Source organism: Sturnira hondurensis, unplaced genomic scaffold (genome assembly GCF_014824575.4).
Source record: "Sturnira hondurensis isolate 20B ecotype Veracruz unplaced genomic scaffold, ASM1482457v3 Scaffold0004271, whole genome shotgun sequence".
NCBI lineage: Eukaryota > Metazoa > Chordata > Mammalia > Chiroptera > Phyllostomidae > Sturnira > Sturnira hondurensis.
This window is the reverse complement of record NW_028076902.1, coordinates 2,372,394-2,444,482: the sequence shown is the minus strand read 5'-3', so window position 1 is coordinate 2,444,482 and position 72,089 is coordinate 2,372,394. Positions and strand designations below refer to the sequence as shown.

At 49.0% G+C, this 72,089-nt stretch overlaps 1 pseudogene; it reads left to right on the top strand.

Moving 5' to 3' along the window:
• Window positions 1-29,103: 29,103 nt before the first annotated feature.
• On the top strand, window positions 29,104-51,185 carry LOC118986462 (four and a half LIM domains protein 1-like; annotated as a pseudogene).
• Window positions 51,186-72,089: the final 20,904 nt, after the last annotated feature.

Genomic DNA, 72,089 nt, shown 5'->3' with positions numbered 1-72,089 from the left:
ATTCCGATCTGCAAGATAGCTCAGTAGTGTGAGGTGCCCAGATAGAAGGACGGGAGGCGCTTGTCATGCCCAGTGCTGTACTTACCACACCCATGGTGGTCCTTCTGGGTCAACACACTCAAAAGGGACCTTTAAAATAGAACAGATCTGAGGGAGAGTGGCCAGGATAGTGTGGCTTGAACTAAGGGGAGACATGCAACATGCATAGAAAATTTAACCTATGATTTCACTATGCTCATTTCTATACATTTAAAAAAATGTGTATAAGCCCTGGCTGGTGTGGCTCAGTGGATTGAGTGCGGGCCTGCAAACCAAAGTGTCGCCGGTTTGATTCCCAGTCAGGGCCTATGTCTGGGTTGTAGGCCAGGTCCCTAGTTGGGGGTACGTGAGAGGCAACCACACATTAATGTTTCTCTCCCTCTCTTTCTCCTTCCCTTCCCCTCTGTCTAACAATAAATAAATAAAATCTTTAAAAAATATGTACAAGATAAAATAGGAATTCAATTTATTTCATGCCATTTGTACAGGTGTAGATGTGAACAAAACTAACTCCATCTCTGTGCTCTGGGTCTCATTTCATTTTTAACTTTCATGCTATCAGTCTTCACCAACCTTACTGTTCTTAATAAGCATAGCAAATCTCTCTAGTTGATGATTATTTGTGTTCCTTAAAATGTTGCCATAAACATTTTTTGTGGTTGTTCAAGTACAGCTGTCTCCATTTTCCTGCTACCACTTTCCCAGCCCCACACACCCCCACTTCCCACCCTCAATTGTACCTGCCTTCAGCCTTGTCCATGAGACCTTTATACATGTTCCTGATGACCCTTCCCCTCCCTCCCCTCATTATTCCCCTCCCCACTCCCCTCTGGTTACTGTTAGTTTGTTCTTTATTTCAGTGTCTCTGGTTGTATTTTGCTGGCCTGTTTGTTTTGTTGATTAGGTTCCACTTAGAGGTGAGATCATATGGTATTTGTCTTTCACTGCCTTATTTATTTCATTTAGCATAATGCTCTCCAGATCCATCCATGCTGTCTCAAAGGGTAGAAGCTCCTTTCTTTCAGCTGCATAGTATTCCGTTGTATAAATGTACCACAGTTTTCTTACCCACTCATTTACTGATAGGCACTTAGGTTGCTTCCAGCAATTGGCTATTGTAAATTGTGCTACTATGTACAGCCAGGATGGCAAGACAACTGAGATAATTATCATACTGGTAATAGTATTAATTATAAGCAATTATCTGTCACAAGACCACCAGGGGCATGCCCCTGGCCTTCCTGCATTCATTGCTCCTTTGCCTTGTCAATCATCAGCACCCAAGTTATACTACAAAAACAGTACTCTAACTGGGGTGTGCCAGCAGAGAATAATCTGTGCAGAGTCCTGGGTCATCTTTTCTGGTCCAACCTAACCTTGCCATAAGGGAATTACCCTAACATAGATTCTGTTATCCTCTATGGAGGTACTGCCTTCATTCTGGGGTCTGAAGACACCTCATTAAGGTGGCCATTACTCCCATCAGATAACATTCTACAAGGCTGAACCAAGATGAGACAGATTTTGACTTTATAGTGCAAGCTGTATAAAGAGAAGCAAAAAAAATGTTTATTTAGTATCTATACAGTGCCAGAAACTCTGTTCACTATTTCGTATTGTCCTACCAACAATCAAATATGTATTGTTATCCTATTTTAATATTGTTCTGTTTATCTATCTCTGAACACCAAACCACTTGCACAGCTTAGTAGCTCAAAATGACAATTTATATTCTTATATCTCACCATTCTGTGGGGCAGGAATCAGCCAGGAGGAAGGACAGCTAGTCTCCGCTCCATGACGTCTGGGGCCTGGGCTGGAAGGTCTGGAACGGCTGGAGACTGTCCAGCCATCTCCCTCTGTCCCTCCACCTGCCCCCCTCACACGTGGGCTTCCTCATTACACGGCAACATCAGCATAGGAGACTCTCAGGTAGGGCTCACAGGTCCCAAAGAGTACAGCAGACACTGCACTCCTCTCAGGTCTAGACCCAGGCGCAGCAGGGCCTCGCTTCCTCTGCACTCCACTGTCAGGACAGCCATAGTGCGGCCCACATCTGGGGAGAGAAAACAGGAGGAACATTGGAAGGATCTGTGGCCGTTTACAATTTCTCACACAGTGACCTAGTACAAGACGGTAGGAAGTGGCAGAGCCAGGACTCAATCCAGCTCCAACAGTTATCACTCCTTTCCCTCCACGCCTCACCCTCAGGCCTTTGGCAGCAGTCTATGCACATAGGTTTGAGGGTGTCCTCCAAAACCACCTCTAACCAAGGCCTCAGCCTTGGTTCTAAGCTCCAGACCTTTATCTCCAGATGGGAACATCATATCTCCATTTGAATTCTGTGGCACCAACTCAGACTCTGCAGGAACAGACATGAATTCTAAATGCATCATGGGGTCTCTCTCCGTCCCAAAAGAGGCAGAGTGGCAGCCCCTAATGCCCACCCAGTCTTGCTGGCTCAGAACCTCCTGGGGACTGTGTCCTGGCTCCTCCATCATTGGATTCACGTGCACCACAGCCTGCAAAGCAGCTCAAGACTCTGCCCACCTGCCTCTCCATCATCCCTCCTCCAGGCTCCCCAACACTCCATGCCCCCTACCCCAGCCATATCGCCCTGCTATACCTCCAACATCACCCGGTCTCTCCCTGCTTTCAAGTCTCTGCCCAGATACCATCTCCTCAGAGAGGCCACCCTAGAAAAACAGCAACTTCCATTAGCCCTTCCATCCCCGGAGCTCGCTCTATTCATTGCCATGCAGGCATCACCACCTGAAATGGCAATATCCAGTTATTTGCTTATTCATGAATGTCCCTCTTTCCACCGGAACAATGTTATCCCATGGAAATATGGTGTGATCAATGTACGTAACTTTACATTTTATAGCAGCCACATGTTAAAAAGGCCAAGAAACAGGTGAAATCAATTTCAATAATGTACTTTAGCCCCAAATTTCCAAACTATTATCATTTCAACATGTAACAAACAAAAAAAGTGTTAATGAGATACTCCACATTTCCTGGTATCCAGTTTGGATTCTGGTGTGCATTTCACACCTCCAGCCCTTCCCGTCAAAGCCAGCCATACTGCAAGGGCTTCGTGGCCCCCTGAGCGGCCACATCTGGGCGGCACAGCTCTTAAACATCACTGCACGGGGCAGCGATTTTGTACTCCTGTTCACCTCTCTCTTCTCAGTGCTTGGGACAGAGTTTAGCATTTAACAAATGTTTGCTGATCACATGCGTGCACGACTACAACAAATTAAATGCATGTTTTGCTTTTTTTGACTCCCCGCCCCTCACCATTAATCCTGAGCTCCATAGTGGATTCCCCTTGGGGACATCTAAAGGTCTTCAGTGTAATTAGGGTGGGAACAGGGTGCCCAACCTCATGCTTTTTAAGTGAGGAAATGAAGTCAGAGGCCTATGCCTCCCATGGCAGCTGGCTCTGAGGGCCCACCTGCCCCCTGAGGGTCTATATGCCTGCTCATCTGTCTGCCATTTCTGGGACAGATTGGTGCCAGCCTGTTGCCCCAGTTTTTGCCTGTGGTCGGCAGTTCCGATCCTCTCGTCCCTGGGTGGCACACCTTGGTGTGGCACAGAGCTGTCTGCTGGTGTTGAGTTTCTCTTCTACTAATTCTCTTTTGATAATAGCTTCACTGAGATCCAATTCTCACACCACACAATTGACCCCTCTCAAGAGTCCAGCTCAGTGGATTTTGCTGCATTTACATTTTTGCTACATTATGGGCAAATAGCACAACAGTCCATTTCGAGTCATTTTTGTCACTGTGAAAGAAACCCTATACCTTATAGTTATCAACCCCTGCTCCTCTCCCCCGAAGCCTTTGGTAACCAGCAATCTATTCTTGCTCTCTGTAGATTTTCCTTTTCTGGGCACATCGTATGAATAGAATTATGCAATATGAGGTCTTTTGTGACCAGCTTATTTCATGTAGCAAAACATGGCCAAGGTTATCACGCTGTATTTTGGATCAGTATTTCATTCCGTTTTGCTACTGAACAGGACTCCATCATATGGATATACCCATTCACCTGCTGATGGACATTTAGATTGTTTTCACCCATTAGCTATTTATGAATAATGCTGTGTGAACAATCGTATGCCATCCCCATTAATGCTTTCTGCATCTTGCTGCTAGGTTAACTTTGGCCAATGTGAGAGGGCCTCTTGTCAGCTGCAGAAGAAGCCATGACAATACTCAAGAGTGCCCTGCTTTGGCACCGCGCTCACACACACCTGTAGGGGCTGCTCCCTCTTCTCCAGTACACCACAGTGACCCTTCTCACCTGAGAATGGCTACGATACTCGTTCCAGCCTCACAGAGTTCTTGAAAGTATGTGCCTAACAGCTTAAACTAGGCCAGAAAAGGGAAAGCACTCTGTGTATGTTAGTAATAATTTCTTCAGGAAAACACTTTGCTCTAGGGAGACATCTCTCCTGCCTGGACACTCGCCTGGTTCATATCCTGCATCTTGATTCTCCACTTAACCGAGTTCTGCTGTTTGTATTTGTTTCCTATTGCTGCTATAACAAAGGACTGCAGACTCAAATATAAGTGGCTTAAAACAACACAATGTATTATCTCATAATTCTGGAGGTCAGAAGTCCAAAATTGATCCTACTGAGCTGAAATTGAGATGTAAGCAAGACTGTGTTTCTTATGGAAATCCTGGAGGGGAATTCATTCCCTTGCTGTTCCAGCTGCCTACATTTCTTGGCTCATGGCCCTTCCTGCATTTTCAAAGCAGCAACAGCTGCTTGAGTCTTTCTCTAATTGCATCAGTCTGACTCTCAGAATCTTGTCATATCTCTGACACCTCTGACTGCCTCTGCCCTTGTGATTTCATCAGGCCCACCTGGAGAATCCAGGCTAACCTCCGCATCAAAACTGCAGATCATTAGAAACCTCAGTTCCATCTGCAACCAAATATCCCCTTGCTACGTAACCTACATAGCCACAGTTCCAGGCCTCAGGGTATGTGTACCTCTGGGAGCATTATTCTGCCTACTACACTGTTCTATATTGTTCAATTCTGATCTCACCTCTGCCATTGGGGTGTTCTCCAAATGACCCAGGCCTTTGGCTCCTTTCCTGAATGCCCATAAAAATTATCATTTATAACCTTTATTTTACATGTCTTTTTTGTTTGTTTGTTTTATTGCATTTTTTCATTACCATTTAGTACCCTTATACCACCTCCCTCCCCCACAATCTCCACACTGTTGTCCATGTCCATGAGTCCTTTTTCCTTTTTGCTCAATCCCTCTACCTCCTAACCTATCCCTGGGCCTTAGCTGTCATCCTGCTCTCTACCTATGCATTTGTCTTTTTTGTGTCTGTTAACTCAGTTTGTTCATTAGATTCCACATATGAGTGAAATCATGGTATTTGTCTTTCTCTGACTGGCTTATTTCACTTAGTATAATGTTCTCCAGGTTCATCCATATTGTCACAAAAGATAAAACTTTCTTCTTTTTTATGGCTGAGTAAAATTCCATTGTATAAGTGTCCCATACCTATTTTATCCACTCATCCACTGATGGACACTTGAGCTGCTTCCATATCTGATTTGTAAATTATGATTTACAAATTGTAAATATCACTGCCATGAACACAGGGGTGCTTATGTTCTTTCAAATTAGTGCTTTGGGTTCCTTCAGATATGTTCCCAGAACTGGGACTGCTGGGTCAAAAGGAAGACCCATTTTTAATTTTTTGAGACATCTCCACATTGCTTTCCACAGTGGTTGCACCAGTCTACATTCCCACCAACAGTACAAAAGAGTTCACCTTTCTCCACATCCTCACCAACACTTGTTGTTTATTGATTTATTGATGATAGGCATTCTGACAGGTGTGAGATATACCTCATTGTGGTTTTAATTTGCATTTCACTGATGATTAGTGGTGTTGAATATCTTTTTATATGTCTATTGTCCATCTATAAGTCTTCTATGGAGAAGTGTCTATTCATGTCCTTGGCCCATTTTTTAATTGGGTGGGGTTTCTTCAGTGTTGAGTTTCATAAATTTTTATAAATTTTGGATATTAACCCCTTATCAGATGTATTGGTGAATACATTCTCCCATTCTTTGGGTTGTCTTTTTATTGTGTTAATGATTTCTTTTGCTATGCAAAACCTTTTTAGTTTGATGTAGTCCTGTTTGTTTACTCTTTATTTGCTTCCCTTGCCTGGTAGGTTGGGGAAATTGGACAGATATGTACAGAGATGTGAAACTAGACCACCTTCATACACCACGCACAAGAATAAATTCAAAAATTGACTAAAGACTTAATTGTTAGACTCCAAACAATAAAAATCATAGAAGAAAACATAGGCAGCAAAAGCTCAGACATTGCTCATAGCAATATTTTATCAGATACATCTCCCCAGGCAAGAGATCTACATCTTTTGAATCATCATATACTATTTCCTAAGTGAAATGGAAAGTCTACAAAGGAGTGACCCATGACTCATCCCCTTGGGGGAGAAACCATGGCAGAGCAGGAAACCCTGGGCAATTTCCTGAACATCTACGACTTTCATTTTCCTCTCTGTAAAGTGGGGTTTATCTATAACTCCAGCACTCATCATTGTGACAATCAAAATAAAGCAACATTACAACAAAAAAGAAACAACTCAATTTAAAAAGTGTGCAAAGAACTTGAATAGACATTTCTCCCAAGCATATATACAGATTAGCCAAAGAACATACATGCATATATGCATAGCCCATGAACCCAGACAACAATATGGTGAGGGCTGGGGGGGCTGGGTGGGGGAGGGCAAAGAGGGGGACACAGGCGACATCTGCTATAGTGTCAACAATTAAAAAATGCCCCACCAGCCCATGAAAACATGCTCAACATCACTAATAATTAGGAAAATGAAAATAAAAAACAATGGGATACCTCTTCACATCCATCAGGACGGCTATTATCGAAAGGCAGAAAATAACAAGTGTTGGTGAAGATGCGGAGAAATGGGAATCTTTGGGCACTGCTGGTGGGACTATAAATGGTGCGGCTGCTGTAAACAATGGTATGAGAGTTCTTCAAAAAATTAAACATAGAATTATCATATGATCTAGCAATCCCACTTCTGGGCAAACATCCTAAAGAAGTGAAAGCAGACACTTGAACAGATATTTGCATACTGACGTTCTCATACCAGCATTATTCACAATTGCCAAAAGGTGGAAGAAACCCAAATCCCCGCTAACAGATGAGTGGATAAACAAAATGTGGTCTATATAGTCAACGGACTATTAGTTAGTCTTAATGAGGAAGGAAATTCTGTAACATGTGGGTGAACTCTGAGGACATTACACTAAGTGAAATAAGCTAGTCACACAAAAACCCCTACAATTACTGTATAATTTTACGTATGAGTTTCCTAGAATAGTCAAGTTCCTAGAGACAAACTAGACTAGTTGTTGCCAGGGGCTGGGGGAAGGCAGTTACTGTTCACTAGGGATGGTCTCAGTTTGGGAACATGGGACATTTCTGTAGGTGATGGTGGTGATGGCTGCACACGATGCAAATGTAGTTAAAGTCAGAGTTGTACACTTACCAATGAATAAGATGTTACGTATATTGCACAACAGAAGTAAAGCAATGCAAGGGAAAGCGCTGTGTTAGCTACAGTGTTTACACAAATTTAAGGTGACATGATTCCTCATATTCTATTACCTCTCCCCCTCATCCACTCACCCGTGCATGATCCTAATAAACAGTTGCTAAGGCAATGCAGCAAGTCCCCAAGGAAAGACATGCTCCTCTCCTCTTCCTTCCCTGCCCATCCTGCAGACCATCCTACCTGCAGATGTCTTTTCAACCATACCAGCTGAACAGTTAAATGCGACAAAACGCGAGAGGTGTTGGAGAAAGCAATGTAAAAGAAAGGTGTGTGTTGTGTATTCATAGGTTTGTGTTTATAATTTGATGATGTAATTTTCAAAGTCTGCTAAAGCTGGTTCTGCCTGCTGTTTCTTTGGTGACCTGAATACGTGTGTGCATTTCTCCATCAGCTTTAGAGGCAGCACACACGAGCTCTCTTAGTCCCCTACTGGCTTTCTGCAGGGAAGCTGGGAAACAATACACAGCACGTAGGCGAGGGAGCCCAAAATCCCCGCCTGCTGCTCGGGTGTGCAGAGAGCTGAGGGAAGCAATAAGACCTAATAACCCCACCCGTTCTCCTAATTGCTTTCTTCTCCTCACAAAGAACCACACCAGCAGCTCTGGCAGCCCTCAGGGAAATCTCTGCTTGTTATGAGGCCGGTGGGCAATCCTTTCATCACTGTGAAATGCTGGCAGTTTGTGTCAACAAATCCAATTTCAGTCAATCAATAGACAACCCACCTCCTGCCTCCTGGCTAGGTCCTCCCAGCTGCAAAGCTGAGAGCGGCCTCCCTTCCTTCCCTGGCCCATGGGAGTCCTGGTACTAAGGATGCCTGGGCAGCAGGTCAGGCTGGGTGTGGCACAGAGCCATTGACAAGGACTGTCCCACTGCAAAGGGTCAGAGCCCACCAGGAAGAGACTGTGTTGTGGAGATGAGAAGTGCCAGCTTTGTGCAGACAGGCCTGGGTTACAAGTCTGCCACTTTGGGCTGTATGGCCTCCCCTCTCTGAACCCCAGGTTTCTTATTTGTAAAGCAGGATGGTAACAGAGACTGCCTACAAGGCTGTTGGGAAAAGTGTTACAATGCACACTAAGTACTTAGCCAGTCTCTGGCTGATTATGAGTAAAAAGAGAAAGAGAGGTGAGAGGCACTGGTGATCTGCCAAATCTTACCAGCCAAATCAGGCAACAAATGGGAGCTATTGTGGATTTTACCATCGTCATTAGCATCCTCATAATTACCATGATCAGCCTGAGGACTGTGTAGGAAACAAGTCAGGCTCTGCTGATAGGACCGGAAGCAGCCTGTATGGCTCTACCAATACTGGAGGAGAATCTTAGCCACTACTTCATGAAGGTTAACTAGGCAGAGATGCTCATTGGGTGTCATCGATGTTTGCAAAAAGAAATACCCAAACTGTACTGTCCTCATCAGAACCTGGCACCTGGCTACAGGATGGTCAGTCATTTGCAGGTAGACATGCCTAAGGAGGTTTGCTCTATTGCATGGCCAAATACCAAGCTGGAATAGAGTTCATCCTTAAACACTCCTGGTCCCAAGAGCAGGGCACAAGGGTCCAAAAGGGGCTCCCTGAGACTTCTGCATTTTTTCTGGGAAACCAGAGAAAATAACATCTTCCCCACAAAACAACCCTGTCGCTTGGAGGGGAGATCACAACTTCAAGGATCTGGTGCTGCTCCCCATGGGGGGCTAGAAGTCCCTGCTGGAAAACAAAGAATTACAATTTTATTTCTTGCCCAGGCCACCACACCGAATAGAGGAGAACCATTCATCAGCCTGTGGATTAGCCTGTGGATTCCCCATGCTGGAGACAGCACCAGAGCCCTTCAGAACTGGATGCAGAAGGAGAACCTAACCAAGCAGTACAGTGCGGTACACAAGATCCAGGAGCTTCTGATGTGGGAAGGGCATACAATTTATAACTAACTGAGGATGCCAACATTTCACCAGCAGGAAAGGGTGACAAGTACCTTGGAGTGCATTTTGTGGCTGCTGTTGCTGTTTTGCTGAACTGGAAAGAGAAAGAGAGTACTTAGAGGTGCGGTTCCCAGATGCACATACCCTCGGGTTTACTGACTTTCTACCCTGAGGGCTGCCCTGTGAAAGGCCCTTCCATGCCTATTGCTTTATTTTATGTGTCACAATAACCATGCTGGGCAGGTGTGTTTACCCCTTTTACCAAATGCAGATGTTGAGGCCCAGGTATACCCAGGAAGCTAGGGCCTGGCACAAAGCAGGTGTCAGTAGTGACAGAATAGCAGACTTGCTCAGAATCATAATCAGAAGCAGAGATTCAGATGGAGATTCTAAAGATCCAGGCCATTCCTTAACCCATTGGTTCTCTCCCTACCTGCTCACTCAGGGCTGGGGACTAGGAGGGCCTTTGTGGGTTTTGGTTCCTGGGAGAAAGTTCCAGATGGTGATGAAGCAGCTTTTTCTAGGGGACAGGCCCTTAAAAGAGCAGCCAGACTTCTCCACAGAGGCCAAGGACATATGCCTCTGTTCATTTAAGGTAGTCTCAAATATTTGGGAGAGAAAGTCAAAGACTTTGAACCAGAGAGAGAGAGAGAATCCAAAGACACTAAAATGTGAGTTATGTCTGCTATGAAATTGTGCTTTTCTTTCTTGTGGCAGGGGTTCTCAACAGTACCTGTTTCCTCTCTGAAATTCAGTTTATTTTGATGACAATGAAAAAGAAAAGTAAAGTGAAGAAAGATGGGTCACCATGCATGTTTGGGGAACAGAGGACTGAGACTTGCAACTGTGGTAGGAACACTATTGCTCCTAGCAATTTAATTGCTGCACAGAAACCTACATAGAAATCTAAATTTCCCAGCAGACTTCTCTTTGAGCTCCAAACTGGCAAATGAAACTGCTTCCTGAAATCCCTACATGGGTGTCCCATAAGCAAATACAACTCCACAGGCTTAAAATCAAATGAATTGTTGGCCACTGCACCGACCCACACCCACCACCATAAAAGAGGAAGTTACCTACATTCTCTCCCCAGACTGGTGAGATTCTAAGCCAGCCTGATTACAGTCTCTCTACTCCACCCATCAGTGGTTCTAGAGCGATTGCTCTACAACCCAAATTTGACAGAGACTGCCCCTGCTTACACCCTCCCTTTCCCACCAACAATAAAGAATCTAGAGCCCAAACTCTGCAGCACGGTATGAAAACTCACAGGATCCCCAAAGATGAAAGGACCGTGCCTGTCAGGTGAATAAGCACCACTGGCAAGGTTAATTTTGTGTCAACATGGCTAGGTCAAGCGCAGCAGTGTGCTAGGCTGCCACACCAAATGCCATCTATAGAGTGATTTAAACAGAACTTAATTTATTTAAAATTGTAGAGGCTGGACATTCAAGATCAAGGTGACAGCAGAGTTGATTCCTCCTGAAGCCTCTTTGGTTGACAGTCACCTTTTCACCGTCTTCACATGGTCAGCCCTCAGTGTTCCAGTGCCCTGAGATCTCCGTGCGGCCTCAGCTCCTCTCTTTAGAAGAACACCAGTCAGAATGGATTAGGGTCCAACCTGACAGGCTCATTTTAATTACTTCTTTAAAGGCCTTTTGTCCAAATACAATCACATTCCAAGGTACTGGGGCTGTAGGACTTTAACACGTGAATGGGGTGGGGGCACAGATCAGGCCATAAACCCACAATGTCCAATGTCCGCTCAAACACTAATCTGGCTGTTGTTGTGACGGCATTTTTTTAGATGTGATTAACATTTAAATCAATAGACTTTGAGTAAAGCAGATTACCTTCCATACCTGGGTGGGCCTTGTCCAATCACTTGAAGGCCTGAAGAGGAAAGCCTGAGGTCTCCTGAGGAAGAGGGAATCCTGCCTCCAGACGCCTTCAGGCTCAAGCTGCAATATCTCCTTTTCCCTGGGTTTGCAGACTTGAGACTTGCCAACCCCCCACAATCACAGGAGCCAATCTCTTAAAATAAATCTCAGTACACACACCATACTGGTTCTGTCTCTCTGGAGACCCCTGATGAACACCACAACATAGCCGAAAAGATGCCTGATAACAGGTACATGTGTGTGTCTAGAAGCGGCAGTCCAGGACTAGCATGCCGTTGCATAATTATCAGGGGCCCAGGCTAGTTAGGTCTTGCTATCCCACAGTCCTTAGTGTGCCACCTCATGGTCTACCTCGGCTGCTTGACCTCCAGGTATCCTGTCTCATTCCTGCCAGCAAGAGAGACAAGGGGCACACCCCCTGAGCTTAGAAACACTTTCTGAAGTTGATTGAATATGAATACACTCTTAGCCAGAACCTAGCTTATGGCAAGGGATATGGTCTTTATTCCAAAATACACGTGCCCAGCTTTGTATAATGACAGAAAGGAGGAAGGGATATGGCACTGAACCACAATACAATATTCACCACAATATTCTCACAAGTGATGGGTGCCAACAAAGAATGAGTTATTTAGAAGTTAAGAGCAGAGTAATGGTGTGGGCAGGCAGAGAGGCCTCCATTGTCAAATGGGAACCTGGACTAACTTGGAAGGAAGGGTTAATCCGCTCAAGCAGAGGATCATCTCAGCACACTGCCCCAGACTGAATGAACTTAAACACCACTGTGATAGCGGGGTGACAGTGAGCAGTCGCAGTCCAGGATCTAGTTGTGGAAGGCCACGCTGGAAAGCAGGCTTGCTCTGCAACAGGCTGGCAGCAGCTACCAGCCAAGGATGGCCAGACTCACAGGCTAATGGGGCTCACTGCCAAGGGCATCGCGACCGCTCCAGCACCCCTCCGAGTCTTTCTGAAGCCAGGGGAAGGCGTGGACTTGCAGCCATCTCCTCAGGGCAAACCAGCCAATGGGCAGCCTCACTGATGCTGTAATACTCAAGCTCAGCATTTCATTGGCCAGCTCTTTTTACAGGCTCAAACTGTTTATTCGTTTTTTAGGAAATTGCAATTAGGTGTAAACAAAATACATAGGACAAGACTGAATGTCTGAGCCTAGATGGGGGGCGGGGGGGCGGGAAACTCCCCCCAGAGTGCAGTGTGGTCCTGAGACAGAGGTGCTGACAGCTTCTGAAGCCCCACACAGGCCGGAAGGAGCCAGGGCTTTCCTGCCCAGGCACCTGCTTAACTTCAGGGTCAGTAGAGGGATTCCCCCCATTATTTATTTTATGTCTTTATAGTTTTACAATTCGTGTTTCTTACTGTAGGGTTGCTTGGAGCCTTTAACACACTGAAGTGCACTCTGAAGCTCCACAAGAAACATGTCTGTAAGGAAGGAGCATTTCCCAAACCGGGACCGTGTCAGAACCTTTTCTTTCCAGAACACAGTAAGGGCCCGGCAGTGTGTCCACAGAGCACACTCTAGAACAATGCTCCTGTAATAGACAGAATCCCCAGCGTCAATCCTGCTCCAAATCCTCCTCACTCGGCTGTTCTCTTCCCTTCACCCCTGCTGTGGGGTCTGCCCATACCAGGCCCTGGTTAGCTGGACGGTTGTGACATACAAGGCAGGAGCAGCTGCCCCTGGTTGCCCGTGGCCCTGACTGGGAGGTGGGAGGTGAGGATGAGAGATTCAAGGTTGAGGGAGTCTTGCTCTGCCTTCCATCCTTTGCTCTGTACCCAAGTTTGGATCCTAGGTGGTCAGAATCTCAACCGCCTGCAATAATTGAGGCCCCTCTCAGAATCAGCATCCTTGGGTGCAAAAGACAGATCCTCCCACCCTCAGGCCGAGAGGACCAAGAGATAAACTAAGCCAGTCACTGCAATACAGCATGCTGGGTACAGGAGTAGATGAAAAGAAGGACATACAATTCCTTTGCTTTGGAGAAAAAGATGGGAGGAGGTGAGACACCAGGGAGAAATGGAACAGGTGATGCTAAAGACAGAGGTCCATGCTTGAACTCGTCAAATGAAATCCACACACAGTTCAGCAGCCTCACAATTTTTCCCATCCCAGGGAACCAGGTCTGGAATCTGAGAATGACATTCCCATTTCCATGGGACAAGTGCCAGGCTGGGGGGGTGCACTGGGAGTGGAATGAATGCCCTGTGCCTGTGCAGAGGGGCAGTGAACCTAGACTGGCACATGTCCTGGAGGTCCAATTCCTCCAGGTCTCCCTGTTACGGCCCCCAAAAGCTGCTTGGTGCCGCGGAGGGAGTTCTGGTCAGTCAATGTCCGCATGATCAGAGGCCAGCAAGACCTTCAACTCCCTGCAGGGTTAAGCACATTGCATGGTGGTGGGGCAGGAGCAAGGGGTTTGTGGTGAAGTGGGTGTCCTTATAGCTGAAGTGATAAAAGAGACTGGGGACAATTTGGAGCAGAATTAGGGGAAAGAGGAGGAAGGGAAAAGAGGACAAAGAGAAAGGACGGTTTGGGTCAGTAGCTCTGCCTTCCAGCACCAGCAAACTTTCTGACTGCCTGTGTGACCTTGGGCTGTCATCACTGCTCTGGACCAGCTCCGCATCTATAAAAGGAGGGGGAGAGGAACTGTAGTCTCTAAAGTTCCCTTCTCCTCAAGGGTCATAACATCTCCTTTCTGGAAAGTCCCTTACCAACTGCAGCTCTCACCACTGTGAACAGAAATGGGCAGATGGCTGCAGATGACACAGTGGTGCTGATGGGGTGGAGTAGGGGTGCTGGCATCCGGGATGACTCAAAAGTGGTGCAGCTCACAGCTGGCCTCCCTCTTCCTCTCTGCCTCTTGCCTGTCGAACCCTCAGGACCCAGCCACTAATGTATAAGTCTCCCAATCACCCTGTAATGGTCCTGCAGCAGCTACGGCAGGCTCCGCCTCCCTCTGCTGACAGTAGTCTGTGAGTTTAGAGAGAAAATGAGCTCTCTGCTCTGGGGAAGGTGAAGTCAGTCTCCAGAGTCACCTTAGGACAAGGGCCGAGCTGCAGCTTCCTCGGACACAGGGCCTGTGTGCTGCCAGACTCGCTCGTTCCTCGGCCCCACTGAATCCGAGTGGAAGCTCAAGGATCTCTCTCTGCTACTCACCTGGTGTGGTGTCTTCTCCTGCAGCTGTTTCAAATTGTGCTTAGCTAAGAATTTCTTCTTTAAATGCAGTCTTATGTGGAAATGTAAGCAACACATTATCCAATAATTTTTTCTTAAAATACATATGAGCAGGGTTAAGAACAGAATGTGTGATGGTGGCCCTGCTCTCTGCCTTCACGGCTTGGCTTAGTGAGTGAGGCTGACCACTAACAAATAAATACTTAATGAACTCCAGTGATCAATGCAATGAAAGGGAAGAATGCCTTTAGGTTGAGTTGTCAGGAAGGATTTCCTGGAAAGGAGCGCTCCTGATTTGACCTGGGATCTGTCAGTAAGAAAGCTGGGCACAGGGCCAGGTAGAGCCCTTCATGGCTGACTACATCCAGGAGGAGCAAGCAGCCCCCGTGTGCCGACAGGACAGAGAGAGACCCTGGCTGACCTTCCTCACAGTGCATATCCAGGTGATGGCTCCCACCCATGCCCTGGTAGCCTGCCCAGAACCAAGTGTAATTTTAATATGGGGGAAATGTGAAGTAAATTAATAAATACATAAGTAAATAAATAATATATATGGTCTGCACAAATACCCCCTTTTTATTACAAAAACACAAGCATGTAGTTTTGTAACATAACAATATTACACTCAAGCACACCATATGACATTTTAGGTGAAATATTCAAATTAAAACTATTGATTATTACACCCATATTATTACCCTACCAACAACATTCAAGCAGGAATTACTTCTGCCAGACCCTGTATGTGTGTGTGTTTGGATATACATGCGTGTGTGTGTATAAGAAAGTGACAATATTCATGCGTGAAATATTGTCATTCGTGACATGTATGAATGGGCCTTGAGAGTGGTAGGTGAAGTAAAATAAGTCTGATGGAAAAGAACAAAACACATATGATTTCACTTACACATGGAATATAAAACACAGAAGAAACAAACAAAACAAAGAAAAGACAAACTCACAGATTCAGATAACAGATTCGTGGTTACCTGCAAGAAAGGGGCTGGAGGGCAGGCCGAGTGGGAAAAGGGGGTCAAATACATGATGATGGAGGAAGCCTAGAGTTCTGGTGGTGCACATGCTCGTAACGAACACAGATGTCAAATTATACCGTGTGTCTGAAACATATATGTTATTAAGTAGCATGGCCTCAATTAGAAAAAAGAGAAAAGCGAAAGCAAAATCATTCCTTCTACACGGAAACCAGCAAATAAAGAATGTATACACACACATGTGAAGATGATCAACCCCACAGAAGAGCGTTAATAAATTTAACAGAAGAAACATCTTATAACTGAGAAAACCAAGCTACTATCACAATCAGAGCAGAAATTTTAAGATCTATATATTTAACACCTTCATAGAGAAAAGGGAAGGTATACACATATCAAGATAAAAGGTGGAATAGGGTGACTTCTGGCCAAGATGGAGGCATAGGTAGACACACTATGACTCCTCGCACAATCAAAATAAGGACAACAAAAATTAAGAAATGAAAAAACAACCAGTACTGACAGAAAAGTGAGCTGTATGGAAGTCCGACAACCAAGGAGTTAAAATAGACACATTCATCCAGATCAGTAGGAGGAGAGGAGTCAGGCGGCTGATCAGAGAGGGGTCAAGGCAAAAAAAAGTGGTGGCTGGCAGACCCAGCACAGTGCAGCAACAGGCAAACCCAGCAAAGTGGCAGATTGTGGAGGAGCCCAATGCATAAGGCAGCTGGCGGCTGGGCAGTCTCACATTTTTGCACAGATAAACCAGGCAAAACTGGGGATGACACAGACAGTGCAACCCAGGGTCCCAGTGCTGGAAAATAAAGCCTCAAAACACCGATTGAAAACACCTGCAGGGGTTGAGGTGCCAGGAGAAACTCCCAACCTCACAGGAGAGTGTGTTGGAGAGACCCACAGGGTCCTAGAATGTACTCAAGCCCACTTGCCCGGGAATCAGCACCAGAAGGTCCTAGTGTTCTTGGGGGAAGCAGTGGAAGGGACTGAAATCCAGCAGAGAGTGGAGCAAGTGCCATTGTTCCCTCTCAGACCCCTCCCCCACATACGCATCACAATCCAGAGAGGTGGGTTACACACAGTGAAGCAACGTGCCTGTTGCTCTGCCCCTCAATGCAACAGGCATGATAAGACCAAAAAATGAAAGAACAAATCAAAGCCCCAGATCAAATACAACTAAGCATCAAAGAGATAGCCAACCTACCAGATGCGCAGTTCAAAGCACTGGTAAGCAGGATGCTCACAAAATTGGTTGAATTTGGTCTCAAATTAGATGAAAAAATGAAGGCTACACTAGTGAAATAAAGGAAAATCCACAGGGAACCAATAGTGATGGGAAGGAAACTGGGACTCAAATCAATGGAGTGGACCAGAAGAAAGAGAGAAACAACCAAACAGAAAAAAATGAAGAAACAAGAATTCAAAAACATGAGGAGAGGCTTACAAACCTCCAGGACATCTTTAAATGTTCCAACATATGAATTATAGGGGTACCAGAAGGTGAAGAGGGAGAGCAAGAAGTGGAGAACTTATTTGAACCAATAATAAAGGAGAACTTCCCCAGTCTGGCAAAGGAAATAGACTTCCAGGAAGTCTAGAAAGCTCAGAGAGTTCCAAAGAAGTTGGACCCAAGGAGGAACACACCAAGGCACATCATAGTTACATTAACCAAGATTAAAAATAAGGAGAGAATCTTAGAAACAGCAAGAGAAAAGGAGACAGTTACATACAAAAGAGTTCCCATAAGGCTGTCAGCTGATTTCTCAAAAGAGACTTTGCAGGCAGGAAGAGGCTGGAAAGAAGTATTCCAAGTCACAAAAGGCAAGGATCTGCATCCAAGATTGCTCTATACAGCAAAGCTTTCATTTAGAATGGAAGGGGCGATAAAGTACTTTTCAGACAAGGTCAAGTTAAAGGAGTTCATCATCACCAAGCCCTTATTTTATGAAATGTTAAAGGGACTTATCTAAGAAAAAGAACAAATGGATCAAAAAACTATGGTACATATACACAATGGAATTCTATGCCACAGAAAGAAAGAAGGAGGTCCTACCTTTTGCAACAACATGGATGGAACTGGAAAGCATTATGCTGAGTGAAATAAGCCAGGTGTTGAAGGACAAATACCATATGATCTCACCTTTAACAGGAAGCTAAACAACAAAACAAACAAGCAAGCAAAATATAACCAAAGACACTGAAATAGAGAACAGGCCGACAGTGACCAGAGGGAAGAGGGGAGGGAATTTCAGGGGAAATAGGGGAGGGATTTAGAGGAACATATATAAAAGATACATGGACAGCAACTGAGAAGGGTGGAAATGGGAGGGAGTGGGGAGCATGAGGGGTGGGATGAGATGGGAGTAATAGACAGAAAACTGTACTTGAAAAATAATTTTTAAAAAAATTACATTACAAAAAAGATAAAAAACATGTATAGTAAAATGACAGCCACATAATTATTTGTAGCCACACCTAAAACAAAAACAAACTAAGCAAACAACTAGAACAGGAACAGAACCACAGAAATAGAGATTACATGGAGAGTTAGCAACAGGGGAGTGGAAGGCGGAAAGAGGGGGAAAAGGTAGAGAATAAGTAGCATAGATGGTAGGTAGAAAATAGACAGGGGGAGGACAAGAATAATACGGGAAATGTAGAAATGTAGAAGCTAAAGAACTTATAAGTATGACACACGGACATGAACTGAAGGAGGGAATGTAGGTGGGAGAGAGTGTGCAGGGTGGAGGGGAGTGAAGGGGGGAATGGGACAACTGTAATAGCATAATCAATAAAATTTAAAAGAAAAGAGAAAAGGTGGTTAGGAATCAATAGCTGGCAATTATGAAAAGAACCAAGGAGAGATCTTAGAAATCACTCTGACTATAGAGTGGAGAATGAATTGCAAGAGGCAATATGCATAGGACAAGGTATGAGATGATTGTGGCTCTGGCCAGGGTGGAGACAGTGCAGAGGGAGAGAAGTAGATGGACTTATAATAGATTTTGATGAAGCATCTAGAGGGCTAATTTGCTACAGCTTAGATGTGAGGATGGAGAAGAGGGAGCATTCAGGGTACGGAGTTCTTAGACATTGTACTGTAACCCCCTGACCCTGCATAAACCACAAAAGCCCCTTTGCCCTGTGTGTGCATCAAAATGAGGCAGCCAAGACCATTGCACAAGCGTCAAACTGCATCCAGGGAGGCTTTCTCTTCTCTTTGTCCTTAAGCCAGGGCCTGGAAAACTAAGGGAGAGCTGAGTCCAGCACTGAGTGCAGCCATTAGGTTCGTCATCCTTGGTGCCCTCATGGAGAGCCCTGGTGGTGGAGGGAGAGCAATGTGACTGTTGCAGGTTGGGTGCCCTTGACACCAGGCTCTAAGATGGAGCTTTCATGCAGAATGTTGATTAAAGAGTCAATGCCTGTGTTAGGGAGGGGAAGGAAGGAGAAGCAGGCAGATAAAGAAACTGAGCCAAACCCAGTGACAGCTTTGGTCAAGCCCATGGCTCCTCTGGATGGTTCTGCATTGGGCTGAAGTGATCAGACCCTTGTGTGCCCACATCTCTCAGTCATTAGATTCAGCAGCATGCCCCACTGCTGGACAGCAAGTTCTTATAGAGGCATCTGGATGGCACTGGACAATGTTCACTACAGCGATTATGGCCACAGAAGCACCTCCAGTGGCTTGAGCTGCAGCCTTGTATGCACATCACTGTGCTTTGCATGTGCCTTCTCTGAGGTCATGGTTAAACATAGCTCCCAATTTGGGGGAAATCAGGAGTTTGGAGGCAAGGGAAGGCCTAGTTAGAGCCAAAGAGACCACCTATTGGGGTAGAAAGAAAAGGAACAGCTTTACACAGGGTTGACAGCAAGCTGGAAACTCCTCATCTGTGGCAAACTATACCTAAGCACAAATCTTGGGAAATTCATATTCTGTAATCCAGAGTCTATCAGCTCACTATAAAATATTCTGTTGAGAAAAGCAAATCTAACTCCACTGATAGAGACTGATTTGAATTCCGCTTTCAGATGGCCTGACCGGCAGTGGGCTGAGCCCTGTCTCTCAGATGCTCGGAGGCCCTGACCATGGCCAGTGAGCTGCTCCAGAATGTCTTTGATTCCCAACTCCACCTGAGGATTCCCCATCATACCAATGTTGGCCTCTGAGAAACTTTGGTTTGGGGACGTAAAAACTGAGGTGGGAGGCAAGTAATGATGCCCTGAAAACTTCTCTCAGCTATTTGGTTCAACAGGGGTTTTCGAAATTCCAGTTCTTCAATGTACCCACTGTTTCAGGTTGGCACCCCCAGAAACTGATCCTGAAATGAGGATTCATGTGAAAGTGACTTATTGGGCAGTGTTCCCAGGGTAGGAAGAAGGAAGCCAAGGGAAGGTGCAAAGCCTATGGTGAAGGGAACATAGATTGATCACCTGGGAAGTCCAGAGAGCCAAGCCCCTCTCCCCACCTGTCATCAGTTAAAGGCCAGCTCAGAGGGATGACCATCCCTAGGAAGCAGGTACTTCCTGCTCCCAGTGCACACAGGCAAAGTAACTTCCAAAAGGGAGTTACTGACAAAAAGGGAGTCTAGTACTGTGAGTAAAGGCCAACTGGGAGCTGAGGGGCGTGAAGATGGAAAGGGACCTGGGGCAATGGAGCAGAGCACATGCACCATCAACCAGGAGTGAGTGCCACAGTGACGGAGTCAGCTCCTTCGCTCACTGTAATGAAGTTCTTCTGTTGACAACTCAAACCAGGCCCTGAGGTTCATCGCCTCCCAGAAATGGCTTCCTGGGGTTATGGCAGTGAACCTCAATGAGCTGTCAGGGGCTGTAGGTACACCTGGAAAATGACTGCCTTTCAGCATACTGTGTTAATAGTAACAGCAGCAATAGTAACACACGGCGAGATTAGCTTGATGTTTACCACATCTATTTTCTTTTCGAGACACACATCAAAGTGTTGTATTCCAGCTCCCTGGGGTCAAGCTGGGTCCTAGTTCTCAACAATGAAGTCACTGCCAGGTCAAGGCAATTAGAGCAGGTTGGACTTTCCTCCAAAATGGTCATATTTTGAAGACGTGGTACCCCCAAAGGGGAAGGTACCATCCTCGAGTCCTTGGGTCACAGGATGGCCATTTGATCAGAATCATCAGTGTTGGACTCTGTGTTATTGCATAATAAACTTTTATTAAGCTGTGGAGATTTTCAAGTTGTTAACAGTTACGTTGCTCTTCAAGGTTAATAGTGAAAACCACAGGAGCAATACTTTGTAGGTGGGGAAACTGTGGCTCAAATGTTTAAAAAGCTATCAAGTGTCAGAGCTAGGATTCAAACTCTGTTTTTTAATCCTGATCCTGTGCTCGTTGTCAGGAAAAGCTTAATGTGAAATATCTGGTGCTTCCTCTGAAATGGGGCAGAGAGGAGAACGCGAAAAAGCCCTGGGTCCTGTGGGTGGGACTGGAGTGGGGAGGAAGGTGCGGAAAGGAAAGGCTCCAAGTCAGAAGCCCATCTGGGCTCTCTGCAGTTTTGCTGAGGGCCTCCCCACCTGCTCATACGTGGTCTGTTCCCAAACAGTCTTACGGAAATAAGGGTGTTTCATCATTGCATTATACTCATTTGCCTCATGTGACTATAATGACTACTTGCTACCGAAGAGAAGAAATGAGATGATTCAGAACAAACCCCCAAACCCCAAGGCTGTGCCCCTCAACTCCAAGCAGAGAACCTCTTGTTGAGTGTGCACATTTTAGTGGCCTTCTGTTCAGCCATCCACCCATTTTCTTATTAATATGATCTGGGCTTGTTCATTCTCTTCCAAGTTACTAAGTCCTTCATAGAAATCTAGGCAGTTTCCCTACTCAGAGTGAGAACGGGATGGAATGATTTCTCCTGCCCCATGATCAGCTTAGGCATGGGCCTGGGAGGCAATTTTGGCCAATGGACCTAAACAGGAAATCTGATCGAGGCTTCTGGGAAGGATCTCCTTGAAAAAGAAAATAAAAGTAAGAATGTTTGCTTTGGACTTGGGGTCTGTGTACTGTTCCTGAAACCAACGCAGTCATCTTGAGTCCAACAGGACAGCTGTCTATGAGAATAAGCCAAGATACTTAGTATAGCAGAGTAGAAACATGGAAATAACCTGGGCCTTTGAGTCATCGATGAGCTGGTGAATTAACCAACCCTGGAGCTATCTCTCTGGGCTCCTTATGTGAGAAACAAACTACTTAATTGGTGAAATCATGGTGAATTAGTATTTCTATTACATGCAACCAAATTCAACTGATTCAACTGATATTGTGTTAGGTGCTCTCTCAAGAACACAGAACAGTGTTACTGACTCCCATGACCCCAGATTTAGTGGCTCAGTGGGCTTTCTAGGTAGATTATTGGCTTACATCCCCCACTCTGAGTTGTAATGAACACTTTCCCATTTCTCTTACTTAGAATTCCACTTACCTTAGCCTCTGACTGGTATAGCAAGTTTCCACTGAATTACCACACAACAAATCCTCGAGTTTCCCACCTGGTTGCCCAGCTGTTGGTTCTTAAGGTTGCAAGCAGAAGATGCTGCAAACTGTGAGTCCTGACAATGCTTTGTAAAGGGATGATGAATGTTTCCATAGGTGAGTAATGGGAAGGAAAGAAAAAAATCATCTCATTTCTCTAACATTAATTAATTCACACAAGGTCACATTTTACATTATTTTAATTAACTTTTATTGAGCTCATGTTCAAAATGGGAAAAAACGATTCATTAAAATAAGTCACAAGGATCCTAGGGATAACAGCATGGGGTATTTAAACAGGATAGAAAATTGGAAACCTTTTTGTTTTGCTCTGATGGATGGTGGGGTTTCATGAACTCCTAGCTTTTCTCAAACACACCCCCTTTGCAGATGACAGGAAGAAACAGACTTGAGGGCATTAACTCTTTTGGGAAGACTTTCCCAAGACCTCTCACCCATTTCCCCCTCCCCAGCAGTGGTTAGGGCCCCATTCCTGTCAACATTCTACAAACTTCTGTCTCACGGCCCCTACGTTATCTTGACATTGCTCACCTTTTCATTTCTGCCATAATATTGGCGGAACTTCTGGAGAGCAAAACCTTGTGTGATGTCTTTCTTTATCTTCTAGCAGAATACCTAGCTGCTCAGTAGGAATTTCTTGAATGAATGAAAGCCAAGGAAAATTTTCCTGGGTTTTATTCTAATTTAACAAAGGACAAACATGTCTATATTGCACGGTGTGACAGAACACTTAGAGCGCAAATCCTTTTATAGTGGTGTTAGCGGGCTGCGGGGCCTGCTGCACGGGGCAGCGTGGCTGCTGGGCACAGCTGGTGGCCAGGCCATTCTCTAAAATGTGGACTTGGGAGGAGGGCCGGTCAGGTGCTCCTCACCTGGGGATACAGGATCAGAGACTTAAAGCATGGCGCCTCTTCATTAATCTGGGGCCACCGGAGGGACTTTTGTTCCAGGTCGCAACAGTTCAGATTGTCTCCACACTAAGCAGAAGCATTTTCCCAGCTGAGCTGACGCTGATTCTCCAGATACCTGCCCTACTAACTCATCAGCCGGCCACCCTTCTCCATATGCCCCTGTCAGGGAGAGTTTCATCCTGTGAGCTCTTGGTGAGCACATGAATGTGCCCAGTTATTCAACAAGTCCAACTATAGGACAACAAACCCTCCCTGGTTGCCATATTTGGGTCCTTCCTCCCTTGTCCATCAGCCACTTCACTGGCTGTCCTCTGCATTCCAGTTACCTCAGGAATGACCTTGCCTGACCTCACCTGCCAGACCAATGTGAAATGAACAAGAGGAAAAAGCAATTGTCTCCTTATTTTTCAAGAGGAGACATGTAGAAAGGAATGTTTGAGGATAAATTTTACTTCCCTGTTGAAATTTGTAAATACTTATGTGACTTACTTTTAAGAAAACCCAGTATTCAGATCTCTAAATATAAACTCAAACACTATTCACACCACAAAATGATTCTCCCATTTTCAAAAGAATTATCCTTCTTGAACCTCTACAAATCACTAAGAATAAGACAGATAAACAAATTGAAAAATAAACAAAATGTTTAAACAAGCATTTCTTTTCAAAGTTTATCTAAATGGCTGATAACATAGAAAAATGCTCAGTTTTACTAGTTATGAGGCAAATGCAAATTAAAACCATACTCTAATACCAATAGACGCCTATCATCCTAGCTAAATTAAAAAAAAAAAAACAGAGAATAAGTGTTGTCAAGATTGTAGAGCAACCAGAACTCCCATACACTGCTAGTCAGAGAGGGAATTGGTACCAACCACTCTAGAAATCTGGCAATATTTATAAAACTGAAATATACATAACCTCTGACTCAAAGCTTCCACTCTTAGGTATATACCCCAAAGAAATGCATATATATACCCTCCAATACACACATACTAGAAGGTGTATATCAGCACTATTTGTAGTAGAAAGAATTAATCTGGTTAGTATACAAATCCTAATCAGATCTCTAAATATAGAGAGATAGAATGATAGAATGGATACAAATAAACTGTGATGTATTTACACAATGAAATGTTCTACATCAATGAGAACAAATCCACACTACATGCAACAACATAAGTGGCATTTACAAATACAATGTTAAGCAAAAAACATAGACACTTAAGAGGATGAACTATAGAAATCCACCTAAATAAAGAAAAACCTGGCAAAATTAACTATGTTCTTACAAGTCAAGACAGTGGTTTTTCTAAGGGGGTAAGTGACTGGAGGGGACCCTGGGAAAGGAGCATTGAGTTTTGATAATGTTCTATTTCCAGATCTAGGTACCAGTTACATAGGTCTATGCAGTTTGTGGTATGTGTACTTCTCAGCATGTGCACTATACTTAAAAATGTTTTTTTTTAAAGTTTGGCTCAATTTCCAGAATTTCCAAGCCACAGGCAACTTTCTAGAAACATGTTTGCAGTCTGGCATGAAATGTACCACCTATGTTCAGTTAGTTTGAGTAATTTCCCTCCCACCCTACCTTCATTATGACTAATTCTATGAGAGTTTAGGGTGCAGTTCTGCACGCCTGGCATTGGGGCATGTGTTTGGGGCATTATTCTCTAATTGCACCATGCACTCCAGCTGAGATCAGGGACAGGGACCACTGTACTTTCTCCTCCCCCTCCACGCCACCCCTTCCTCAATGCCCAGCTGACCAGAGGATTCTTCAGAGGACAGAGTGCTGGGCTGCAGAAGATTCCTTATTCCTCTAGCTCAAACTCTGAAGTCTATCCTTTAAAGGAGTATTTATTGTGACCAAAAGTCACCTCAGTTCACCCCATGCCTTCCTAACCCATGCCCATTTTACAGAGGACGAACTGGGAAACATCACCTGAAAGGCCATGTCCCTGGAATGGCTGGCTGGCACCAGGACCCTGTGGGCCTCACCACACTGTGCTGCCTGGTGTTTTCTAGAGAAGCCTTATTCTGTGATTATTGTTTCCCATTACTGGCTAGCTCCCTTCTGCAAGTAACAACCTGAACTGACTGCCATCAAGAGGAGATTCTGCTGTCATCTCCCCCATTCCATGGCCTAGGGACAATCAATCAGGACTCGAGACCCAGAGATTCTGCCCTCCCCCCCGCCACCCCCTGCCAGATCTCAGCGGGGCCCAGGACGGTATCATCAGACTCCGCACCTGTCTATTCTTTCTGTGCAGGAGAGAGAGGAGGCCCCAGAGCTCTGCCAGCTGCAGGTCATGCCTGATCAGTAGCTGGGGAGACTGCTCTACGCACAGGTCCTGCAGACGCTGTCAGGGCTGCCCTGTTTACAGGCGATGGCTGGCCGCCCAAATTTCCCCCAGGCAGCCCGATTGCCAGCCTCACATCACAGCCCAGTGGTGCAGAACTCTCTGCTCTATTGATCGTGCCAGCTTACCACTGCAGACAGAACACTGCTCTGTAATATGCTGGGAAGGCACAGTGCTACCCAGTGATGTGATTACAACTCAGCTTTGGGAAATGAGCTGTTGTTCTAAGCTCAGCCCAGCAGCATCTTTTCAACCCTGGGGGCGGGGCACTTCCCCAGGGCCTGCTGGCCTCTCTCCCCAGTGCTCCAGTGTTGTCATGGGAATCAGTAAAGGCAGCCACACAGACAGTGTCTAAACTGGCACATCTTGGGTGAGAGTGTGGACATCCAGGATCTCTGTGTCCAGGGACCCCAGACTCCGTCCAGTCTGTGATCAGCAACCACATCCTGCACTTCATGCCTCCCTCCTCCCTGGGAGAAGAACGGCTGCGTGATCCCAGTTTCCCCTTGGCCAGGACCTTACAGGCCATCTGGTGCTCACTTTACCAACGAGAAAACAAGCCCAGCGAGGTTAAATGACTTGCCCAAGGTCATGCAGCTGCACAGGTGGAAGAGTAGGAAGAGAACCCAGGCCTCCTGATTTGAGGACTCCTCACATTCCCAGGTTGTTCTTCCAAATGAAGGGACTCGCTAAGCCCCGAATGGCCCAGGTTGCAGCTTTGGGAGTATCCACAGTTCATCTCTTTCACCTGGGAAGGCTGAAGAGATCTGAGAAGGGACCCAGCAGGGACAAGGACTGGAAAGGACAGCACAGCTGGTGCTCATGTCACTTCAAGAAAAGTAGGCAGAAGCCCCACATGGGTTTGGGCAGCAGCAGGAAACAGTGGCAGCCCAAAGAGCTGCACCAAAGTCAGCACTGGTTGGCCTCAGGCGTCAGGACGTCCAAGGTTCTTCCCAAGACGGGCAGCATGTGCCGGCTCCCCACGGTGACCGACACCAAGCAGTGACAGTGACGTTGACGCCACTCCTGCAGCACCATTTGAGATGACACCCATCATCTCTCCTGGAGGCTCAGCATGAAGACACCTGAGGCAGCAGAGGCAGTGAGCAGCCACCACGCAGACTCTGTGGCCACTTCTGCCATTCAGAGATGTCCAGAGAAGGGTCACACGCTGGCTGGGTGGCTCGTCCTGAGCTGGCATTCATTACAATTCCTTCCTCTCTTCCCATCAGCACCAAGCAAACCCACAGCCCTCTTCCCTTCAGCTGCCCTCTTTGCTCTGTTTTCTAAAGTTTCTTTACCATGAAGGTCTCTTCGGGGCAAAATGCAGGTTTCTCTTGTACCACAACATTAGGCTGGGCCTGAAGCAAAAACAGCACCATCCCATCTAAGCTCCGGTGTGAGGCCGGAGCAGAGGCACTCGGGGCGCAGCTGGGAGGTCCAGGGTTCTCAGGCGAGTCTCGGTGGCTCCCTAGCCCTCTTCCTGCCCCCCCACCCAGGGCCTTTACCTGCCCTTCACAGCTCAGGGCTCTAGACCAGGTCTCTGCTTTTTCTCCTTGCCCTCCCACCCCACCCAGACTGTCCAGGCCTGTGTCCCGCTCTCTCAGGGCCTGTCTGTGAGGAGACTGGCTAGGGAATTGGCCTAATACACAGGCTGTAATGGTGGCAGGTGATGTTTGTAGTTTCCCAGTTCTCAGAGAACTTCCTGAAGGATACACCAAGGCACCACGCCCCGACCGGGCTGCGGCCTCGCTGGACCTCTGTTTCTACATCTGAAGCTCCAGGTCTTTTTATGCCAGAGCCATCAGGCGTCCTATGAGTTCACTCCTGTTGCTTTTTTTAAAGTGTTCTTGCCATTATACATTTGTGCTCTGGATTCAGACAGCACAGACATGTGCCCAGCTGTGCTCCATCCTCGCCACCTATGTGCTCATCCTCAGTGTCCTCATCTGTGTTATAGGGACAGGAGCAGCACTGTCCTCATGGTTGGTTTGAAGGATTGAGCGAGATAATACAAAGGCCCTTGGCCCTGTGTCTTTCACAACAAATCTGACAAGTACTCACACCTCATCATTCCCTGGAAGCAGGGAGGTCACGTTCTAGCACCTAAATGATATGTGCACGAATGGAAGCCCAGGAAGCCCCCTGTCTAGACTCAGAGAGGGTGTGGCCATGCCAGTACAGGAACGGTGGAGACCGCCCAGGGCTGCCTCCTCTGCATCCTTGTGGCTGACGTGCTGGGCTCCCCTCTGCTTGGTGGGTATGGGAGAGGCAGAGTGAGGCCTCCTCATCATACACACAGTCCTGACTGCACACCAGAGCCCCAGAATAAAATCTCTGTGCCTGACATTCCTTGGAGTTTGCCCTGATGACTTAGCACAAAGGGAAAGATGTTAAGGCCCAGAAAGGCGAAGCGGTATGCCTGGAGTCACACAGCCTGTTCTCTCCACCCCCATCTCCATGTTTAGGTGTGCTGTCCCTCTTCATGACTCAGGGCTCGGTCTAGATTGTCCCTGGCTTACTCACCCACAGATTCTAAAGCCGGGGCTCAGGGGCCGTGTTGCCCGGAAACCTCCAGGAACAAGAAGCCCCTCATGACTCCTGCCTGACCCAGCCTCTGCCTGCCTTCTCCTGAATTGACAGCTTTCTCCTGGTCATGCCCTGACCCTATTTTACACACATCTCCAGTTGTCCACTGGCTATTCCTCTGCTCGGGCCCAAATGGGTTTTCTGTCAACAATGTTGGGTGGGCCTGGAGTTAGGAAAGGGCCCCAGAGAGAGCCATGGGGAGAGCGAGTGGGACCAGGGACTCGGCTCCCCTTGAGTGGCACACAGACCAGCAAGGGGCCCTCCAAACCGCAAGCAGGATGAGCCCAAGAAGTTGCTTCTGCAGTGAGCAAAGTGTGCCCTTGCCCTGCAGTCCCAGAGGCCCAGAACCACAGCCAGCTCGCCTCATCTGCCAGCTGTGTCTGCTGTGCTGACTTCACCCACCACTGCAGCTCGAGGGCTGCAAGTGCAGGGCGGAATGTTCTCGGCATCGGCTGAATAGAAGCCACGGAGCACAACTCCTGAAGGAACAGCTGCAGGTGGGGAGCAGAGTTCATATCTGCGGGTACTTGAAGTTCACAGTCATTAAATCCAGTCTGGAGCGCTCACTCTCCTGTCCCAGTTCCAGGTGGGCAGCAAACCACGGGAGAGTTTTTCTCTCAGGAGAAGCTTCAACGAGGAGGAAGTGGTTGGCCTGGCCTTTGACCATGTTGAGGGGATTTAAGGTCCAACTCCAGTTTTTAAGAAACAAAAACAAATTATTTCAGGCCTGAGTAAAGCAGGGTATGTGTCTGAGCTCAGAGGAATCCCCACAACAAACTGGGGAATTTGGCCACAACCTTCAAACCGGGGCTCAAAATGCTCTGCCCAATACCTGTTCCAGCTCCAGCACCTCCAACCACAACAGTTCCCCATCACAGCTCCTCCCCAGCTGCCCAGAACAGAGGATGCCCTCACAAACTGGAGCTGTAGTTATCACCACAGGGCCTCCCGCATCCCAGAGAACCTCTGCGTGGGCACAGGAGGAATGAGGACGATGGCTGCTGAGCCATCGGGCGGCCACCTGGGGCCCAGGGCCTCACTGCAGTGCTCAGAGGACAGGAGCCTGACAGGCACAAGTGGGAGGCCAGCCCAGGCCCCATCTGTGTATCAGTCGGCTGTGTCTCAGCGCTTGGGGACTGCAGGGTAAGGGGGACCCTGAGGGGAGGGTCCCTCCAGCCTAGCTTGTCCCCGTGAGCCCTTGAAGCTCAGACACTTCACACCACCTGGGGGTCACTCCACCACCAAGCATCTGCAGCCCAGAGCCCACTGTCCTCAGCTCTTGCAGCTGCTATACTGTGCTCATTTCAGGTTTTTAATTTTTCTCCTCTTTTTTCTTTCTCCCTCTGAGAGGCTAATGTTCTAAAGAAGATGTGATGCTGGGAGGAGGCATTAATTTCAATAGTCACTTAAAAGCAATTGCCTGGGAAATATCTCATTTTCCCATTAAATGCTGCAGAGCCGAAACCTCAGGTGATTCTCCTTCCTCCCCCTCCCGCCCCCTTCTCCTCTGTCTCCAGCCCCTTCCTCTCTGCAACAACTCATTCCAATCTGCATATTAGTTTCCCTTCCTGGCCTAAAATTATGCCCTGGGTAGATATATGATTCTGTTTGGCTAATAAATAGCCTCTAGACAGCAAATGCCTGACAGGCAACTTTCTCTGTAGAAACTGCACTGGAGGAGTTTCCCTGACAGGCAAGGTGTCTTCTTGGGAGCACAGAGCAGGTGGCTAATCATGTTATAGTTTCTGAACACTCCATTCTGGGTGCTGGGAGACCAGCAGGCACACTAGAGGGGCAGGTTGCCCTCTGAGGTCTTCCCCTGATGATGGGATGAGGCTAAGGTGAAGATAAAGTTCCCCCCCCAAAAAAACAGACCTTTCCAGGCCCTTCTCTGGCAGGTGTGACCCAGCAGGTTGGAGCCCCATAGCCCTGGTTGACTTGAAAAGTTGACAGTGCGTCTTTCACTCCAGGTTGGGAGACAAGCAGCTTCTTTCTTTCCTCCCCAGCTAAAGGCCTGGGACCTGCAGAACTAGGGGTAAGAAAAGGGTGTTATTGGTCACCCCATCTCTCTCTGCCGCCCTCCCCAGTCTCCCTCCACCCCTGACCTCTGCCCCGACCCCCACCCTGCACTTGTCTTTCTACAGCTTGCCCGGTTCTGTTACTGCAGGGCCTCCCTCTCAGCTGTCACCTAATCTCGTTCATCAGGTATCTGCTGTATTCCACACCCAAGGCTATTTGCTTTTTCACTTTCAATTATTGCTCCATTCCAATTATTATCATTATTAAAAATAACAGCTGACTACTACAGAGCCCGCCTGTAGGTGACAGGCATCTGTGACCATGTGTGTAGGTACCACCAGCCACAGGTTACAGAGGAGAACGCTTAATGTCTTGGCCATACTGTCCCTCTAGCCTGCAGGACTCAAGGAAATCCACCTCCGAGGGGGGCTCTGAGCCCTGGCGGTGGCGGGGAGGAGCTCTGGGGCATGAACCATGACCTTCTTCTGGTTCCTCACCTGCTGGCACCTCTGGCCACTTCACCCCAAATGATTAGAGACCAGGACCCTATAGCCACTGTGGAGCATCCTCAAAAAACTTAAACCGGACCTACCATTTGATCCAGCGATCCCACTTCTGGGAAATCATTCAAAGGAAACAAAATCAGTATCTCAAAGAGCAACCTGCACTCCCACGTCCACTCCGGCATTCTTCACAATAGCCAAGGCATGGAAATGAAGTAAGTATGTGTCCTTCGAGAAAGAAACAGATAAAGAAAAGGTTGTGAATGCACATGAGCAAATGTTATTCAGCCTTAAAAAAGAAGGAAATTCTGCCCTTTGCAGCAACGTGGGTGAACCTGGAGGACATTATGCTAAGCAAAATAAGTCAGATGCAGAAAGACAAATACCGGGTGGTACTTTTAGGTATGTGGAACCTAAATAGTCAAACTTATAGAAGCAGAGAGTAGAATGGTCGTTTAAAGGCTGGAGGGAGGAGGAGATGGGAAGATGTTAGCCAGGGGTACAAAGTTTCAGTTATGCAAGATGAATATTGGGAACCACCCTGCTTGGTTTCAGGAGCTGTAACCTGCCCCCCATCCCCATGGCTAAGGCTGAGTGAGCAACCTTCAGACCATAAGCCATTAAGGAGACAAAGTTTATCTCCCTGGCAGGAGCGCCGATTCTGCTCCTTCATCCATAACTGGCCCCCAGTGCTTGATCAGTTAGCCAATGATGGCTAAGATTCCCCAAGGGGGGAATGACCTAAGATAGGCATGATCATGTGGAGGCCCTAGGGAAGGACTTGGAGGGCTATGGAGAAAGGGGGTGATGGACCCTCGCCCCTCGGCTTTGATGAAGCCTGACTCCCCTGAGTCCGAGAGAAGTCTCCTGAAATTCCTTGGCCGTCTTTACCTCCTCTCCCTGACTTAAGCCTGAAACTATGACAGAGGGCAGTGCAGCCCTGTGCTGGAAAGGGCAGGCTCCCTGGGTGATCAGACCTGAGAAAGGATATGTAAAATCCTGCAAAGCCTGCTTTGCTAAGAATGCTCTTAGTCAAATGATAAAGGCCCAAGCAGGAAATGAGTTTGCTTCCCAAAGTTTTCAGCCTTTTAGCTAATAGACCCTGACTCAGAAGAAGCCCTAATAGTTCTTTGTATGCTATCCACCATTTGATCCTTACTGCCTGACAATGATTAATGAGCTGTACCTGTATTTCTGCACACATTAAACCCAATAAAAGCCTATCTAGGCAAGGGTCAGCAGGCTCTTCCCTTGAGAAAGTGGCCAGGATGTTCTGAGGCGCTCCCCCCTTGAGGGAGTAGCCATGCCATCCCTTTTCCTCCATAGGACTCAGTAGTCCGTGTGAATTTGTCTCATGTCTCATCCATGACACCACAGGCACTGCAGGCCGGTGCCTGTGTCAGATGAATAAGTTCTAGGCATGTAGTGTGTGGCCTGGTGACTACAGTTAGCAGTACTGTGCTGTACACTTGAAATTTGCTAAGAGGGTAGATCTTAACTATGTTCTTACCACAAGAGAAGGAAGGAAGGGAGGAAGGAAATTAAGTGAAGTGATGAATTTGTTAGTTTAATTGTAGAGATTGTTTCACAATGTACATATATATATAAACCTCAAGTTGTACACCTTGAATACATATAATTTTTATTAGTCAATTGTACCTTAATTAAGCTGGGAAAGGGAGAGCAGGAGCCAGCAGCTTTGCATACCTGTTTCATGAGTCTCAGAACAAATTGATTCTCGTTTTAGGGATGAGAAGCTGAGACTCAGTGAGACTGAATCAAATGGCAAAGTCACACAGCTTTGAGATGTCTTCTCTGTCACTAGACAACAAATGGGCTTTTCTGCATTGTTCTTCTCCTTGCTGTTCCCGGAGGCCTCCTGAGGTGCTCTTCTTGGGCTTTGGTGCAGCCAGGCTCTTGGGTCAGGTTTTGGACAAGTGCAAACTCGGAGACTAAATGCTGTCATTCCATTCACACACAGCACTATTTTAGCACTGGGGTGTGAAGTGATCAGAGAAAGGGCCACAGGGTAGAGAAGACCACTCTGGTCTCTCTGGCCACATCGGCAGAAGGCCACATGTGAGGCCTGCACACTGTCCAGGGCTGGGCCTCTGCACACAGAGTGTGGCTCAGTCAGCCAGCCTGGTTCCTGCAGCCACACACACGTGAGAAGGCAGCTTTTCATCCAGAGGAGCCACACAGCTGTCAGTCTGCCTGGGGTCAGGCGAAGCCTCCAGGGTCCCCTGGCCCAGCTCTAGTCTTTCCTTCACAGCAGAAATTCAAAGCGCACTTAAGAAAATCCCATGAAAGCAATCACTTTTCTCCCTCAAGTTCCTGGAGTTGACTTCTTCTGACAGGACGTTTGGAGGATTGACTTTTATAGTAAAATGAAGTGTCTGGCAAGGAGTGATTGTTCCCTCCCTTCCTGCTGCGTGGCCCACAAGTGCCAGCCTCCGCAGGGGAGCAGCGAGGCAGAGCGACCGCGTTCCGTAATCTAAGGGATCCCAGGCAGCCATGACAGCCAGAGAAAGACACCATTCAGGGAATCCAGTTGTTCGCCTTCCATGACCTTCTACGGCCAGCGCTGTGTGGTCTTCAGGTAGACGACGCAGCAGCAGTGCCCTGTGTCCTGCCCAAACCCCGGGCAGCGTGGGACCAGGCATTGGAGTAGGAGAGCCAGCAGGACCGGCAGAGAGAGCAGGCTCTGCTGCTGCGCTCTGTGCAGTCTCAGGGGAAGACACTCAGCCTCTCTACACTTCAGTTTCCTCACCTGTGCATTGGGACAAAAGTGTCAACTCCACAGGGCTGGTGTGACAATTAAATGAGAATCGCAATAGGAGCCTGGACACATTGTTGACCGCGATGATGGCAGTTCTGCTATCACCGATGACTGACATTTGCTGAGCGCTAACTGTGGACTGAGCTCCGTGCTGCATGGTTCATATTCATTGTCCCATCCAGGTGACCTGAAGCTCTAACAAGGTCAGTGTTATCACTACCCTCACTCTACAGATGAGAACCTTGAGACTCAAGAAGGCTAAATAGGTCACCCAGAACCACTGCGCAAGGGTGCGCAGAGCCTGTGCAATGAGCAGCAGAAGTGTTGGGTAACCACTGTTCTCTCCTGCCTTTTCCACCTGCTCACTCGGTTGGTGGTTGTTCTTCTAACAGAGGGAACGTGCCTGTTGTTTCAAAGACCGCTGGCCTTTTCTGTGTCCATAGCACATCTCACGTATAAGTGTGCCATGACGTATGATAAGCATGTTTTCCTTTTCAAAATGAGGAAACAGGCATCAGGGGGTTGAGTCACACACAGCCAGCGAGTGGCAGGGGGTGGAAGGAAACCAGCATTTGTGAGCTCGGACTGGACGCCTCTGGGTGCCTAGTGCTGCACTCGTTTCAGCTCCTGCCGTCACGGGGTCTGCCAGGGAGTTTCAGTAGATGTCGGACTTTTGCTGACTTCCTGTAACTAACCTCTAAAGAAGAGTCTGATTACTCAGCTTATTTTACAGACAAGGAAACTGAGGCCCAGAGCACTTAATTAGACTCCAAAGCCTGTTAATGAGGAAGGAGAGGGTTCCTTTCTGTTTTTAAGGAATGTGTGCTAACTCTGGTTCCTGCCTGAGGAGCACGCAGATGTGAGCTCTGGGTCCATCCCACACTCCGCCCCCTCAGCCCACCCCAAATACCACAGACCAGTCAGGGGAAGCTCCTGAGGCCCCCGCTGCCCAGTGAGGGGATTGACTTGAAAAAGGCCATCAGGACTTCTGTGAGTAACCAGAAGGATCTAAGCGTAGGTGTTCTTTACTCACCCTTCTCTCTCCCCCCTTCCCATGCCCCAGTAATATCCCCCAACCCGGGAGGCTCAAATGTGACTGAGATCAGGAAAACAGCTGCAGCCCATGAATCCCACTCTCTGGTGATGAAGGGGTTTCCTGAAATCTAAGAGTGGTAGAAGCAATTTTCCTTTTACAGAAATGCACAGAGCTGCTGAGATGGGAGTTGAATGTGCCCAGAGGGACCCAGAGGAGCAAACAAAACGACAGGTGACGATGGGGGCTGCCTGTGGTGGGCTGTCCTCGCTGGCCCTGAGAGGACCACTTCCAATATCAGTAAAATAAGTTCAGGCATGCAGCCAACATGGGAGTGTTTATTGATTTATAAATTCTACAAATATGCTACTGAGCTAATGAAAGCCTCACAAAGCAGCCACCAGTGTTGATGTTTGAAGGGGATAATACAAACTCCTAAGTAGAATTTCTGCTGTTTTCTTCTGCATGCCCAGCAGGTCCCGGTGTGGCCCTTCTGGGCTGGAGGCCACTGCCTTTAGCCTTCTTGGGGAGCTCTATGGGGCCTGTTCTGGGGCCCAGGCTGCAAGAGGCCATCGAGTGAGGCATTTAAGGGCACAGGCTTTGGGGTCCAATGGAAGTAGATTCTGAGTCCAGCTCCACGTCTGAGGAGCCATGTGGCCTAGGAAATGACTTTCTTTCTTGGAAAAATGAGGGAGACCACCTTCCCGTGCAGAGTTGATGAGGAAATAGCATGGCATAGCATGAGCGTGGCACATGGGGCGTGGCACGTGGTGCGTGGCACTGGGGAGGCAGGTGAGTGGCCTGGGTATCCGAAGGCCAGTCCTGAGGATGGAGTCTAAATGGGGAGGCCTCACAGCCCAGGAGAAGAGTGCCTAAGGTTCCCCTGCTCTCAGTGACCATCCCCCTGGGGAGTGGGTATGCATTGCTGCAGGCAGAACTCCACAAACAAACACACACAGAGAATTCATATTTAATCCTGCTTTTGGCTTCTTCCCAGATTTACTTACAAATGCTTCTAAGTATCTTAGAAGCAACCTAGAAAGCAGAATAAGGCCACAAAAACAATCCTGGAGTGTCAGAAATTTATTTTTGAACTGGAACAGCCCATGATTGTGAGACCCATACTCTGCCGAGTCCAGGCAGACCCCTCCCCTGTGCCAGTCAGCATGACCCACACCACTCTCATGAGGCCACCAGGGAGGGGATGGGACACCTCCTAAGCCCCACACTGCAGGCCTGGGTGGGAATTGCATGCCTCTCTCTGCCAGGAGGCAGTGCCTCTTCCTGAGTCAGCAGCAGGGCACTGCTGGGCACTGCTGACCGCCCTCACTGTGCCGCAGCGCCTGCGAGATGCTCCTGTGGCCAGACACACAGCACTTCAGGGAGCATCAGTCCAGGGCCGGGCAATCACAGGACTCTCCCCTGGAAGAACTTCTTTCATAGGGCCACCAAATTAAAGTCCATCTCAGCAGGGGAGGGAAGTGGTGTGCAAGGGTGGAATATGCAGAGGACTGGCCACGAGTGCAAAGGGCTGCGTCGCCTCTTCTCAGGGTCTCATCTGGCTCCAGCAGCCATGTTGATGGAGAGCCCGGCCCTCTAGAACATGTGTGTGGGGTGGGTGGGAGGGGCTAGACCCCCCTAATTATCTGTGCTCCCAAGCAGTTACCTTCAGTGCCACTGCCCTGCCTTCCCCTCAAAGTGGTAGTGCTCCTGGCACCCCTCACTGAGCTTTTAGCACAAAGTTGCATAATCTTTCACTTTCCCCAGGCCAGCTTGCTGGTCTCTGCTCCAGCCACTGTGAGGACAAGATGAATTCATTTGCTAAGGACAAGCATAAACCTCTGGTGGGAAACAAATGCAATGCACCACAGTAAATGGGAGCAGCTTTAAAAAAAAGCACACAATCCTTTGGGGACCCTGTTGCCATAGGAACTGGCATTATAGCTTGCCTCTGATAATTAATGGAGGGTTTTGCTATTACAGTATTCTTGAAACTTCGCTCTCCCTGAGCTGCACTGCAGAATGCAGCATCCTCTCCTCATTCATAAATATTTCATCACCACCGGCTGCTGCGTTTCATCACAGTGGAGAAGGCCTGGCCTAACCCAATCCCTGCCAAACTCCTCTTGTCCTGTCAGAGTGCAGCTTCCACTTACCCTGCCTCCCTACGCAGTCCCAACTTACCTGTTCTGAAGTTCCTTACATTCCTTAACTCAGAAGGGCAGCTTTCATTGCAGCTTTCTTTTCAGATCCTGACACCTATTTTCTGTGCCTTGTCTTCTTTTCCTAAAGGTCAGGCTGGCCTCCCGGAGGCAAAAGCAGGGTCCAGCTCAGGGCCTGAGGTTCTTTATTTTCTGTTTGATGGAGTCCTGGAAAGCTTTTGGATTCTGGTTCTGCAACGTTCTGGCTGAGCTTTGGTCCCCTCATTGATATATAGAGACACTGCAGGGTTTCACGGAGAGGGTGAAATGAGACCCAACACTGCAGGGCACCTAGCCCCTCTGGGTGTGCTCAGAGGTTGTCTGCTCCCAGCTGGTTAGTTCTCAGCTTTCCTGTTTTTAATCTAAATGATGTAACATCCAATTTATCTTTTTTAACTTAAAAAAAAGAGCTGACTGCCCTGGCTTAGAAACTGCTTCTGGACAGCATTGCGAACTCTGCGGTTCCAGGCAGGGCCCTTCCCAGGAGCACTGGACAGAGACAGCACCTCCCCACCCCCACAGACTGGAGCTGGAGACTGTGCTGTCTGGAGGCTACAGGGAGGGGTCAGGAGCTGGAGGGAGCAGCAGGACCTAGTGGCTGGCATTAAGCATCAGGTGCAGAAGTAGCCTCAGGCTCGCCTCTCGCCTCTCTAGTGACTCTCCGTTAAGGCTCAGTTAATGAGCACTTGCTCAATGTTCTGTGCACCCGGCTCTAAGAACAGGCACCGCTGGTGGGGTGGACTGGGGCTCCCTGCTCCTCCTGCTCAGGCATTAACAATGGGAGAGGAAGCTGGAGGCTCAGAAGCTCAGGGGCTACTGAACACTGAGCATTGTCCTGGGGTGGCAAGAAATTCTTCATGGGCTCAGGCTTCTTTTCCTTCCCCCTCCTGCAAGAATATAAGCACTGCCTTGTCTCCCAGAAGCATCTGGCACTTTGATAAGACAGTGCGCATCCTCCCATGTGGCTCCACATCCAGCCACCCTGGGTCAGGGTGGCATCCCCTCAGCAAAGCCTTCCCCAGGCTACAGGGGAGGTGGGAACAGGTGCCTGTGAAGCTGCTTGTTGCAGGCGGTCCCAAAGGCCTGTGCTCCCCAGGTCTGCTTTCCTCCATGCTGCCCTCCTGCGGTCTGGGAAGATGCACATGGCTAACACAAGGTGCAGAGCCCAGGGAGGTGGGGCTGAGGACAGGAAGACCCAGAAGGATCAAAACTGGGGAGATGGAATCCTGACTTAAAGTTTCAGGAAAGAACTCAGGGGAAAAGGCCAGGGGGGAGACGCAGAAGACAAGACCAAGAGGGTTAGAAATGGTGGGACTTGTGCATGAAACAGTGAGTGGGAAGCAGAGAGCCAGGTGGGATTAAGCACAGAAGGGTCTGGCCAACAGCAGGGGGGACCAGCAGGAGACGTTCCCCAGTGTGGGGCTGGCGTGGGTCAGTCTGGGTAAATGTGTAAATGGGGGATAATCTCAGTGACTGGGATTCTATTTCTCTGACTGCCTTAAGCTCCTCCTCCAAATCCTGCCCTAGTCATAGCTGCAGGCTGGCTGGGCGCTGCTGAGAACCAGAACGCCCTCCCCCAGGACCTTCAGTCAGCAGGCCAGTGGCCACCGGCGGCAATACTCTCCCCTTCCCACAAGCTCCCCCTTGGGTTCAGGACTCTCTTTAACAGAAGTCCCAGCCTTCTGCAGTCTGAGGGGGAAGCTGGGCCAAGCCTCAGTGCTCACCGTGGAAGCCCCAGATACGCATGGAGATCTATGGGCTTGTCTAACAATCTTCTGACTTCCCTGAACTGATGAGGCTAGGACTAGAGTGGAGTCTCATTCTCCGCCCCTGGTGACATTTGCCGGAATCCTGGCCTGCTCTGATCCTGCCAGGCCCCACCTTCAATGGGAGCTCATCCCAGCCTCCAGGGACCAGACCCTCCACACCTAGGCCAGGTCCTGGGGGTAGAACTCTGCAGGGCCCCGCACAGCAGCAACCTTCTGCAGGTTCTCTCTCCTGACCTCCTGCTCTTAACAGTCCAGTGGCACTAAGAACATTCACATCGTCATGCAACTGTCACCTTCGTTCAGCTCCACAACTTTTTCATCTTCCCGAACTGAAGCTCTGTACGATTAAACACTAACTCCCGACCCCCTCCCCAACCCCCCACTCCCTGGCGGCCACCATGGTACTTTCTGTCTATGAATCAGACCAAGGTTGTCAGGCTTATTTTCACCAGGAGACACATCAGCCTTGCGGTTGCCTTCAAAGGGCCGAATGTAATTTCAACTCATTAACAGTTAAGAAGTAATTACATTTATACAGTCCTAAAATTATTTTTTAAATATTTTATTTATTTATCTTTAGAGGGGAATGGAAGGAGAGAGGAAGGAAACATCAATGTATGGTTGCTTCTCGTGCATCCCCTGCAGAGAACTGGCCCCTACCAGAAACTGGCCTGCAACCCAAGCATGTGCCCTGACTGGGAATCGAACCACCATAGTCTGGTTCGCAGGCCCGCGCTCAATCCACTGAGCTACACCAGCCAGGGCCTCCTAAAATTATTTTGACCCTTTGAAGGCAACCGTAAGACTGATGTGGCCCCCTGTGAAAATGAGTTTGACACCCCTGATTTAGACTATTCTAGGTACTCCAGAGAAGTGGAATCATAAGGATTTATCCTTTGGTGACTGGTTTATGTCACTTGCACAATGTCTTCGAGATTCCTCCGCGTTGCACCGTCTCTCAGAACTCCTTCCCTGTTAAGACTGGATAAGACTCCATTGCATGACGCATAGAGCACATTTTGTTTATTCATTCATCCACCAGCGGATAGTTGGGTTGCTTCCACCTTCCAGCTGTTGGGAATAATGCAGTTATGCAGATGTAGGTATAAATATCTGTTTGAGTCCCTGCTTTCACTTATTTTGGATATATAGCCAGAAGTAAAATTGCTGGATCAGTTGGTAATTCTATGCTTAATTTTTTTGAGGAAACATCACAATATTTTCCACAGTAGCTAGATCATTTTACATTCTTACCAATAGTTAACAAGGGTTCCAATTTTCCACATCCCTGCTAACACTTACTTTTTGTTTTTTTAATATAATAGTCATATTAATATGTGTGAAATCATATTTAAGTGTGGTTTAATGCACATTCCCCTAGTGATTAGAAATGTTGAAGCGTTTTTTATGTGTGTGATTAACACATATTTGTATATCTTCTTTGGAAAAATAGATCTAAGTCCTTTGTCTATTTTTTAATCAGGGTGTTTGCATTTCTGTTACTCAATTGCAGGAGCTCAGCCTGTTCTGGGGTCCTCAGTGGCAGGCACCTGTGCTCTCAATGAGCCCTGTGACCTGGAGCCACATGCCATTGGGAGCCCTTGCCGAGCCCGCCCCAGCCCCNGCGCCCCCCCCCCCCCCCCCCCCCCCGGTCACGCCTCCTCAGTCTGGCCCACTGTAGCCGGCCTCCTGGGACCATCTCAGGGCCTCTTTCTTGGCAGGCAGGAGTCAGAAGCAGAGGCAGCGTTTGTAGGTTGGGGGTCACAGCGGCTCCACTACGGCTGGATGTGTGATGTATTTATTCTTTTTGTGACCTTCCCCTTCCTGTTGGTGCCAGGGCCTTGCTGGACTTGAGTCCTGGGAGCCGTCCACAGAGTTCCTCTATGGCCTTTTCCTTGGTCAGAGCAGAGCGCTCAGAGCCAAACATCTCATAATTATCACTCCATAGCTCATGCACCACACACGTCAGGGAAGCTTTGGGGCAAGGAGAAAGGAAGTGTGTACTAGCACATTCTTCCCCTTCAATGTCACCCCTGTTGTAAGTGTTTAACTGCTCACCTTCCAGGCCCCACCATGTGCGGGGATGGAGCATCTGCCAGGAAGGCAGGGAGCCCCATGCTGGTCCCCGGAGGGCTCCCTGACAGACTGCAGCTCATGCTGGCCAGGTACACGGTGTGAGTGGTTAGGCACCCGTCACAACTTCCTCTGGGAGCAGGTTTCAGTTGGAGAGAGACGCTCAAGGGAAGGGCGAAGAACACAGGGCTGGGAAGAGGGGGGCCTCCTCCTCTCCCTCATGCTGCACAGTTGTTTCCAGGGCCAGCTCTGGGGGTAAGGCTTGCTGTAGGGTCGGCCAGTGGCTGCCCCCAACTCTCTGCAAGAGGCTTGGCAGGTCCTGCCTATTGTAGCCAAACCCAAACCAGTGCCCTCCTCCCTGGAGAGGAGCTGAGTGTGTGAGCAAGAGTGCCTGTGGCCACCAGCCAACTCCCAGCTCCCCTACACTTCCTGTGAGAGAGGACAAGAACCCGTGTGGAAAAATCCACACCAAAAACTCAGTCTCTATCCCCAGCTCCTCAAAACTGCTTTGGGAGCCTGAGTTCTTGGAGAAACCATGCTCTTTGGGCCCGATATCCACACCTTTCCTGTGTCGCTTATGAACAAGGCTGTGTTATTTCTCAGGTCTGAACCAAAGTAACAAGGCCCGCTGTTTGGTAGCAGGGACCTGAAAGGGAATGTGCTCCCAGAGGCCGTGGGCTGACTCACCATGGGTGTTAATTCCCAGCACAGCCCACTTAAATCCAAGAGCTGCACACGCACAGCAAACAGGTCAAGCTCTGAGACAGTCCCCGTCCTGCCCAAGTCCTCTCTGAGATGTCAGCAGGGGGCTGGGATGGCACCCCGGCCCCTGTGGAAGTGATAGTGCCTCTGGGAAGGAAACCTGGGCTGCTCCTCCTGCAGGGACACCCTTGAAGGTGAGAAAAGACTTCCCGTTTGGAGTTGGTGACCTTCAATTCACAGCTCCCTGGCTTTGTTTCCTTAGACCTCAATTTCTTCCTGTCTGAGCTAGTGGACTGCCTGTGGCATCTACCAACTCAAGGAGCTGTAAGGACAGACAGGGGGGAAACTTCTTAAAACTCTATAGAGCTTTCTGGATATGAGGAGCCACTGTTTGCTTGATCTGCTGCTGGCCCCTCGGGGGTGCGGAATGCTCAGGGTTCAGCTGAATACAAGTTGCAGAGAAGTGAATGCACAGGGTGTTGGCAGTAAAGGCCACCTGTGCCCATCTCTCAGGTCACAGATGCAGTATGTCTTTGGGGCTGTGTGATACATGCCCTAGGGGCTTGCACAACAGCTACTCCTTTGCTGTTAAATTTAAATTTATATATTTATTTTCTAATTTCTCATCAGAGTTCCCTGGCATAGGAAGGTCCGTTTTTTGTGTGTGGGTTTTTTTTTTTTTTTGGTGTTTCCTTTTGCAGAGGCCAATTAATAATAATAATAGTAATACTTAAAAAAATAATAACCTGATTCTATGTTTGGACCCATTGTGTTACAATGCCTTGTGTAGCAGGGCCTAAGGAGCTGCCTGAGGCTGCTGCCCTAGGGAGGGAGCTTGCCCACTGGAGAGCCCCCGGCCTGCCCCGGAGACCAGCTGCCTGCAGCAGAGAAAAGAGGGCCTTGAGGGGTCTGTCCCACACAGTCCCAGTGAGCTAACATCCCCTTTGCTTCTGCTCTGTGCATCCTCTTGGCTCCCCCAGAAGGCACACAACAACAAGGCACCTTTATAAACAGTCTCCTCCAACTCGGGGACTTCACAGTCTCAAGAAATCCGTTGGAAGAAACAGCCAGCTTCGCAATCCTGGCAACATTCTAGGGCTTTTTTTCCCTTTCCCCATTTTAACTGTAAAAATTCGTCTCCTACGTTGCACACATGAATGAAATCAACAGTCTTATCGGATCCCAAGTCTGTCAGCCTATGTCTACCAGCCGCCTGGAGCCAGAAGCCTCTTAGCACATGTGTGACTGGAGCTGAAACGGGGCTGGGACGGCAGCACAGGCAGCTTGGCTCTGGCACCCTCGTCCCCAAACATTTGCTCTTTTAGGGAGCAGGAAGCCTCCGTGCCTCCGTTTCCTTCTACCTCAGCTCCTTGGGCTTCCAGACATGGGCGAAACACCTCCCCGATGTGCCTTAGTTTCCTTTCTGCAGGCGCGGGGCACCAGCCTGTGGTAGTGGGACCAGGGGCCAACGTTGTTGTCATTTCCCAGCACCCATGAGAGCCCAGGTCTCCTCAGGGTGGGACAAACTTGGGTACTGCCGAGAAGGCCAGGGTACCTGAGCCAGTGGGCTGGCCCAGGGAGAGGGAGAAGGCAGCCATCCCTGGGGCAGTGTTCGCCCACCCCACCCTGGCCCGAGAGCTTTCAGAGGCTGGGTGCTTTGGGCAGCATGTCCTTGGGCTGTGCACCCTCGCAGCGTGGGGGCTTATTAGGCTCGAAGGCTATGGGAGAGAAGGGGGGCTCTCCCTTCTACTGCCCCTGAGTCTGAGCCCACTGGCCTCACCTGGATCCCTGACCCTTACCTGGGCCCCTACCTTTGTCACACAGACCTGGACCCTCATTTTAGTCATTTTCTCTGCCTGTCGTCAGACAGAATGGCACATAGATTGATTAATGATAGATGGGAAAACAGATTTAGTCACTCATTCATCCATTCACTTATTCATTAATTTACCCATTCATTGTATTTATTTTTCAAACATAATAAGAGAGACAAGGGAAAATATTCAGGGACTTTGTTGCTTTTGCTACCTTAAGAAGTTTCCTTAATTCTCTAGCTTTCTCCACTCAACTACTTAAAATATATATTGATACCCCAAAGATGGTATATATAAAGTACTTGACATACAGTGGATGCCCATGAATGGTCCTTTATCATGATTGGTCCTTCTGTGCCAGACCTGGGAATGCATGGATGGATTAACCTCAGGCCTGCTCTCAGGGCACGTACATTCTGTCACGCGTATGTGTTTTTCCAGCGGATACAGTGGGAACAGTTGTGTGTTGGAGAGAGGCACATGGGATTTGTCTAGAGTCTAGCAGTCTCAAAACTGGTCCAGCCAGAGGTGGAGATGTTTTAGACTCTGCCCCATCCAGAATGGTGCTGCAGGTCAAAAAGACCTTGTTTGCATTTGGTCATCACTGTCCACCACCGCCAAGCAGAGGCTCGTCTTCCTCTCTGCAGCATCTTCTCCCCAACAAGGTTGCCCTTCTAGGTGGTCTGGATGTGAGATAACCTGCATCAGCTGAGGCAGAGGGAGAGGGGAGGAGTGAGGCCAGCGTGTCTGCCCACCCAGCCTCTCCAGTGGCCCCACCAGGCCCTGCACCCTCTCACTCCCACCCAGGTAGAGGCAGCTAGACATGCTGCCCACTGCTTGCTCCTTAAACAACCCTTCCCACCCTCTCCCTGGGTCTCAGCCTTCTCCTTTTCCTCAACTTTTGTGAGCATGGCCCTGAGGCTGCCTCTGAGAGAGCAAATGGGTGTGTCTGTCACTGCGACTGCTGCTGGCACGTCACATCACAAATGGACACACAGAGTGCCCAAAGGCACAGACCCGGAGCTCCCAGGGACGGTGCAGGAGAGCACATTCAGCCACAGTTATTGGGCTCTCACTGCACATCCAGCCCCGGGAAGCTCTGAGAGGGTGTGAGAAGCGGCGGGAGGAACGGACCGGACTGAGTCTCCTGATGAACCTAGAAGCAACCAGCACCTATCTGCATTTGAAGAGCTCCAGGATTTGTCGTGGTCGGGTATAATAAGACAAACAAACACAAAGGTGACTGTCACAAGGAACAAACAGGAGGCATGGCATGCAGAGGGCCACCGGGGAAGCACTGGGTCAGTCAGGAGGCAGAAGGCATGAGGAGCTGTGGGCAAGAGCCTTCACCGAGGCTCCTGTGGAAAGGAGCAGGTGAGGCAGGTCATGAAGGCTTAGGGGTGGCCAAGCTGATGGACGCCAGTGGCTCTGGGGACAGGAGCGGTTGCAGTTGTCCGGCCCCTGGCCCTGGGGTGGCTGCAGCAGGGAAATAATGGCCTGATGTGTGAGAGCCCCACAGAGGAGGTGGTGGGGTGTGGGCTCTGGGTCAGTCGGGTTTTGCATGAAAGGTGAGCTCAGAGTGGGGCTAGCCGTCTCTAGGGACTGGATCAGCCTGGTGGACAGTCCCTCCAGGGCCAGCAAGGCCCCAGGATGTCAAAGCATCAGAATATAGCCAATAAAAGACATAGTTAAGACCACCGACATCCTGAGGACCCACTGGGATTGAAGTCTGCCCTGGACATTGGATATCCAAGAAAACGTGGTAATGTTTTAATCCAGAAAGGAAATTATGCTGGATGTGGTTCCTGTTTTAGAGTATAAGCCACATCCAGAATAGTATGCATAAATAGAGTGTGCTTCTGTGACCATCCACGGGGACAGCGCCTTTCATCACTCCCCTGCCATTTCAGGAAGGACAGTAAGGGCCAGCGCTATGACAGACCCTGTATGGCTAATCCTACCCCTACTCGCCTCTCCAACCACATCTCTGGCATCTTCCTCTGCCCCGGTTCCTCCAACACACAAGGCTCCTCGCTGGCCCCTTGGCCTTTGCACATGCCCGTCCCTCTGCCTGCCTACCATTCCACCCTGCCTAAGCAACTCTCAGTCTCTTTCCTCAGCTCTCAGCCTAAAATCAGGCCTGCTTTCCCTGCCCCACCCCCAGCACTGAACACAGGTGTTTCACAGGGCTGCTGTAGACCTCCCTCACGTAATTCTCTTTCACTGGTTCATGCCCCCGCATAGTGCTGATCTGTCTGCAGGCTCATTGCTCTGCTCTGGTCCAGAGATTTCCTGCTAACTCTATCTGTATTAGCAGTCTCGGTTCTCCAACAGGAAAATAGACAGAGCGATCGAGATGATAGATAGATGATAGATAGATAGATAGATAGATAGAGATGGATGTATATATTAAAATACATATGGGGTGGGCTACAGTAGGTTTGCAGTTGTAATATAGGTAAATACTATAATAATTAATCAATGATAATACAAAAAAACTGTTTTATGTACTCACAACTGCAAACCTACTTTTGCCATGCCTGCATGTTGTATATAAAATTGTATATAATATGTATATATATTTGGTTCACAAAATCATTGATGCTGAGAAATACCAAGATCTGCAGCCAGCAACCTGAAGACCCAGGAGAGCCAGTGATTAAGTGCCAGGCTGAGGGCAAGACACCAATGTTAAGCTCCACCAGGCAGGCAGGCAGGCAGGCAGGCAGTGTCCTCTTACTCTGACTTTTTGTCCTGGTTAGGTCTTCAACTGATGGGGTGAGGCCCACCCACATTAGGGAGAATGGTCTGCTTTACTGAGTCTACTGACTCAGATGTTAGCCTCCCCTAGAAACACCCTCACCGACACATCCAGAGCCATGTTTGATTGAGCATCCGGGCACCCTGTGGCCCAGTTGAGTTGCCCTCACATGTAAATTAACCATAACACTATGCAAACGTCCCATGAACTCCTAGAGCTTAAAATGTCCAGAGGTGACCTCAGTGCTTTCCCCCTCCCCACTGCCACTGCCCACCTGTCACCGGAGCCAGAACTGATTTGCCACACCCCTCACTGTCAGCCCACACCATACCGCCCCACGCCCTGCAGATTCCTCTGGAAACCCCTGCAGACCCGTTCCCACCTCTCCCCCCACTCACTGCCCTTACTTAGAACCTTGTCTCTTGCCTGAGTCTCGGCCACCACCTGTGTGGCCTCGGGCTGCCAGCATTTCACCCCTTCCGTCTTATTTTCCACACTGCCACCTGTCTGTCTTTCTGAAACACCAGGCCCTTGCCTGGAATATGTTGGCAGTCTCCTCCCAGGATGAAATGCTCAGCCTGGGCCTGACGAGGAGGCCCTGCTGGTGGACCTCTGCCTGACCTGCCCCTCCAGGCTCATTTCACTTCTGCTCACACACCCAGCATCCATCACAGAAGCCACCTGGATTCTGAATGCCTCTTCCCTTTTCTTGTCTCTGTCCTCACTTTCCTTCTTTTCCCTCTATTGCTCCCCCTTTCTAACTCCAGTCCCACCCAAATGCTTCCAGTCATGTGAACTCACCACACACCCACCGTGGCTGTTCCTTCTTCCTCTGCTTCATCCCCTTTCAAATGCTACCAGCCTCGTGGTACCGCACAGATGTCATTACACGCACCTGTACACATTCACAGGGTTCCGTCCCAGGCCCTGCGTATGGATGGCTCGGGAAGCTTCCCCCTCCTGGATGTGACCTATGGCCTGGCTCACTCCTGGGTGGCAAACATTTTACAAGAGAAATGGCCCGTAGTTCCCCACGCCCAGTCACCTCCACAAGGCTCTGAGGGCAAAGCGAGGCTGGCAGTCAGTCCCATTCAGAGCTGATGTCATTACGAACCTCACGAGCAACACTATCCCGCAGGGTTGTTCATTCACTCGCTGATTCACTCAACAAACATGTTCTGACACAGTATTTCATGACTAGCACTGCGCTAGACACTGGAGAGATGAAGAAAAATGACAGCTGATCTATAATTAGGGAATCGGGAAGCACTGCATGGAAACCCAGCTAGCACAGAGGGGCTTGGTCATGCCCGTGGCTGTCTAGACGCAGGGAGTGCCAGGAAAGAGAAGGAGAAGGGGGAAGGGAGAGAGGAAAGAAGGCAGAGGAAGAGGAGGGGGGAGAAGAAAGGGGATTTGGGTGTTTACTCAATGGAGCTGAAAACTTACATCCATCCAAAAACTTGCACTCGGATGTTCAGAACAGTTTTATTCATAATCGCCAATACTTGGAAGCAGCCAAGATCTCCTTCAGTAAGTGAAAGGATAAAAAACTGTGGTATATCCAGACAACAGACTATCATTCAGAACTAAAATGAAATGAGCCATCAAACCAAGAAAATCCATAGGGGAGCCTTGAATGCATATCACAAGTTAAGAAGCCAATCCGAAACAGACTGGATGCTGCATGATTCCAACACAGGCCACTATGGAAAAGGCAGAACCGTTGAAGGAGTAAAAATATCAGTGGTTCCCAGGATTCGAGAAAAGGATGGATGAGTAGGCAGAGCACAGAGCATTTGGGGGCAGTGAAACTGCTCTGTGTGATACTATGATGAATACACGACATTATATTTGTCCAAATGCACAGAATGTCCAAGAGTGAACCCCAACGTAAACTCCAGACTGGACGATAATGATGCTGGTGTAGGCTCATCAGCTGTAACAAATGCCCCACTTTGGCTGCTGGGGTTGTTGATGGTGGGCGAGGCTGTGCAGCCTGGAGGGAGGGGTAAATGGGATACCTCTGTGATTGCCCCTCAATTCTACTCTGAGTCCAAAACTGCTCTAGAAAATGAAGTCTATTTTAAAAAGGAAGAAGGAAAAAAAGGAAAAGGAGGAGGAAGAGTTTTGCAGGGGGTTGAAGTCCCATTTTTGAAATCCCTTTCCCCCCTTTTTTGAAACACAATGACACTTACTAGTGACCAGCTTCTTAGCCACCTCCTGGCCCCCAGTTACTGAGATGACAGCAGTCTGGGATCTGTGCTCTCTGACTCAGTCGCCCTCTTAAAAGCATTGAGCTGCTCACCGGCCCCAAACTCTCTCAGACGAACTGTGATGGCCTCCCAAACTCCCTGCTCCCTGTCCTGCTGGAGTTGCTCCCAGAGCCCATGGGAAACTAGGTGGCCCGTTGGCCCCTGAGAGCAGGTGCCTGGCGCCTCCCTGTCCCTGTCCCTCCCTGTCCCTCCCTGTCCCTGCCTTCTCTGCAGACATGTCTGAGTCTGCAGCATCCCGCATGGATCAGCTTCCTCTGGGGTTCGGCTTTCTTCACTCTCGCCCAGTGGGCTCCCACCTCTTCTGCTTTTGATTCTGCTCCTGCCTCGTCTCCTGGGAAAGGCCTTGTAGGTCTGCACTCAGCCCAGAGCCTCTGGGTAGATCAGGACTTCAGGTGACAGACCCTCCGTGTCAGTGGCCTTGGAGGGACTGTGTGCGGGCAGGCTGGTTGGCTTTTAATCTCCTTGGACTTGAATATTCAGAATTCAAATTTGATTCTCTATCAATGTGATTTTTATATTCTTTCCCCCTTTTAAGGCTTTTCCCCTAAAGTCTAGGGTATATGTGTATAGGCTCAGCCCTATGAATCCTAAAATGACATTTTCCTTTCTACCAAGACTCTTACTGATTCTTCTTCATAAATAAAAAGTTAATCCAGATAGTAGTTACCCTTATCTCTTCTCATTTCATTGCTAATTCAAAATTTCTTTGAGCCGCCACCACCGCTGCCACCCCCTCCACCGCTCTTGCCAGGGCGCCTCAGCTCGGTGGGGGCAGCGGCCGAGGGAGCCCTGCGGGCCAGCTCGCCCAGGCGCAGGTTGTTGACACCTACATCCAGCCCTTGCCAAATACATCCCACTGTCCACATATCCAGCGTGAGGTCTCCCCAGGTACAAGGTAGGCACCATGGCTGAGAAGCCTGCCGCCACTGCAGGGACCCTCTGCAGGGCAAGAAGTGTGTGGAGAAGGAAGGCCTCCACTGCTGCGTAAAGCGCTCGGACAAGCTCCTCGCGGAATCTTGTGTGGGTCACTGCACGCCCATTGGCGCGGACTTGTCGGGAGTGGGCTGCTGCCAGCACGATACCTGCCTCCGCTGGCCCAAGGGCCGGCACCCCATGGCAAACAGGACCTTTGTGCCCAACACAAGAAGACCCCGTGCAACAGTGCACCACGTGGGAGGACACCCCCAAGTGCAAGAGCTGCCTCAAGACGATTACGGCAAGAGATCTGAGAGTGCAGTGCAAGGGGGCTGACCCCCTGGCGCAGAGACCACTTTACCTGCAGCAGCAACTGTAAGCTGGTCGTCGGGCCTGGACGCTTCTTCCCCAAAAGGGAGGACTTCTACTACATGACTTGCCATGAGGCCAATTTGCCAAGTATCGCGTGAAGGGCAACAAGGCCGTCATGTCTGGAGGACTCGCTTACCAGGATCAGCCCTGGCGTGCTGTGCTTTGTGTGTGGAAGTGGGCTGGGCGGCGTTTCACCGCTGTGGAGGATCCGTGTTCCTGCGTGGATGGCTGCAAGAACTTCGTGGCCAAGAAGCAAGCTGGATGCAAGAACCCCATCGCTGGGTTTGGCAAAGGCTCCGATGTGGTGGCCTACGGAGGGCAACCCTGGCATGACTGCTGCTTCCACTGCAAAAACGCTCCGTGAGTCTGGCTAACAAGCACTTTGTTTTCCATCAGGCACGAGTGTTTTGCCTTGACTGTGCTGAAAAACTGTGGAGTGACTGGGGCTCCTGCCCTGTAAATGCAGTTCTCTTGTTCTCGTGTCCTCACCCTCCGCCCTGCACCGTCCAGAGGGAAAGAGCGGCCTTTCACCTCTTCAAAGCTGTTCCTTCTGTCTTTTCTCCGATTTTATAGTGCTCCTCAAATAAGGGCACACAGAGATCCTATTAGGATTTAGCAAAAAGCAACTCAGTAGCAAAGCTATTTTTGAGATATATATGGTTAAAAAACGAACACTTAGTTGACTCTTCTGTATGCTTATCATAGAGCAGAAAGGTGCTAACCATTGAGCTGCTTAGTGATGCAAGCAAGAAGGCTAGGAGATGAAGCCCCCCCCCCCTCCCCCCGAGTGCCCTTCGTGACTCAGCTGGGGCTTTCCATCGTCACACGACACACAAGCGTTGCAGCGGCCGCTCCTGCGTGCTGCTTGCCCTGTTCTGCGAGCGGGAACAGGACTCACCGAAGTGCCTGGTTTAACTTCCTCATCAACTCCCCCCCACCCCCACCCGTTCTTTTGTGCTTTCAATCAACTAATACGAATTTCTAGAAAATTAACAATTGAACTTAGCTGGGATTCTAAGCTGACCTTTTCTCCGTGCTAACGTTTGAGTCCCCGTGTGCCGCATTTTCTGAATATTCCTACTTTCAGGCACGGAGCATGCAGGTGACTTGGAAAGGGCAGTGGATCTGAGGAGATGAGCCTGTTTTAGAGGAACATCATCACCAAGAATACTTCGGGCAGCTTAACAAAACTAACCCAGCTGACATTTTTCTCTTTTTTAATTAGTAATACTTTGGGTTTTTAAAAAGATTTTGTTTACTTATTATCAGAGAGGGGAAGGGAAGGAGAAAGAGAGGAAGAGAAACATCAATGTGTGGTTGCCTCTCGCACGCCCCCTGCTGGGGGCCTGGCCTACAACCCAGGCGTGAGCCCCGACTGAGAATCCAAATGGCGACACTTTGGTTTGCAAGCCGGCACTCAATCCACTGAGCCACACTAGCCAGAGCTTAATGAGTAATATTTTATTTTAATTAATAGCAACATAGTTTATGGTTTTGGAGACCTGCATGAAAATATATTAGTCCCCTCAAACGTTCCTACAAAAGTAACCTTAAGACTCCAGAAGGGTAGCAGGGCAGGCGCCAGGACGGTCCTGGACATGGATGCGATATTTCCAAAAAGTGGTGGGTGGAATCCCTTGTAACACAGTAGTTGTCTGCTCTTTGTCCCTGTGTTAAAGAGGCCCACCGAGGTCCCTTCTTTTGTGATTATTATGACCTCTCCTCAGGAGCTCAGCTGGGTCTCCGGGGAGTGGGGAGGCCACCTGCGTCACTGGCAGATGGTGGATTTGCATGTGCGCTTACCTGACAGGCTGGGTCACCTGCCTACTGTGTTCCAGCTGCACGGGCAGAGTCTGCAGTAAAAGGAGATGACGTCGAAGTGAACAGGCAGTGACACTACATACTGACGTCCTCACAGCAGTGGTTAAAAAAGCCGATGGAGGCCTCCTCTCTGTTTTTGTCATTAGCTGTTATCATCTAATGTTTCAATGTGTCCTCACAGAAATAAAGCAACATACAAATTAAAAGACGTGTTTGAAAAAAATTGTGAAATACTTAAGATGTACACACTGTATATAGAATAATTCAGTGAAGTACCGTGCATCTGCCTCTTGACTAGAGAAATCAGACATCGCCCATACATTTGAAACTTGTGGGGCCCCAGCCCCACAAACAGACACATACTACCTCACATCACCATGCTTCCCTTCACCCTCCCACGGTCTGTGTGCGCGTCTCTCCAAGTCCATATTATTGCTTTTCCCATTTTACATTTATGATCAATGAATCTTGGTATATGTGCTACCATGCAACATGTTTTCCTTACTCCACATTGCATTTCTGAGATTCACGTGTGCTCATGGGTATAACACTGGCTCATGGGTTTCTGCTGCGGCACCGCACTTCCTCCTGTGACTGCATCACAGTTCACATAGCCATTGCGCTACTGATGAACATTCTAGATGATTCTGGTTCTTTTGTAATTCAAAGAAAGTTGCTACAAACATTCCAGGACAGGTCTTCTCTCAATGTGGTGCATCAGCTCAACAGCTTTTCTAATGTTAAACCATCTTTCGATTCCAGGCTTAAACCAACTTGGTGTTGATGTATCTTTACTTTTATAAATTTCTGGATTTGGTATGAAACACAAATGTCTGTAGTTGTAGGTGACAGGTGGCCACTCCCAGAGTCAGGAAAATCCTTGAAGGACCTTGTAATTCAGGGATGGGCAGCAGAACCAACTCCTTCCTGACTGTTCCAGGCCCCAGCCCAAACTTCACACTGTGCTCCCCCTGCTCCAGCCCCTGCCGAGTTTTCGCACTTACCGAACAGAGTGAGAGGGCCTGGCCCCACCGGAGGCCCTTCCCCCTCCAGCCTGTCCATGGCCAGGTGGCAGGTCTGCCTCTTCTCCGGTCCCTCAGCTGAGTCTAAGCATCCGCTGCTCAAACCAAAACCCACCAGCATCCACACTCACTTCAGCCACCCACAGGGCAGCTGGAGAAAATGTCAGCTGCACAGGCAGCAGCCGCTCTGAAGGTGGAGGGTGTTTGCACTGGAGAGCTCAGTTTGGGAAAGAGGCACGGCCCCGTCCGACTGATCGATGATGACGGCACACTTGGGTTTTTTCATGAGGACACAAGGATTTGCAAGGAGGACAATCAGGTATAGTGCTATTTTGAAATATTAGAAGTGGGAGGAAGCGGGGGAGAGAGAGAGAGAGAGAGAGAGAGAGAGAGAGGTGGTCTCCCAGGATCTGCCTCTCTTACTGGTCTAAGGAAGCCTGTGGTAAGGGTCTACACCAGAATGAGTAACACCTCTGGCTTTTTTATTTTGTAGGAAATCCAAAATACTTGGAGAAAGCGAAATCAGAGTACAGAAGTGAAAAGAAATAGAAGCAAAGAAAGAATCACATAGGCTTTAAAGAAATGTTCCTGCCACTCCCCCCGTCCTGCAAACCCAGGCATGCCTCTCAGAGAGGAGAAGCCCCAGAAAGGGAAGTGCCATGGGGGTGTCCAGCCCCCACAGGCTCACAGGCAGCTGTGTGGGGTTTCTCTGCCCTGAGGCCCGGGGGTAGCACCACATGCCTTCCGTGGGCCTCTCAGCAGCACCCTGGGTGCGTGGATGCCCAGGACGAGATGGAAACCCCCACCTCAGCTCAGCAGCACTTTTTAAATTAACCCCAGAGCTAGGAAGGGAGGAGCCCTGGGAACAAGCCTGTTATACTCCCTACCCAGCCTGAGTGAAAGTGTTACAGAAAATGTGAGACAGTATATATTTCTCCACACTCTGTCTGTGGGCTACAAGTTGCGTTTGCCACAATCCACTAAGTGGGGAATTCTCCATTGTGTCTCATTGACCCTAAGCTGTAACTAAGACTGGCACTGGCTGTGGTTGCAAGAGCCGAGGACGCCCTTGGGAACAGCAGCAGCACTTCGTCTTCGGTCTCGTGACCTCATTCCCAGTGACTGGCAGCGACCCATCTAGGGGTCCAGCTCTCAGGCTCCCTGAGACTGGCTTTTAAGGCCCTGTAAAGCCAGTGGGGTAGAGGGCGGTGGAGCCTTCTGAGCTTTCCATGAGGAGCCAGGAGCGACATGTCCCAGGTCTTGAGAATCCCCACAACAACAAGCCTGGTGGCATCGGCATTGGGTTCGCCCGGACATGGGCATTTGAGCCCTTGCTCCCAGTGTCTCCCGGCCACACTCGTCATCCTGTTCTGCCTCCACGCTTTGCACTGGGGCCTGGGGTGCTTGTGTGGCAGGGGCATTTGACACACCACAGGCTGTATGTAATTAAACACAATGGAACATGCTGGTGGTTCTGTTTTATTAAAGCAAAATGGAAATAAATGCACTTCAGAGAGAAGATCAAACCATGAAGTCACACAGAAAAGGGAACAGGCCAGAAGGTTCTCTGCATTGTGGTTGGTGCTGGTTCCTTAGGCTAACAGCTAAATTGTCTTTTAAAGCCCTTTTCTTTCTTCTTTCCCCCTCCTGTTTTGAACTAATTCTATCCAACCATCCAGCACAGATTCAGAACTGTGAACCTGGAAAAGAGGGGAAATGGGAAGGTCGCCTTGGTAACTAGCACTCCCTGTGGCCAGCGCTGCTGCCTCTGGTGGGGCCAGCAGGGTTTCCGACTTGCCCCGAGGCTCCTCCACATCTCTGCCGGGAGCCACGGAGAGAGGGGCACCCACACCCGCCAGAGGACCAGCTCTGCCTGGGAGACAAAGCCCCTGCTTCTCGGCCAGGGTTTTTAAATTTGCTTTTAAAAAAATAGTTTATTAAATACATGGAGGTGACATTGGTTAGTAAAAGTGTGTAGGCTTCAAGTGTACAATTCTGCAGTACGTCATCTGCACACACGACGCGCTCTTTAGTCTTTGTTGCAAATCTGCCTTTTTCCCATTTTTCCTCAAGTCTCTGTTTAGATCGCCAGAAACGTTTTCTGAAATGAAATAGTACCCCTTGACCCAGAAATTCCCACCTGGGAATCTAACCAAATGAACTAATCTAAAAGACAGAACAAGCTGCCTGCCTGAAGATGTTTACTGTGGCCATTTTTACACCACAGACAAATAGACAGCAACTTCCATATGAATAGTAGGAGGATGATTGTGTAACTTGTAGTATTTACAAGAAATAGATAATTACGCAGTCAATAAAACTACAACTGACACTATGTGGCCACAGAGGAAAGCATATCTCATAGTCTTAACTTTTAAAAGGATACATTACACATTGAGGAGGTAAAGAAATTGCACAGGACAGAGGACAAAGGGAATGCAGAAAATAACGTTGGTTACTAGGTGAAGAGCTTTAAGCATGAGTCCCACCTGCTTTTATAATTAATAAAGTAAGTGGTATCCTTTATTTCAAATAGAAACCTAAATCATAATTATTTAGAATGGACTTTTACCAGTTTTTGCTTTTTAAAATCAAACTAAAACTATTAGGTATGAGTGAGTCAAGAAATTAAAAGCCAGGTTTTTACAAATTTGGAAAAAGACCTCTTTCCACCAGAGCAGAAAACTGCTCTTCTTTCTACCCCCCCCCCAATTTATTTCTGTTTCTTTAGATAAAATGCTTACCTTTTTTATTATTGATTTATCTTATCTAACGCTGTCTCCCATGCACTCTTTGGATCTCTAGGTTACTGCTTTTGGCCAACCCTCGGGGTCCTTGCTGAATCGATGATCTAGGGCAGGTCCAGGAGGGGCGCTCCAGCGGGCGCTCCAGCGGGCGCCCCTCTCCTCTCCAGGGTCTCCCCAACTGCCTGCGGAGGGGCCCAGGCACAGTGCCTTGTTCTCATTACTTCTCCAATTGACTTGGAGTTGATAATTGCATAATAGCTATGTGCCTAAGGCATTTATACTTAGTTTTATAATTATATATATTTAGGTATCACTACAATAGAAATATTTTCATTTAATGCTGGGGGCGCATGAGAGTTTTATTTCTTTAAAAGGGCCAGTCCTCATTCAGTCTTAACTATCTTCAAGTGAAAAGAACCCTGAGTCTAAGGAAGGCGAGTGCCTAGTCTGCCCGCGCTTAGGGATGGTGGAAAGGGTTGAGACCAGAAACCGCCCGGGGCTCTGCTCTCTGGCGTGCAGGGTTTGGGTTTCCATCAGGCTCCACCTCACGGATCTGCAGCTCAGCAATAGTTGCAGCTTCCCGGTACAGTCTGTGTGGTGATGACCAACCTCGCCTCCAAGCTCCAGGTTTCTATATTGACTTACACACTCGACACCTCTTCTCAGACCTCTCAAACTGGACACGGCCCAAACAGACCTTCCCACTGAAGAGGATTCCCTCCTTGACCAAACCTCACTCAGACGTGGAGCCTTCTTCCGAACCAGGCCTTGTCCTTGGCCTGTTGTCCTTTCACAGCCCAGACTGACACGAAGCCTGCCAAACCTGTTTAGCAAGAATCCCCCCACACTTTGTACCTGATCAGGTTCCTCTTGGTAGTTTTCTGCCCTCTGACCCCCTCGCCCTTCCTGTTGGCTATAAACCCCCAGTGCCCTGCTGTACTGGTGTTGAGTTCGACCTCTCTTCTCTACTGCAATAGTCTTCAGTGAAGTCTTCCTTGCCTGTCCAGCGCAAATCTTCTCGGACATCCTCCACACTCCCCAAGGCCGGGTACCGGTGTTCTCCACCAGCATCCCACCTGCCTGGATCATAAAACCCACATGCTGTCCTTGATGCAGCCCGCCCCTTGTTCTCTGCATCCGACCAGTGCATCTTCAATCTGTCCCCTCTCCCTCCCTCTCTCACTGCCCCAGTCCCAGCCCCCCCGTGACCTCTAGCCCACATGACTGCACCCCCTCCAGCTGGTCTCCCACTTCCGCTCAGCCCCTGCAAGCTAGTCTACACCCGGCGACAGGAGTGAACTTGCTGTAGAACGGATCAGATCAGACAATCTCCTGCATACACCGCTCAAGGGCTTCCCACACCTCTGAGGCTGAAATCCAGACTCCTTCCTGGCTACAAATCCACGTAAGATGGGCTCAAGCCCTTTTCCTCAGCCTCATCTCATTGTCACACACTTATTTATTTGCCTGTTTAACTGTCTCCAGGTTCCCCTCCAGAAGAATGTGAGCACTGTGAGGGGAGGGCCATTGCCCTTGCTCCACTGTCCTCTGCACACACCTGAGACTGCGCATGCGATGCAGACATTCTTGACTGCAATTTGATAATGATCTAGGTTAGCCTTGTGTTAACACTGGCTTTCACAGAAGGGCTTCAGTCACTTGTTCCCTAGGACATTCACATGCAAACCACAGCGCCTGGTCTTCCTGAGGGCCCCAGGGTCTTATCTACTCCAACCGCCCCTGCCACACCTGCACCTTGCCACAGCCTGAAAGCAGCTCAGAGAGTCCTTACATTTTATGTCACTAAGTGGCGGGGTGGGGGCTGTCACAAAACCTTGACAATGTATGGGCCATAGGCAGACGCTATCACAACACAGTCCACCACAACCATGGATTCTGAGAAGTGAAAACCCACCCAAAGCCACATTGGAGAAATTTGATACCATTTCAATCCAACAGCAGAGAATTTCTGTGTTTTATTTCCATGGTAAAAGGTCACTAGGAATAGAATTAAACACAAAAAGAAGGATTTTTGGTCAGGCAATAGCTTTTTGCTGAAAGTGGTTGTTTTATGTAAATCTGGTCTTTGGGGTCCCCTGCATAGTCTGCCCTGGCAGACCCCACAGAATGGGGGGTGGGGATCCTCAGGGAACTCTTATGGCTTCAAAGCATGGCCTTACCCTCTTTATGTTAAACAGTTTTGAAATGTGGACTTATTAAGCTGATGACAGAGGAGGGGAGAAGGGCTGAATAAAGCCCTTGAGTAGGTGAGAGAGAGGACGGGGTCATTTGAGTGGACATGCAGACGACTGCCCACGAAACAGGCGGTGAGGCAGGTGGGGGTGGACAGGGCGACGGGAGCAGGAGGAAGGTCTCTTCCGGTTGCTTCCGCCTGCCAGGGGTCCTGAGAATTGAGGCCAGCTCCTGAGTGTGAGCAGGAGGGAGGGTCTGGTGGAGGGTCGTGGAAGCAGGAGGTGTGACCTGACTGCCCAGGAGAGGCAGAGGCCTGCTGACTGACGAAAAGCAGTGAGGTGGTTTGGCAGCGCTGGGGGCCACCAAGGTTTGTGGTCTCACATTCAGAATGACACCTATTGGCATTGGTTGGCCTGTTCCTCCAGGACCAGAAAGCTGTGTCTGCAGAGGAGGTGGGTTGACGCAGAGGACTGGGGTTGGGGGTGTTGCCAAGCAAGCACCAGGAAGACAGATATTTGAGAGGCTGGCTAAAATTATAGGATTTGGGGTCTTCTCATGGTAAGTTTATTTTGGTGTCATTTGGTTAGTTACCATGCCCATAACTGCTAGTTTTTTTACTTAGAAAAAAAGAGTCAAGTAGATGTTGGTCAAATCAAGAATGAAGTCCAAAGAAGTACGTTTGAAGGAGCTGCAAGGCCACCCTCCGCACCTGCCAGGTGCTGCTCTGGCCTCCCTCTCCCTGCATACGGGCATTGCCAGACTCGGGACGGAGGAGCCCACCCACCAGTCTCCAGGGCCTCTGAATGGATGGGTTTCCATGTCAGAGCACGTCTCGCTCCCTAGGGCCTTCCTCTGGTTTTAAGATAAAGTGCACTCCACACCACCCCCTGGGGGTAAAATATGTGTTACTATAACGAGGGTAGCAAGGCTGAGGAGGCTGTCCATCTGTTGTAAGTTAAATTGTGCCCCCCCACCCTCACCAGTTTATACATTGAGTCCTAACCCCCAGTGTCTCTGAATGTGACTACATTTGGAGACAGGGGCCTTTGAAGAGGTAATTAAGGTAAAATGAGGTCACCGGGGTGGGCCCTCACCCAGTAGGACTGGTGTGCTCCTAAGGAGAGGAGGTCAGGACACAGACAGTCACAGAAGGAAGGCCTGAGAAGAGGCAGCGATCTGGAAACCAAGGAGAGAGGCCCTGGAGGAAACACCTGTCAGCACCACGACGGAAACTCCCAGCCTGCAGACCCCGAGACACGCACTCTGCTGTCCAAGCCCCGGTCTGTGGCACGCTGTCGCCACGGCCCTGGGCACTAACAGACCACCCTGAGGAGACGGACTTTCTAGAACATCGCTACATTATGTCAAACATTTAAAACTGTTTTATAAAATACCAGCTGAAGTGTTTCAGCCATATTTCCTCCTTCGCATGTTCACGCATAGGGGAATTATTGGTCTATGTAGTCATAGGTGAGCATGTGGTGTCAGGTTTATTTCATGTGTATTTAGTCTTCTATTAACTTCCAAAAGAACTTCTTTGTGTAAGGAGAGATTATTAAATAGTTCCACCAGATAAATAGACAATAAGTCAAGAAGGCCAGCTGAAGTTGAAAGTCAGCATGCTGAGGTCAAGTCTGCTCTATCCCGAGTGTTAGGACACATTGTGAAACGGGGCATACAGGACCTGTGTCTTAATTGTGTGCATGTGCATAAACTCTGGACTCAGTATTTTTTAAGCAAACAAACCAACCACGCGAAGGCCCTGGAGAGCGGATGTGACAGGCAGCACCTGGAAGGGCTCTGACTCTGCAGACCAGGTTCTGCTCCGTTCTCACCTGGACAGTCCCTGGCTGCTGCTGCACAGCTGGGGCCAAGCACAGCCAGAGGTTGGAGGGACACTGCCCCAGTGGCTGGGAAACAAAGTGTGGGGGCGACTTTCCTCGCAAGTCCCCCCGTGTGCCCCGGATGAGAGTAAACATGACTGAGACATGATGTGATCTGCTTGGGGAGGAGATGTAGCCAGTTTCCCAGAGGAAACTGGCCTTGAGCAGTGGCCAGTTTCTCAGGGGGGAAAGGCCTTGAGCTCCTTTCTCCAGGGACTTTTATTGGATTGTAATACACAGGAATACAGGGTGGCAAGGATCAAAGAAATCTGAGGGCTTAGTCTGAGTCAGAGTCTGTCAGGAACAGAGTTTTAGGGTTTCCTGCTCTAACCCTTAACATATGAATGAAAGCACTCTTAGCAGAGCAGATTTCATAGGTTTATCAGGAAGTCTTTGTGATGCCAGATTGTTCCCCCAGGACAGCTCTAGCAAGGCAAGGAGCTGCACCCCTCCCCATCAGGTATTCAGGCTTAAGGGGATTAGAGCCAGGAAGCGCTTCTCCCAGGAGACATGGGGACTCAGGTTATGTCAAAGCTGGGGGGGCGAGAGTCCATTGCTCTTTGTTGCAGCCCCCCGAGTCCTTCCATGATGGCCTCCCAAGTGATCATGTCTGGCCTAGGTTGCCCCTTCTCTGAGAGATCTTACCTGTCTGACCATGCTTTGGGGTCAGGGAGGAAACTGAGGCAGCATTTGCTACCAGAGACAAGCTTTGTCTCCTGTGGCTCAAATTCCAGAGGTCCTTAGGCACAGGGGGTAGAGTTACAATTCCTAAAACCAGGCAGAGTGGTCCACAATAATGAAGGAGAAATGCAAGGTGGGGGGAGCCAGGCAGGGGAGCCCTAAAATCTCCATGTAAGTCCCCCCAGGTCCACAACTGACCTCTGAACTGCACGTGCTGGAGAGGGTCTGGAGAAGCTGGAAGGGGAAGGCAGTGGGGTGCTGAGGGGAGGGGCCATAATACCAGGTGCAGGAAATTTCAAAAGGCTGACCCTCTGACCACACGTTCTGTGACCACAGCGCAATTAAACCAGAAAGCAACATGGTGAAACTCCCACGTAGCTGTAATTGACATTGCTGGGATGAGTGATGAACTTTGAACATGGACTGAGGATTAGGCTGTAATATTGGACCAATGTAAATTTTTCAGATTGTGATCATTATACTGCAGTTATATAAAAGATTGTCCTTCTTCTTAGGACATATACACTGGGGTACTTACAGGTAAATGGAACAGTATGAGAGAGGGAGAAAGGGGGAGAGGTGGAAACAGAACGTGCAAGAGGGAATAATAAAGCAAATAGATGAATGTGAAGAAGTGGTGAATCTGAGCAGAGCTCTGTTGGAGTTCCTTGCACTATTTTTGTAACTTTTCTGAAAGTTTAAAATTATATCAGAGTGAAAATACTTTAAAAACCTAACTCTGGTCCTACCCATTTCCTTCTCGAATGGTCTGTATTAGAGATGCGAGACAGCACTCTCCATAATGTGACCGGTTTCCTCCCCACGACAGAGAAGGGCAAGGCCGGAACGGCACCCCAGCAGCAGGCAGGGATTTGTGCCCAGCCTGGAGGGCAGATCTGGGCCCCTGCAGCCCTGGCCCCACTCCTGGGCTCCCTCTCACTGTTAGTTGGCTCCGAGGCAGCCAGGTTCTTGTGTTAATTGCAAAGTGAACACAGAAAGCCCAAGGCAAGGATTAGTGTCCTCTAGACAACCGGCCAGCTGCGGTTGTTGTCTTATTGAAAGGGGAGAAACCTCTGGGTGGGGAGAGTGAGAGAGCTGAATTGTGGGGGCCGGGGTGATGGGTGTTGAGAAGAGGGTGAAGAGGGAAGGGAAAGGTTGCCTGCACCAGGAGCCTTTTGAAGAGCAGCACTGGCGGTGACCTGCTTCTGCCTCCCTGCCTCACAGGAGAGGGCCATGAGTGCCAGCATTCCTTGCTTATCCACCACGTGCCTGGCTCTTTCTGCCTGGCATCCTGTGTCCGGAAAGCAGGCCTCGCTCCCTGCACTAAACCACCTTGCACCTGCTTCCCATGTGGGAGAATATCCCCTGTGTGTGCGGCGGGCCCGACGTCCACCTGGAATGGAAACCGGCAGAGACTCTTGTTCAGCCCAGCCTGAGCCACAGTCTGTCGGGAAGAGAGTCTATGCCATGCCTGGATAGTTGGCAGCCCACCTCCCCGAGTCGGACCCACGAGGCTGCAGGAGATCCAGGGGCTGTGTCCGCAGGGCAGGTGACCGCATCTGTGAGGCTGTGGTGCTTGGGGTGAGGCGTGGCTGCCAGCACACCCAGCCATCTGGGATGAATCTCGCACCCTTTTCTCCCATTTTTTAAATGTTATGCAACTTCACCACTATCAAGTTGCAAAACTTTTTTACAACTTGTGAGGTTTCCCAAACAGAAACCCCACAGCCATTAAGTACTTACCTTCCACTTCTCACCTACCCCCTCCCCTGGCAACAACTAGTCTGCATCTATCTCTATCGGTTTGCCAGTTCCGGACACCTCACACAATTGGATCCCACACGACAAGGTCTTTTGTGTCTGGCTGCCTTTACTCAGCGTAGTGTTTTCAAGGTCCATCCCTATTGTAACTCATACCAGAGCTGAATCATACTCCACTGTATGCATATGCCCCACTCTCTTTATCCATTCATCTGTTAATGGCCAGATGGGTTGTTTCCAAATTTTGGCTATTGTGAATAGAGCTGTTGTGAGTATTTGTGTATAAGTTTTTGTCTGACTGCCTATTTTCAGTTCTTCTGGGTATATACCTGGGAGTGGAATTACTAGGTCATATGCAAAGTCCATGTTTAACTTACTGAGGCAGCCACACCCATCTTCCCCCCCTTCACACCCCTCCCCCTGCACACACCCTCCCACCTGTATTGCCACCCTTAGTTCATGTCCATGGGTCGTACATATAAGTTCTTTAGCTTCTCCATTTCCTGTACTATTCTTAACCTCTCCCTGTCTATTTTGTATCTACCACTTCTGCTTCTTATTCCCTGTACCTTTTCCCCCATTCCTCTTCTCCCGTTCCTGCTGATAACCCTCCATGTGATCTCCATTTCTGTGGTTCTGTTCCTGTTCTTGTTGTTTGCTTAGTTTGTTTTAATTTATTTATTTTTGGTTCAGTTGTTGATACTTGTGAGTATCAACTTGTGAGTATTGTCATTTTACTGTTTGTATTTTTTATCTTTGTCTTAGATAAGTCCCTTTAGCATTTCATATAATAAGGGCCTGGTGATGATGAACTCCTTTAAGTTGACCTTATCTGGGGAGCACTTTATCTGCCCTTCCATGCTAAATGAAAGCTTTCCTGGATAGAGCAATCTTGGATGTAGGTCCTTTCATGACTTCCAATATTTCTTTTCAGTACCTTCTTGCCTGCAAGATTTCTCTTTGAGAAATCAGATTATCAAATCTTATGGGAACTCCTCTGTAGGTAATTTTCTCCCTTTCTCTTGCTGTTTTTAAGATTTTTCTCCTTACCTTTAATCTTGGGTAATGTAATTATGATGTGCCTTGGTGTGTGCTTGTTTGGGTCCAACTTCTTTGGGACTCTCTGAGCTTCTTGGACTTCCTAGAAGTCTATTTCCTTTGACAGATTGGGGAAGTTGTCCTGCATTATGTTTTCAAATAAGTTTTCCATTTCTTACTCTTTCTCTTCTCCTCTGGCACCCCTATGATTTGGATGTTGGAATGTGTAAGGTTGTCCCAGAGGTTCCTAAGCCTCTCTTCATTCTTTTTTTGAATTCTTGTTTCTTCATTCTTTTCTGGTTGAATGTTTATTTCTTCCTTCTGGTCCACACTGTTGATTTGAGTCCCAGTTTCTTTTCCATTGCTGTTGGTATATTTTTTTCTGTTTCATTTTGCACAGCCTTCACTTTTTCCTCTATTTTGCGACTGTACTCAACCATTTCTGTGAGCATCCTGATTACTAGTGTTTGGAAATGTGCATCTGATAGGTTGGCTATCTCTTAGTTGCTTAGTTGTATTTTTTCTGGAGCTTTAATCTGTTCTTTCATTTGGGCCTCTTTTTTTTTTTTTGTCTCAGCAGGCCTGTTACATAGTAAGGGGCAAAGCCTTGGGTATTCGCTGCGGGGGGGCAACCCACATCACTGTGTTGTGACTCTGTATGTGGGGGAGCAGTCTGAGAAGGAACAATGCCACTTGCTTGGCTTTCTGCTGGCTTTCAATCACTTCTCCTGCTATTCCACAAGCAAATTGGACCCTTCTGGTACTGATTCCCAGGTAGGTGAGTTTGTGTACGTTCTGGGACCCTGTGGGTCTCTCCAATGAACTCTCCTGTGAGGCTGGGAGTTTCCCCCACTACCTCAACCCCCATAGGTATTTCAGTCAGGATGAGAGGCTTTATTTCCCCACACTGGAACCCTGGGTGGCACAGTCTGCTTCAATCCCCAGTTGTTTATTCCAGTTTATCTGCTCTGGAATGTGGGACCACCCAGTCCTCCAGCCACTACCTCACCAGGTCTTCCAGCCGCTGCCTTGCCACAAGTCCTCTCAGCCCACTGTCCATCTCTGCCCCTCCTCCTTGTCTGTATGAATGTTTCTTTTTTAACTCCTTCGTTGTCGGACTTCCACATAGTTCGATTTTCTTTCAGTTCTGGTTGTGTTTTGTTTTTAAATTTGTTGTTGTCCTTCTTTTGGTTGTGGGAGGCAGCACAGTGTGTCTACCTATGCCTCCCTCTTGGCCGGAAGTCCTTCCCCAGCACCCTCTGAACACACTCTTTTCTGCCTTAGGAAGGCAGGGTTTGTTTCTGTTGCTTGCAGCTGAGAACCCTGACCAATACCTCATTCCCTCATAACTCAGGGGAAAACTGAGACTCAGGGAGATTGAGAGGTTCAGCCAAGGCTCTGGCTGGTAGGAGCTTGATCCTGGTGACCATCCTTTAATAGCCGAGTGGCAGGACCCTGGGACAATGGGATTTCCTTTTCATCTCACTGCCTGCATGACGCAGTGCGGTGGTTCCTCCATGAATTAGTGACTGGGGTCTGGGAGCTATTCTGAATATTTCACAAGGCTTAATGGAAAACTTCCACTTTCCCATAATGAGGCCACTCAGGCTATCTAAAACATCAAGTTTCTTTGCTTTTGGCAGGAATTAAATCAACCCACTGTGGTAATAAGGGTTATCTCCTGCTGATCAGGGACCTGGGCTGGCAGTTATGTGTATCTTTGATTAATTAAAAAAGTGGGGAAAAGAATGAATTATTACTTGATAAGTGCAGTTGTTTAGCAGATGAAAATCTCATGAAACATAGGGTCCTGATGGGGGAGGGGGAATCACAGATGAGTTTCTTGGTGGAAGACAAAAAATATTCATGAAATCATTTGCCTGGCTTCTGCTTTCCTTGGCTGGGCACCTGGACCCTGGATCTGGCCTCCGACAGCTCAGCCGCAGCCACCTGCCCATCACGAGGGGGACTTACTGGGGCACCCCGTGGTCTGAACCATTGACCAGGGAGGAAGGCAGTGAGGAGCAGGAGAATCCGTTTCCTCTAGGCGGCTTCAGCATGGTCGGGCCTCCCCCAGGGCCTCAGCATGGTCAGAAACAAGAGATGCTGCGAACAGAGAAAACCTGGGACAGAGGTTGCCCAGTCCCTCTCCAGACCTGCATCCTGCTGTGGCCTCTGTCTGCGAAGGTGGGGGTGGCGGTGGGGCACCACTGCCCCATCCAGTTGGTCCTTAGCCCCTCTCTCCTTCTGGCCTATCCTCTGTGTCAACCCTCTCCGTTCCCATGGCATGCCCTGCAGGGGCCACTGCTGGTCCGTGGCCGCCCCCAGCTGATTCCCCCTCGCAGCTGTGGCCCTGTCACTGCTCTTTGCTGTCCATGGGTCACCACCCTTCTTCCAAAACCTGGGCCCAGCCCTGAAAGGATGCATGTGGTCCCAGAGGAGCCTGGCTGACCCTGCCTCCAGCCTTGGGGTCAGCCGTAGCTGCCTTCTTGACATTTAGCTCAAAGAATGACAAAGGGCTTCGCATTTTGATTTTGGTGGTATACAGTGACTTCTGCAGCAAATATGGAAAGCCCCAGGGACTCAGAGTGCTGGGTTCCGTGCCCAGTTCTGAACCAGTGCCTCCACCTGTCTGGGTACTGGACATTTCTTCACTGGGAAGAATATATGCCACCTGCACACCCATGGGCTACCAACACAAACAAGTCAACACTTGTAAAGAGCTTACAAATACCAGAATGAAAATACTAGGAAACATGCTTTCTAGAGTCAGCTCCAGATGACAATCTTCCATGTGCTCAGTACCGATGTCCTTGACTGATTGATCTGCAACTCCCTGCCAGCCACCCAGCCTTTGGGACAACATTCTGGTGGAAAGGCCTTGAGGGGTCGAAAGCCTCCTGGAGCTCTCAGGTGAGCACTGCCGGCACATCCAGGCCGACTTCCATGGCCCCACCTGGACTGCCCTCAAAGGACACTGTGTTCAATTTGGGCTCCAAGTTATCATTTGATCCTCCTCCGGCCAAGGACAAGCTTCCCTTCTCCCTGCCTTTCACCACACTCTATGGTTGAGGCCCTGCTCAGAGACAAGGTCACAAAACACAGAACGAGAGACCTAGAGAAATCTAGAACCAAGAGAAATGGGCTCTAGGCCCCCACAGCTCCTGGTCGCCAAGGAGCTGGATGATTGGGGGCAAGTCTGGGAGACACTGTTGGTGGCCTAAAAACAACAATCTCCATTCCCTTATTTATTTATTTTTTTTCCTTTTTGCTACACCAGAACTGGAAATGCTAGAATAATTCTCCTTCTCCCAGTTGCCCTAAAGCTGGTGTGTGGCCATGGGAACCAGTCCCAGCCAATGAGACGCGAAGGAAGGCTGAAAAATGTCTTCCTTATGATAAAAGAAAATTGTGGGGAGAAACTAATACCCTGACCATTTCTTCCTGATTTGGAGGTTGTGTAGAGATGTGCAGGTCGGTGCTTTTGCAGCCACATTGCAGCCACATTGCAGCCATGAGGAGAAAACCACAGACCACAGGAGGCAGCAGGGAAGAGCCTGGGGTCCCAGGGACAGGATTCACTACTGAGCCAGCCCTGTCTCCTCCACTTCCCTTGTTCTGAGGTAATCAGTTAAGTTGGACAAGATTGGTTGTTGCGCTGCTTGTATTGAAATCATTCAGATGACACAGGAAGTCGTTCTACCTCTCTGAGCCCCACCGATGCGTCTCTAAAATGGGGCCGGTGGGCAGAGGACGTTCCTCTGCGTTCAGACTTCGGGACACCTACAAGTGTCACATTTTTCCAGACACTTCCCAGAGTCTTCAGTTGGGATCGTGGCCTCTCTGAACCCACAACCAGACCTCCCCTCTCCCTTGCACTGCCTGCTTCCCAGGCTCCGTGCGGGCAACTCTCGCATGGGCTGTGTCACTGCATCCTCACGGGAGTTGATGTCGCAGCCTGCAGCTGTGGTTCAGTGAGGCTAAGAAGCCAGGGGCTCAGGGACCCTCACATTAGAACTTGCATCTGCCTGACTCCAAACTCCAGGTTCTTAATGCCTTTTTCAAACTGCCTGTGTTATTTTAGAAACGTGTTTTAGGCAACTCTACTAAACAATGTTTTTCAAGCCCTGAGGCCCACACAGGACTTATTGGACAATGCTGGCTTCAACAGTGAACACCACTGGAAGCCTGTTGTTGGAGGGGCTGGCATGGGAAGGACCAGTCACTGGGGCCCAGGCCCAGCCCACAACAGTGGAGGGTGCGAGGCAGGCCGGTGGCATGGTTTTGCTGTACTGGGCCAGATAAGCTCAGTGAGCTGGTTCTCTCTGTGCTGTTAAAAGGCCCTGCTGCTGTGCCCAGCCTGAGCTTGGGAGCGATTAATGCACAGTGACAGGAGAATTGGCTGCTGCCCTTGCCAGGGAGCGGTAATCTGCCAGGCGCTGTTTCCCTCATCGTAGGTCGTGTAGGTCGTGAGCTGGGGAGCAGGCTCACTGTCTTTCCCTCTGCTGGGGCTCTGGCTTCATTCTCATCATCCAGGTCTGAATTAACCCAGGTCAGAGTGGCCCTCTCTCTGAGGGCTGGGTGGGGCAGGCGGATAGGCGAGGGGAAGAAAGAAGTGGAGGACAAAGGAGGGAGGGGTGAGGGTGCTACTTGAACACTGCAGGACTTCTTTGCCAGGCAGACTGGGGAAGCAAAGACTGTGATCGGCTGTGGGGCCCAGTGAACCCCCTCACAGACCCACACACGCCCACCTGCCAGCAGGGGCTGGGACACGGGCTGCACTGGGGTCCCTGCCGTCTTGCCCCTCTGCTGTTCACTGAGGGCAGATTCTTGAGGGATCCAGAAGCCTGTCACCTGGAGTACGGAGAGGAACTCTCTCTCTCTCTTGTCATGGGTGTCGTGGGCAGTCCATGGCCCCTCTGTCTCTTGTGCCCTGCTGGCTTTGGGTGCTGTGGTCACCAGCTGGCAGAACCCATGGTCCTGGTCCTCTCTGAGTGGACTGGCCCTCCTTAGCTGGCTGACCCTCCTGAGGAGGTCAAGTGCAGCCCCTCCTGTCCTGGGGAGAGGCAGAAGGCTGCAAAGTTAATGAGCTAGAGGGGGCATCAGAATGAGCTAGAGGGGACAGCTGAACAGGCAGCAAAAATAGCCGCCCTGTCACAGATGTAGGGCCAAACCTCCTCCCAGCCTCGTGTGGGAGCTTCCGCTGACTTCCCAGTGGCCGAAGGAGTGAGGGTGGGCCGGGCTGCGTTTCAGAGGAGCCCGACATATCTGCCTGTGTCTCCGTGTTAGTGCCGCCTCAGCAAAACGCTGTGTTGTGTTTCTCTTGGGAAATACCTTAGGGGTGGGAATACCTCCCAGCGGGAAATACCTGCTGGGTCACATGGTAAATGCACGTTGAACATTCCTAACGGCATTACTGAGATACACGAGCTCACATACCGCAAGGTTCACGCTTTGAAGCACACAGTTCAGTGGACTGCAGCACCGTCGCGCAGGCGAGCAGCCGGCACCACGGTGTGTTCCCGAATATCTTCCCCCCACAGGCTTTTAGGAAATAAGCACTAACTCACACGTACAACACATTGCGTTAAAAACGAAGGGCACCCCATGCCACAGCTCATTTGATCCTCGTCGCCCTCCCAGGAGAGCGACTGGTGTCCTCATTTCACCAATGGGAAGCTGAGTCAGGAATGGTTCAAGGTCACTCGGCTGTAAGCGATCGAGCCACAGTTCACGTCTGATGCCGGAGGTGTCCGACACCAGCAGGGCCTTTAGCTCCTTCCAGGGTGGGTGGTGGGTCGTTGACCTGTCCAGTTCAGACCTGTGATATATACGGAGTGAAGGCACTGCTGGGCACAGTCAGGCCCTGGTTCAAGAGTGGTGGCTGGTGTTTTCAATCCCCCCCACCCCCGCACCCCCAACCCCTGCACTGAAAGGAGGCTAGTGCTGGGCTGGTGGCCTGGGAGCAGGAGAGAGCGAATCCTGCAGCCTGATTTCTCACCCAGGCCACACTTCGAACCTCCCCGAGGTGGGAAAGGGCTGCTCCAATGAGCCAGGAAGCTGGGACAGCGGCCCCGCTTTTCTGTGCAATCACTGGGTGAGTCCCACGGGGTGGGAGCGGGACACAGGAGGTGCTTTGTCAGAAACTCAGTGCCCCCACCTGGAGCAGGGGACAGTGTGGCTTATGTCTGCCATGCTGCTTGGCTCAAAATTTGAGCCGAGATTCTTGAGCTTGGCTCAAGAATTTGGGGACTTTGGGAACATGCGGCATGAAAAGCAGGCTCCATCAGCTGCCAGGGGGGCCTGCCTTTCCCTCTCCCCCCGTGCCACGCCTTCCACTCCAGCCTGTCACCAAGTGCTGCTCTCCTGGGCATCGTGAGCAGCATCCCAGCTCCAAGGACGCCACTGCGGGGGGTGGACAGTTGGGATTGGCAGGGCCCCCTTGTGTCCCTGTGTCCTTTGCTGGCCTGCGAATGCACTATTGCTCCTCCAGAATCTTCCTGTCTCTCCTCCATGTGCACCAGTCCCCTGGGGAGAGCTGCACCCAGTGTGCCGTGCACTCAAGGGCCATCTGTCCCCACAGTCCTCCGGACCACTCTCTGCCCATCCCTGCCTCCATCCCCGCTCCTCCGCGCTGAACCCCTTTCTCCACTCAGCATCTGGACCGCTCACTGGGTTGTGAGATGCAGCACATGCAATTTTTTTTCTTGTGGTATCACTTACATACAGAGAAAAGCACACATCTTAAAGTATACAGTTTGATGATGTTTTGACAAACGCATTCATCCTTGCAACCCACACTCTTATCAAGGTTTAAAACATTTTGATTACCTAAAATCTCCCTGTGTGCCCCCTTTAGCCAGTCTCTTCACAGGCCCAGGCAGCCTCTGGTCTGCTTTCTGCCACCAGAGATTAGTTTCATCTGCTCCATAAATTCACACATGCATTTCCCTGATGACTAGTAATGTTGAGCATCTTTCCTCTTATTGGTCATTTATTAATCTTTTTTGTGAAGTGTTTGTTCAAATCTTTGTCCATTTTTTCCACAAGGGATTTTAAAAAAATATTACTGATTGTAGGAATTCTTTGTATACTCTGGATAGAAGTTGTCCGTCAAACATGTATCACAGATATTTCCACCACCCTATGGTTTCCCCATCATTTTCTTAATGATGTCTCAAAGAGAAGTTTTAAGTTTTGAAAAGTCTTATTTATCACTCTTTTCTTTACCAGTTCTTCCTGTGTCCTAAGAAACCCTTGCCTACCCACTGCAAGGACAGTCCCTTGTTTCCTCTTTAAGCCCTGTAACATGGTTTGGGCTCTCATGTCTAGGTCTCTGCTCCACCTTGAGTTCATTTTTGTGTGGAGGGCAAAGTAGGGGTTTGGGGTCCTTTCTCTTTCTCTTATTACATGGATGTCCAGTTGTTGCAGCACCACTTGCTAAAAAGATTTTCCTTTCTCCATTGAATTGCTTTGGCACCCTAGTTATGTCTTATTAATAATAAAGTACACATGACTGCAAACAATTCACTCTTGGTAGATTGGAAGCTGTTAAAAATAGATTTTGAAGATTCCGCTATAGTAATGTCATGCTCACACCTTGCGTTTTGAAGTCCGTTGTTTTGATATGCGAGAATGCCCAGCCCTCTTTAGGGCTTCCACCCAGGACAGACAGACACACACACACGCTGGCGCTCACGCTGGGAGAGCAGGGTGCCGCGCACTCCCGGCTTCACGTCTGAGGCTGCAGAGGACAGTGTGCCGCCTGCACTGTCACTCATCCTCCATCAGGGGCAGACACAGGGAACAGTGGGGAGGACACGGGCTTTGGCCTTACAGAGAAATGGCCTGAAATTCCAGCTGTGCACCCACTGACGCAGGACCCTGGGCTCACAGCCTTGACTCCTAAGTCAATACACATATCTTGCGGTGTATAATGCACACCCACATTTTTGGCCTGAACTTTCAGGAAAAAAATCTTTCATTTTAATTTTTTAACACAATTTTTATTTATTTATATTTAGACACTTGGTTTCTTTATCATAAAGGAATTTGAGCATTTATTTTTAAATATATTATGGTACAAGAAATTTTATGTAACAAATAACTACACAACACAAAAACAGATACGAGGTACAAGAATCTGATTCGCCCTGTGGATAACAATACGCTGCTCTTCCTTTCCTTGAATCGTTGGCCGAAACTGCTTTTGTTGCAAGTTCCACAAAACCAATGATCATATTCCAGGGTATTATTATGCACAAGGATATCATTACTGCTTTCCAGAGTCACACTTTTAATGCATAAGAATAAATAAAAGAATTAAAAACATTTATATAGATAACAGAATTAGTACTTCCCATGTATAATGTGCACCCTTATTGTCCCCCCAAAATTTGGGCAAAGAGTACATTATATGGGGTGAAGTATGGTTAATATGGTTAGCTTTCATGGAGTTTTTGTGAGGCTAACATGAGATGCGTGAGAGTTTTATACACGATTTTTTTACTCTTCGCTGAGTCACTCACACTCCGTCCTACTCAAGGTAGGGAGGGCAAGGATCATCACCTTCATTTTGGAGTGAAGGAAATAAACCTTAGGGATGCCAGATGGCTCATCTGTGGCAGACCTGGTTTAGCTGTGGACCACACTCAGCCTCGGGCTTGGTCCAGGGCTCCACTGGCTGCTGCCTCACTTGCCTCCTGTGGACTTCCCTGGGCTGAGGAGTGGGGAAGAAAAAGGACCAGAGGAGGGCAGTCTGGCCTTCGAACAGGGTACTGGCTTTCCTTTGTTTGTGTCATTTGCCTTTTTTGCTTCTAAAGCAATGAGGCATTTCTGGGTATAGGAGTCACCCAGAAAACTCAACCAACACCATCTTGAGTAACTGAGGTCAGGACACACCTCCGGAACACAGATTACTCTTGCAGGGTCCTAGATTGTTCAGTTTTGAACTGGAACCTGACACAGCAATGGTTGCGAGTGGAAATCTATTGACTACTTTGAGCATCAGATGGTAAAGAAGAGCTTCTGATGGTTTTGGCATAAAGCCCATCACAGTTGGTGTGAAGGGCCTATGTCACATACCTTTGTGCCTTATCAGGAGGGCCCTGTGGCTTGTCTGTGGCTGCAGCTGCTGCCCTGGAGGCTAGAGCCCCTGCTGGTGCCGTCTCCACCTCTATGGTGGCCCATCGCCTCTGCCATGGTCCAGAGTGAATCCCTAGCCTGGACTATAGTAGGCCTAGTGCCTGGCCGAGGGCATGAGGAGCAGTGGGAGGCATCATTAGGGATACAGGTTTGCTTTCCAGTTCTATCCATATGACCTCACCTTTAACGGGAACTTAATCAACAAAATAAACAAACAAGCAAAATATAACCAAAGACACTGAAATTGAGAACAGGCTGACAGTGACCAGAGGGGAGAAGGGAGGGAATTTCAGGGGAAAAAGGGAAGGGTTTGCAGGACCAAATATAAAGGACACATGGACAATAACAAGGGGCCGGGGGGAGGGTGTTGGAAACAGGAGGGAGGTGGGGAGCGCTGGGGAGTTGGGCTGGGATGGGGGGAAAAGGCAGAAAACTGTCCTTGGACAACAATTAAAATTTAAAAAATTAAGATCAGA